The sequence below is a fragment of the Rhopalosiphum maidis genome, chromosome 2 (genome assembly GCF_003676215.2).
Source record: "Rhopalosiphum maidis isolate BTI-1 chromosome 2, ASM367621v3, whole genome shotgun sequence".
NCBI classification, from domain to species: Eukaryota; Metazoa; Arthropoda; class Insecta; order Hemiptera; family Aphididae; genus Rhopalosiphum; species Rhopalosiphum maidis.
Window position 1 is genome coordinate 62158247 of NC_040878.1, and position 70200 is coordinate 62228446.

At 26.7% G+C, this 70200-nt stretch overlaps 6 protein-coding genes across 7 annotated transcripts; 3 read left to right on the forward strand and 3 right to left on the reverse strand.

Moving 5' to 3' along the window:
* The first annotated feature begins 5844 nt into the window (after positions 1–5844).
* LOC113554767 (probable inactive peptidyl-prolyl cis-trans isomerase-like 6) lies at positions 5845–8984 on the forward strand. The gene is made up of 7 exons (XM_026958742.1): positions 5845–5934; positions 5994–6089; positions 6171–6353; positions 7789–7851; positions 7921–8047; positions 8117–8282; positions 8348–8984. Exons 1-7 carry the CDS (start codon positions 5869–5871, stop codon positions 8982–8984), a joined length of 1338 nt encoding a protein of 445 aa, XP_026814543.1. The 5' UTR covers positions 5845–5868.
* Positions 8985–16444: 7460 nt separating this feature from the next.
* LOC113554246 lies at positions 16445–20122 on the reverse strand. Its single transcript, XM_026958001.1, has one exon. It carries the CDS (start codon positions 19686–19688, stop codon positions 17556–17558), a length of 2133 nt encoding a protein of 710 aa, XP_026813802.1. The 5' UTR covers positions 19689–20122; the 3' UTR covers positions 16445–17555.
* Positions 20123–20537: 415 nt separating this feature from the next.
* Positions 20538–25059, forward strand: LOC113551792. Its single transcript, XM_026954277.1, has 14 exons — positions 20538–20814; positions 21100–21314; positions 21391–21509; positions 21563–21738; positions 21817–21920; positions 21995–22143; positions 22208–22349; positions 22419–22510; positions 22572–22708; positions 23315–23362; positions 23424–23642; positions 23707–23889; positions 23955–24176; positions 24679–25059. Exons 1-13 carry the CDS (start codon positions 20685–20687, stop codon positions 24122–24124), a joined length of 1884 nt encoding a protein of 627 aa, XP_026810078.1. The 5' UTR covers positions 20538–20684; the 3' UTR covers positions 24125–24176; positions 24679–25059.
* Positions 24176–27230, reverse strand: LOC113551793 (zinc finger CCHC-type and RNA-binding motif-containing protein 1-like). Its single transcript, XM_026954278.1, is given in 6 exon segments — positions 24176–24357; positions 24418–24555; positions 24630–24676; positions 24679–24847; positions 24926–25037; positions 26901–27230. Coding segments are annotated over 6 exon segments (684 nt in total). The 5' UTR covers positions 27011–27230; the 3' UTR covers positions 24176–24249.
* Positions 27231–30237: 3007 nt separating this feature from the next.
* On the reverse strand, positions 30238–36372 carry LOC113551764 (ubiquitin-protein ligase E3B). Of its 2 annotated transcripts, XM_026954229.1 has the most exons (19): positions 36231–36372; positions 36001–36156; positions 35801–35932; positions 35268–35598; positions 35023–35211; positions 34734–34928; positions 34003–34289; positions 33792–33937; positions 33559–33730; positions 33368–33486; positions 33120–33298; positions 32908–33056; positions 32708–32844; positions 32482–32645; positions 32152–32414; positions 31206–31335; positions 30982–31146; positions 30798–30909; positions 30547–30719 (listed from the first exon to the last, which is right to left on the reverse strand). In XM_026954229.1, exons 2-19 carry the CDS (start codon positions 36153–36155, stop codon positions 30547–30549), a joined length of 3198 nt encoding a protein of 1065 aa, XP_026810030.1. In that variant the 5' UTR covers position 36156; positions 36231–36372. The 2 variants fall into 2 exon arrangements, with proteins under 2 accessions (XP_026810028.1, XP_026810030.1); XM_026954227.1 differs by having other exon boundaries at positions 30238–30719; positions 33120–33486.
* Positions 36373–42479: 6107 nt separating this feature from the next.
* On the forward strand, positions 42480–48015 carry LOC113551316 (beta-centractin). The gene is made up of 8 exons (XM_026953491.1): positions 42480–42638; positions 43746–43810; positions 43899–44225; positions 44287–44430; positions 44490–44655; positions 45411–45584; positions 45651–45713; positions 47450–48015. The coding sequence occupies exons 1-8, from the start codon at positions 42591–42593 to the stop codon at positions 47591–47593; spliced, it is 1131 nt and encodes a 376-aa protein (XP_026809292.1). The 5' UTR covers positions 42480–42590; the 3' UTR covers positions 47594–48015.
* Positions 48016–70200: the final 22185 nt, after the last annotated feature.

Consider the following 70200-nt stretch of genomic DNA (forward strand, 5'->3'; position numbering starts at 1 on the left):
TTTTTGAATCTAAATGAAGACATTTATCTATATTAAATTTTTGATATTGGTATTCTTTATAAAATTAATTTATGTATATTATCTAAATCAATAACTAAATATGCTGTTTTACTTAAAAAATGAAAAATAACAATCACATATTATCAATTAGATTTTTTGGATAAAATAAAAATAATTCAAGTATACAGTTTATAGAATATTTTTAAAATGTTTTGTATACATTTTAAATCCAATTATTTTAAATGATATTTTATATAATATGATCCACAATCTTCCTTTATACTTATGTTTATTTGCTTATTTTTAATTAAAAAAAATATATATAATTTATACATATAGTACAATAGTTAATAAGCCAAAATGATATATAAAAAAGAACCTTGTTGGCGTGGGTAAGTTGACAGTTTAGCACAAGTTCTATTTGATAAATTTTTTTCGCATTTTAACTTTTAAGTCACTTTGATCAACATATGATTCCTTTATTCCTAAAAGTACTCAATAAATATTAACTTGAAATCAAAAATGTAATGATTATAACACAGACTAATGTGAAATATAATACACGATAATAAATTAAAATACGTGATAATACGCGAATAACTTTATTAAAAATGAGATTGTTATAAGGTTATAAGATTGTTATAAGTCAAATACTAGATATATAGCCGTATAGGTATAGGTAAGTTACACGTTTAAAATATTTCAAACGGTCAAGTATTAGATATAAACATTGAAATATTCAATAGGTATACTTAACTAATAATAACTTAACACATACATGATTAAATAAATTGATAAATCATACTTACATTACATTAAATCAAAAAGTATATCGTATTAGTTATACATATTTAAAAAAAATGTGTTATTTCTAATTAACATTTTAAAATAGAAAGTTTTCTAGGTATCTTAATAATTTACAATAAAAATTCAATATGCTACAGAAATAAATATAAATCTAGATAAGGACAATATTATAATAAATCTAACGAATGTCCATCATATAATTTAAAATTGATTATTTAAACATAATCAACATACAGTGTGTCCGGCGAGGATTTACCCATTGCAATATCTCCTGAAATAATGGATATATCACAATTCTGGTTTTTTAATAAGATTCACAGGGAGAAGAATTACAAATATTTCATATTCTAATTTATTTTTATGTTTTGGTAAAAAGTTAAAAAATGTATTTTTTTATTTAATTATTTAAAAAAAATTGAAGATAGCCATTTTGTAGTTTTTTTTCTAAAAATATTGACGTTTTAACATTTTAATTTCATCAGTTTCCTGATTTTTAATATTTTTTCTAGTTTCAAAAAAACTGCGAATTATTTAATAGGATAGTGCCATTGTGGTATCATTGTATCAAACATGTGGCCCGCGTGCTCGTGCGGCTGGTGAACGGGTTTCAGTGTGGCTCGCAATAAACGTCATATTTTATTTCTTCAACATTGTTAAATTTTTAAATAAAGTTAATAACTATTGTACAAAATATCAATATGTACATTTTTGTTATACCTAATTTTATTAAACACGGTTATATTATAATAATTATAATAAATATATAAAACAAATGTATTTTGTTTACTTTGAATTTAGTAAAAAAAGGTGTTGTGTCCGCCAACGTATAAATACGTAATAGTTAATAGTTAATTTTATGGCTTGTTGGTAATTTAAGTATGGCATAGTCCGCAATTTAAATACCTAATTTAATGTTATGATATTATTATCTTGTCCTATTTTTTGGCAAGACATAAACATAATAATAATTTCGCAGTTTTTTCAAAACTAGAAAAAATATTAAAAATCAGGAAATTGATGAAATTAAAATGTTAAAACGTCAATATTTTCAGAAAAAAAAAACTCTACAAATTGGCTATCTTCAATTTTTAATAAAATAATTAAATAAAAAAAAACATTTTTTAATTTTTTTACCAAAATATAATAATAAATTAAAACATGAAATATTTTTAGTTCTTGTCCTTGTGAATTTTATTAAAAAACCAGAATTATGATATTTCCATTATTTCAGGAGATATCGCAATGGGTAAATCCTCGAGGGACACCCTGTATAATAACAACATATTAATATTTTAATCTGCCATTAAACATTATTTAAACACACTAAAATGTTATAATTTTAAAATTAAAATCAAAATATCACGAAAAAAACACATTTTCAAATTTTGAGACTTCTATTATATTATGATGTTTATAATAGAACTCAAATATGATAAATATTTTTCATTAAATACAATTAATTATAATGTATTATATTTATGTATATATGTTAAATATAATTTTTTTTTTTTGTTAATTAAATAACTGGAATTCAATTTTTCATGAACCATAATAATTTGAAGTATCTAAAATATAATGTTTTCTCGCCGATACCCGTATATTAAAATATTATGAACATTATTAGTTATTCAAATCTAAATTATACATTTATTACACGTGTCACACAATATTAAAATAATAAACCTTTTTTCCTAAAATATTTCTAATCGAAAAAGTACAAAACTAATTATTTAAGTGAAAAAGAGAACTCCTTAAAATGTACATATAAGCAACACAATTATGTGCCATGACCTATGTGTTTATTTACTAAGCATTTGTAAGTATCAGGTTCTAAACCACTAAACAATGTTTGAGTTTTGAGTTTCTGAGTCTAGCCTCAAGTTCTTAATTTTTTATACTTCTAATAGTAATTTTATTAAGATAGTAATACATTTTTTTGGAGTTAAGAAATTTCATATAGTTGGTTAAATTATCTAGTGGGTTTAAATACATGCAGCATTTTGTCGACTATTTATTTTAGTATTATATAAATAGAATACATACAATTGTCAATTCTAATTTTAAGATCCGAATATTAAGTACAAGGTTACACAAACACTCTCTCATACATTACGTATACCTATATTATCTTAACTCCATGATAACAAAATTATTTTAAAAAAACTAAAGAAATCGCTTTATTATATAGTAGGTTACCGTATGTGTTAAATTTAAATTCAAATTCAATTTCTAAGATAATTTATAATTTAATGTTATTTTAATTAGTATAAATGTTTTGAAAATATATTAATAAAATATAGGAAATTATAATAAATGCATAATGAATAAAAATTTATTTATTGAATAATATTTTTTAAATTGAATAAAAATAACTAATTTCTAACTAATTTCTTGTTTAAACATGGCATTTTTTAAAAATATTAACTTCGATAATGTCTATGGAAAAATTTATTTTTGATATTTTTAGCAAATATTGTTGGAAAATTCATACATTTTTAACCACTAATCAATTTGTAATAATTTTCATAATATTAACTTATTTTGTCAAAATATGATCTATATTATTAATATATATTTTATATATATATATTAATATTTATATTATAAACGCTTATTAAAACAGTTGTACCTATGTATTTTAAATATTTTTGAATTGTTATTAGCTTAACTTATTAGAAATATTGAATTACACTATCAAGGATTTTTTATCCTCAAATAGATTAACAATAGCTGAAATAATTTGAATATTTTATTATGTGTAGACAATATGCCTAAATATTTTGTAAAAATGTCAACTATCTACAATTATAAGTTTTTAAATGACAATAAATTTGCAAAATCGATTTTGTCAAAAATAAATGTCTAATAAAAATTCTCGTATTTCAATAATTTATTTTAGTTTTTGAAAATTATTTTGTAAAGTACTGGGAATTTTAGAGATTTTATTTTCATCTTTAAAATCTTCTATCAAATTTGAATATTAAATGTTCATTTTACTGTTCCAAAGGCGAGTCATCAGTCATCACTGAATAAACGCATAATAGCATACATATTGTTTTGTTTAGAATCTAAATTTTAAAATGTCTGAACTAATGTTATAAAAATATTTAAAAACTAATTATATACACTTTAGTACACTACTATAAAAGAGGTAAAAAGTAACACTAAATATAAATAATTTGTTTATTATTGAGTCTTTTTTATTTTCCTCCACCATCCCAATATAAAGCAAAATCATGTTTACTCCACTGTTATCTACTATAGTTGGACTATACTATTACAGCTATAACTTGTATTAAGAGAATCGTATTTACATATGTGAAATGCTCATTACTTGCTTCAAATTAAATATCAAAAAAAGCCAACGTAGAGCCATAATATATAATAATTAAGGTTAGTATGTTTGTGCAATAAAAAAAGTATGGATATGTATGTATGTATAGTATATATTGTATACACTAAATAACAGTTAAAATGCATAAAAAGATTGAAAAATATGCATTAAAAAATAAAGAAATGTAGACAAAAAAAATGCAGTAAATATATAAAGACAAATTTAATTATTAATAGAATATAAACGAATTAGGTCGCTATTTTTATGTGCTTGTTATATTAACTATTGTCTATTACATTTTTAATTTTCTTATTTTATTTGGTGTTAATACGTTTTTGAATCTATTAGAACAAAAATCTTTAACACGAAATACGAAACTCACAGTATATGTACTCTACATAGGTCGTAGACTAGCCGGCAAATAACTACAAATTATTAAATGTTTTGTTAAAATTGTAATGGCTTGCAGTTAGTTAGTTTCAGAATCAGTGATACTATAGTATACAGTTAATAATTTAATAAACTCTAGTAAAAGGGCGCCTGAAAGGGGGGTGGGGAAGGGCCACTCCCACCATAGCTTTCCTGCTAGTTAAAATAATTATATCCAAATTAAATATTCTAAAATCCTAAAAATTATTATTGATACCGAGGTGTTTTGATATTTAATATAATAATATAGTCGGTAGATATACTTTGTGATAATAGAATTGATAATTAAATTGAACATACAAATTCCACGAGTAGTGTCAAAACAAACTTATCGCTGAAATATTGTTGCGTCTACTCCTAATGAGTACTTTCGTATTTCTATGTATATACCTTATATTGACTCTTTAATTCAATCCTTAGAAATTCGATTTAGTCCAATAAATAAAATACCATTTAAATTGGGATTTTTACATCCATTAGTTATGTTAAAAATGACAAAAATAAATTTCTTCAAGATTTTACAAGAATTAGAAAATTATTAGAAAATAGAAAATTTAGTAGAAGGCTAAACATGGTATGATTATTAACAGATGAAGAAAGAGTCTTCTTTAATTAGTGAAACGGAAAATATTTCTTTTTTTTAAAAAGATAGTGAATTTTATCCAACTTTGAAGAGAAGTATTATTATTTATATGGCTATTCCACCAACAACTTGTAGTATAGAAAGGACATTCAACGCATTACGTCGTATTAAAACCTGATTACGTTCAAGTGTTTAACAATGTGTGAGAACCATTTATCCGGATTATGTATTTTAAGTTTACATAGAAAAAAATTCGAAGAACTTAATTTATCTGAAAAAGTTATTGATGGATTTGGAAAAAATAAAATAAAATTACAATTTGTGTTCAATTAGTACTAAATAATAGTTACTAAAAGTGTAAAATATAATATTAATTATTATATTACCTTTAAACATTTAGAGATAACACATGTGAACATAACATCCTTTTAAGATAAATGAAAATTATGGATACCTAATAATAATCAACAATAACAAAAATACAATCTTAGTAATAGTATTTTTAACTAAATCTAGGTTACTTGTTACTTTTTTCCTGATTTAAAAGCAATTATACACTGTACTCTTACTGAAAATAAACAATTTTTAGGTAGCTAAGTAACAGACTACTAAACATGTATATTAATTCTCCATTTAGCTCTTAAATTTATGTTAGACGACACTACATGCAGTTTATTGTAATACGAATAATTTTAAAATCATTACGTCAACTAAAATGAATATACAAGTTGTAGGATGTATATTATCTAATTCTTTTCACTTAACTAAATATATATTACTTGTAAGTTACATTGTACGCTTATTTAAAATGTAATCATTGAAATAGTTATTACATTTTAGAATTTGGTGAAACATCGGCATGATTTAATTAATAAATATGTTATTAAAGGTGTTATGGACATTGAATGGACGAGATGTTTATGGAAAATAAATCAAGTACAAATTAAAACAAATTACAGTTAAATAATAGGTACTTTATGACATTTTTAAAGTTATTTAAAGTAATCTTGTTTATAGATTCTCGGTGGTGTGAAACGCCAAAATACTGTAGCAATATTTATCAATGAAAACTATATAGGCAATTGTGTAGAATTTCAAAATTATATGAGCTTCAAATACAATATTACTATGAGTTTGTGGTCTCTGAACTATAAACAACTTGCATTGATTGATGTTCAAAATTATTATAATAATAATAAAGTAAATATTAAGTACGATTTTAAAATTACTTAAATTACCTATACATTAACTTTAAAGTTTAAACATAATATTATAATAATATGACTGTATGAGTCAATACTCAATACAGACAATTGTATTTCAATATTTTTAGCATTGGATCCTCAAAATAGGTTAAAAATAGTTACAACCCCTTATAATTTTTTTTACAGTCTTACCAGTTTCAATTATTTTATCACTTATGAAACAAATACCTAACATATAGGTACGCTTGTTACGGGATGAAAACATTTCGAATTTGTATTTACTGTTTATAAATACCATGTATCATTCATACATTAACGGATGGGTGAGAAAATCATTGATGGTGGAGTGTCCCGATTGTATCTATCAAAGAGATATTATTATCTACTTTTAAACGTAGTAGAATAATGTTAAGTTAATTTAAAATGTGCTTTATTAATTTTAATTAATAATTACACAAAAAATGTTTTCTTTTACATTCATATAAGTGTTTAATTATTTTTGACTAACGTGACTTATTATCTACGGGACGATGACCCTCTAGGGTATTGAATACACTATACTACTATACGTCTATACGGTAAACCTTACAAAATTAAATCTACTTTAATTATTTATAATTATATAATTTATAAACACACTGTCGTATTATGCAGTAGCGGCTATAACAACTATATCTAGCAATGCAAGAGGCATGTAGCATAGTATGTTATGTTAATATAGTTATTAGTTGTATAGTAATTAGTAATTACTATATTAGTATATTTTTTATGGCTAAGATTTAAAAATTGACTGTTTGCAACTCTCAACTAGTTTTATTTTTCATTAGTCAGTATTTTTTTAAATATTTATAATACTTGTATTTTTACCTAATTTTCCGTGAAAAAGTATCTGAACGAAAGCATATAACTATAATAAGTTCAAAATTTTCATATTTAGGTGATCAAAGATAGAACAGATCACACAACTATTTTTTTTAAAGGTGTGATATGATTGGCACTTTGATATCTCAAACATTAGAGAGTCCACCGTGTTCGTAATTATGCTGTAATTACGGTAAAATCGGTATACTTCTATAATAATAATAATATTATGTAAGAATCTTAATAACAATACAAATTAATACAATTAATAATACTACTTTATTGTTATAATATACCTAGATAAATATTTTATATTCATTGTCCGACATTGTGGCTTAATAGTTTCTAGTTAAACAATGTATAGTACCTACCTATTCAATATCATCATGCTCTTAAGTATATAATTTCTTATTTTGACCACTAAATTCCAGTATTGCATACAAATCATACAATACCTTATTGTTTACATACTTTGTAGGTATTCATTCATATATTACAAAGTTAATAATGTTGTGTAAGTATAAATGTATAATACAACCATATATTTATGTAATACCTATCATTTTTAGTCGACATTTGTACGTATGGTTTTTGAAGTTAACAATTGGGAAATTGGTCACGTCGTTTTTGCTGTTAGTATATATTATTACCTATTTATATTTTAACAAACATCTTTAAAAAAAAGAATAATGCATTTTTAGTTGTTTGATAAACTAGTTCCAAAAACATGTAAATATTTCAAACAATTATGTAATAATAAAATTGAAGGATACTTAAATAGTTCTGTTCACAGGATCGATATAAATAATGGTTTTATTCAAGCTGGGCGTAAGTAAATTATTTATTTTATTAGATAATTCGTTTGAGTTGTTTTATTCTTTTAATTCTCATTCGTAGGAATCTTAAATCAAATTGCGTATTTAAAAAAAGAAAACTTCTTAGTCAGTCATGATAGAAGAGGTGTGCTGTCATTAGCTAGTAGACAAACATATTTCAATGGTCCGGAATTTATTATTAGTTTTCAACCAAATCCTTGGATGAATAATAAATATGTAGCGTTTGGGTAACTAAAATAAAACCATTAAGGTCAAAATCATAAATAATAAACAATGATTTTTAACGATACAGACATGCTGTCGAAGGCGAGAAAACCTTAAAATTAATTGAGAAATTGTCTAACGCACATGAAATCTGTAACCAACAAATACGTATAACTTCCTGTGATGTACTACTAAACTGCAATAGTCGTTCAGTCGTTGAAACAAAATTAGATACATTTTTATATTCTATTATTGACAAAATTATACTCAAAGCTATGTATATAAATTCATACGGCAAACCCAGACCTCTCCATAAACCTATCATCACAAATCTTCAGTACATAGAATCGATTATTCAGACCATAACAACCAATGCTATGAGTAAAATTAAAGACTTAGCACAATCTCAAGAAAATATACCATTTAAGGATTATTCAAAACTACCTGGTTCTATTCCGAGCGCGCCATCTATCTGCAAGGATGAAATAAAGAAAAAACATTCACTCATAAAGTTGACGCCATATTCTATTGGTTTCAATGGAACTACAAGTCACATACACAAAATTGATAAAACAATGTTGACAATTAAATCAAAACAACCAAAACATACGGGAGCTTGTAGTAAAATAAAAATCGACAAAAATGTCAAGTATGGTATAAATTTACCAACAGATCATAAGGATTATTGGAAATACAAAAAAATTTATAACTGCATTGCCAATTGAATAAACCATATATAAATAAGTCATAAGTCATCAATCGCCTATTAACTATTATTTGGACATGTAAAATAAATAGGTAGATTGTTATTGATTAGTTCGGGGAAACCGAGTAATCATAAAACCTAGTGGGTAGTCTCTGTAAATATGTACCTATTTAAATGTGTATTTTAATAATATTGTTTACTTGCATATATTACTTACCTACTGAAGTCTGAAATAATAAGTAAATATAAGTAAATGCGAGTAAAAGTAACTTTATAATACATTTTAGGAAGTTTATCCAATATTATAGTTGGTACAATAACCCACAATATTTTATCATACTATTCAGTGGCTTAACTAGAAATTGTTTAAGGGGGGGGGGGTCTAACATTTTTACTTAATTTGTTCTCTAAATATAATCATAGTAATGGGTGATCGTTGGGGAGGGCAAGACTGTGTTTTCCCCCTCTGGAAAAATAATTGGCTCCTCTTTAAAGTTTTACTTATGGGCACCTATGATCATAGTTAAATTCATAACCAACAAATTACTATTATAACTATATTATAACATAAATAATAATTTATAATAGTTAAATATACACACACATGGGTTTACTACAATAGATAGATATTATAATTTGAAATCAATTTTTATTTGTTACATAGTTAGTTTAAAAAATACATTATTTAATTAACATCAATAATCAATAATACATAATATAAAATAATAATTTAAGTTTAAAAATAACTATATAAGCGACTACGGGCCTGTTTATAATATTTGATACCACTAATCATTTTCATGAATCATGAATCATGACATAGGTACCTCCACAAAACGATAGTTATTATCACGAACTACAAATTGTAGTTTACTTCTAAAAAAGAAGTTTACTTCTTAAAAGTTAAACAATCCACGGGTTAAAGGGCACAACAGACAAAATGTATAATATTAGTTATGTTTAATATGATAAATATGATAACAAACAACAAATGATTTAAATTTCAAAATACGTTTATAATACGTTTATTAAAGTTATTTTATTTTAAGTTTTATTAAATTAAATTTAAATCGCGTAAAAAAAATGTAAACGTTTAAATCTCAATGGGTGGTCCGGACTCAAAATCCTCCCTTGGGTACGCCACTGAATTACTATTAAATTATTATAATATAGGTAAAGAAGAAACGTTTCATAAACTTACAAGGTTATAACTTATAAGTAATTTTTATCTCAGAAATAAATCTCCTAAGGGTAGTTAACTCAAGATTAAGGTTAGATATTGGTAGCGCAAATTACAAGTACTTAATAAAATCTCCTAGTTTTAGAATACAAAAACTGAATTTTTGATTTATTTTTTGTTTCCACTTGCAACAAGAAAAAAAAAGAACGTAGGTAATCGCTTTGTTGTGCAATATGTGTTGAATTGATTGTCATTGTAATATTTGTATTAAATATGAATTCAATTATAATTTATAATCATTGCATATGAAAAACGATTTTGAGAAAATACAGTCTCACAGTCTATATTACCAAGTGTCCAAATATAATATTTTATAATAAGCCTATTCAGATTGCAATTATTATAGTATATTTTTTGCTATTAATAATACGGTGGGTTGAATACATTTTTTCGAAAATATTGTGTTTATAATTTAATGAAGTAAATATATTTATTGATATTACACAGGTCACAGAGTGAGTTTTATAACCGAATAAAACAACCATTTAGGCCAAATGGAGAAAGATATAATGATAATAAATATTTTTGATTATTATTTATCTTATTTTGCTTCTTTATTAATATTATATATTTTAATTTTGGGTATTTTACTTTTACATATTACATATTATAAATTGTTTATTAAAAAATTGTTATTTTTATTATTTTTGATAATTCCAGATTCTAGCAATGTACTACTCGACGCTTGTACTAGTTGTAATAGTATTACATATTAAAATTAGTGCTTAGGTGATTTACAGCTTTCCTAAACACTTTTAAAGCATTTATAGAACTTCTTTGTTTGAATTTAAATCATTAAAGCACGAATTATTTTTTAAAACTAATTTATTTTAAAATTTTACCCAAAATAACTACGTTTTCTATTATTTTCACGGTATTTAAGCCTTTAACTGACTATTTATTTCTGTATCTATATTTACTATTGTTATATTTGTTTTTAAATTATATATAGTAAAAGAAGCAAATCGATTTTTTCAAAAAAAAAAAATTAGTTAAAATACTTAAGTAAACATAACCATTAACCATGTGTTCAATAGAAAATAATAAATACAAATGAATATAACTATAAGCTATATAGTATATTTAGTATATTATAGATTTATAGCCTTATAGCCTATAAGTAGGTATAACTTATAGAAAAAATGGTTTTACTTAAATGTTTGAAAATCATAAGTATGTCAACAAAAAGAAAGTGGTTCAACCAAAAGGAACAGGATGGTGTTAACTAATCCATGTGTTGACACTTGACAGTTGACAGATTTAAGGGTAGAAGTACCCAAAATGTAATATGTATTTCAATAACAAACTATCCTGGTATACATCTGGCATACTAACGCATTTTTAACACTTCGTCATCGACTAACTGTAGTTTACGGACTATGATTTGACTTACACAATACGCATAGTTAATATATACGTAGTACGAGTATATTTAAGTAATATATTGGAATTGACTATTATAACTTATAATTTATAAGTTGGTATACGTATAATCACAATATTGTAATATACTCATGTAAATTACATAATATAAATTCTATAGGTAGTGTGAAAGTCAATAATATTGGCTACATTTCAATTTACCATATATTTTATGCTTGTTGTGACAAATTAATTAGTTTTTTGGAAATAGACCAAATATATTTTGGTAAACTTACTTTTAATGATCACTGCTATTATATAAGTTTGTTAACTTATTTTAGTTTCGCCGTTGACATAATATCAGCTATATCAAAAATCCATAATCCATTATTAAATTTTTATGTTTTCCAAGTAAATAAATATTTAAAAAATGTTCACATACTATATTAAAACTGTAATAAATAAAAATACACAACCACCACCTTCCCAAAAGTCTCGAGAACAATTGTTTATAGGACATAATATAAACCACAATTATAAAATATCTCATTCTAATTTTTGAAAATTTAAAATGTGTACTATGTAATTCTACTATTATTTACTTATCAGTCAGCCAATGACTAAAATAGACCAAAATTGCAATTATTTTATTTAGTTCCCGCCTTCTCAAGTCCTTTCTCAAAAAAAAAAAAAACATGTTAAAGACGAAGTCGCGAAGGCCCCCTCTAGGTTTCAGATGTAAATATATATACATTATACATATCATATAGTAAAAATAATAAAAAAACCATAATATAATCTTATATTTATGGGTACCGTATACCTCTTATATTTGTTTTCTTACGGATCACAGTTTAATATACGAATATCAACATTTTAGGTTTGCAAAATCCAATATTTATTTTTAGTATACCTACCTTATTTATTATTTAGAATATATATATATTATTATTTATTCTTTGAAATATAACCCCTAAAATAATTTCAGTAGGAGAGGGGGGTCAAAATGGATATTGCCGCCTGTATCATATTGGTAATAACTAATAAATATAATATTGTGTTAGTATTATGGCAATAGCTACGGTAGGTAGTGGTTTTTTTCATATCAACGTATTTACGAATAAGTGAGACCTTTTGAAAATTTTCACCTGCAGCCTGCAGGTCACTGTGACGCTGCACTACCTATATAATAACATTAACCTTCAAGGCTTCAAACACTTTAAATGCTCTGCAATCGTACCACTTAACATCATAATATATAGGTATAGTCGATTGCAATTATTGTTTGAATTTTACTTGGTGTTTCCATGCCATTAGGTATTTATTATTTATATTATTTATGCGTGTTACGTGTAAACGAAAACACAAACTTATCTACCTTTAAGATGTACAAAATGTTGAGAGTAAGTACGTAGTATAGGTATACCTACACATAAGTAAAACATTTTAGGGCGCCCTGGACACACGAGTTTTCCAACCCCGCCCACTTTCACGGTGCAATGGACACACGAAATAACAAAGTACCTACGTATAATACACGTGTATACTGTATTGTAGACAAGACGTGTATGCCGTTGGAGTCGTTGGACGACCAACGACAACTACGGGATGCGGCACGTCGGTGTGTCTCTTTGTCCGGCGGACGCACGAAGACGACGACGGATGCCAATAATAATGTGCGCAGTGCACGATTAGGCGCGATTTTATCACCACGACCGTATAAACACCGCTGTGGCCGATTACCTATGTAGACTAGGTAGTCGTGTGAATGAATAATTATAAAATTATTTTTATCTGAATCATGTACTTACTATTCTAGGAAGGTACTGTACTAAATAATGATGAAATTAAATAGAACGCACAAGCTACGGTCTTGCACTTTTGTACAAACACATGGATGATCTGATTTCTGATCCTCATTTGTTAATTGCAGTCGATAGATACCTACATTTACATTATGTTAAAATATTATTGATATAATGATATAAATATAGTACTTATTCATCTATAATCTATACATTAAAATAAATAGCAGTTCGTAAGAACTGAGTCACACTCTGGAAGCTGCGGGAACAATATTCATGTAAGCAATTTTTAGGACATTCCGACATAGGTAACAATATTGTGTCTAATATTATGTTTATTAGTCATAGAAAAAATGTCACATCACCTTATTATTAGACGAGTACATTTATTATTAATAAATATGATACAATTTTAAACTAGTCAATATTATTTACCTTTCGTCTGATTCACTTCATTTAGGAAACAAAAATAATTACATTTTCTCAAAGATATTCATTGAATATTAAAAAGTCAAGTAAACACATTTTGATGTTTTGTTATTTTAGAAATATTATGTTTGATTGTTATAAACTATAATTTAAAACGATGTATTATTGCTTATTGTACAATAGCTAATTAAGCAGTAGGTACCAACTACCAAGGACCTAGCCACATAGGTAATATTTACGATGAAGAGAAAAAAGTATAAAATTTAAAACAAAAGAGGAGGGAATATGATTATTCGATTTTTTTATCATTTAAATTTTGAATGTTAACTTAACTAAGAAAAATTAAGCCCAATGGGCAATATGATAATACGTGTATTATTTTATGTATTGATCATAAATAGGGCTATGGCCTGTGATTTATATGTAACAGAAAACTAAAAATAACGTTCATATACATATATTTAATTAAAATGGCCAAAATATATAGTAAAAAATTTGAAAAAAAATTAAAATATGTAAACGTATTGAAGTAAAATACAATTCTGAATAGTTTTTGAATGATGTATTAAGGTGAGTTATGAGTATGAAAAATATTAAATATATGAAAATGTTCATAATTCACTTAAAAATTAAAATATCGTAAAAAACCAATAAGAGAACACAGATAATGTTCTTACCTAAAAGCTTGATAATAGAATAAATTAAATAATAAAATCCACTTGTAATATTATAACTAAAAGCACATTATTGAATTTGGTAAACGAAAATTTACTATCTCGTAGGTGTGTAAGACAGAGACAACACATGCTGGTGCGACGTCCTCTTAATACTACTAAACCACCGATTCTGATGATTATTAGGAATGAAATAGATGAAAAATGTAAAATAAAATGTCTTTATTTTATTGAAAATCACGTGAAACGAATTTATCATGTTTTAGTAACAATATTATGTATTTACATATAAATCCCAGCCCTAAAATCATAAGACAGTAGGTAGTAATTCGTAAAACAATAACATACTTCCTTAAAATGCAAAAACAGTTTTCTAATGTATACAACAACACGGGTAATAAATATTTACACAAATGTGAGTTTAAATCTGTTCTATATTTTTGTTTTATATTATCTAAAAATAAGTTTCACTTACCTCAATCATATGACCAAATTCGTTTTTAAGTAGATGGTAATTTATTAGTTGTGGCTTGAATTCGTTTGATTCTTTATATTCAACGACATTATAAAATAATTCTAATTTTATAGGTTAGTCTTAAGGAGAATTATTCCCAATCATATAATGGGAAATCATTAAAATCGTTATTATATATTTGTATACCACCATAAAATGTCATACAATTAATATATAAAATATTTCCAGTGATATATATATATAATATATAAAAATTAATAAGTACATATAAAATAGGTACTCATTACGATTTATTTACAACGCGTAATTTTTTTTATAGCTACCTTATTAAAAAAATAATTTTATAATTAATGAAAAACAATGATAGGTAAATATTATTTTATTAAACATTATAAAAGTAAAAAGTATATATAAATTAAGTATGTACACTATAATAAAAAAGGATTATGTATTTAGTTGGTACGGGTTTTTTTCCTATGAATTTTTTAGGGGCATTTTTTCAGTGGATTTTTTCTTCCTGGGCTTAAAATTTGGCTGTAATATATTAAATACGATTATTTCAAACAAATAAAATATTTTACATTTTCAATCTCAAACTGTCAAATTGAAGGTCACTGTTGTTTATATTAATCTATATATTAATTTAATAATAGTCAATATACATGTATATATACTTTCTTAACCAACAATTTATGTTTAGTAATTAGTAATTACTATTCATAGACTGTAAAACTTAGGATGACTTCTAATAAAATAGGTTCCTCTTGAAGAAGTAAGTATTGCATGTACCTATATTCTTTTTTACTTTTTTGTTTTCATTCTCTATTACAGTTTCAATATTCTATTGCACATAATATTATATTTAACAACGATTAGGAAATAAATTAAAAAGTTGTCCAGGCATGTTGATGAAGATTTGTAAGTAAGCTTGAAGGATTGTGTAAAACCGGTTGTCAGATTTGGTATAGTGGCGAATTATTCAATATATTAGTCAAAACTCAAAGGAGGACTACGCGCCCTCGCATTGCTGTTTGGCAATAAAGGTACAGCGAAAGATGCAGCGGTTCAATTATTGCTATTAGTATCTTAACCCTCGGGCACGCGCACTTGGACACTTGTAGTTCGTATCACAAGAACTATATACACTAGCACGACTGTCTTGTACTTTCTATTACCTCCCACGCACAATGGATCGTTTATATTTTTACAAGCAACTTACAATGTCCCACTTTTACTTTTCGTCGTTTAAATAATTTGTTTTTCACCTTCGTGTTATTACTTATAAATTACATTAGGTAAATAAGGACAAGGACAGGGGCAGATAATGAATAAAAATACTAAACAATTACATATACATTTATATATTTTTTCATCTCCTCTTCATCAATATTTAAAACTCTACTTAGGACAGAATATAAAAAAAAGTATTTACAAAATACAAATACAATATATACTTATATATATTTAAAAATACTATATATAAGTACACTAAATTGGATGATCACAATAAGTAAATAACAACATGATAAAGGTCGACTATATATATATATTTTTAGTAAACATTCCTATTAAAATTAATCTATTAATGAGATTTAGTTTTGTCTGTAAGACCATGGAAATTCTTTAATTTTCTTTTTTTAACTCAAAGGAACTCATTTAAATGCAAATTGAAACTAAGGCAAGAAGCAATTCTACTAAATAAGTCATAAAATCCTAATAATAGTTGATACTCAAGTTAATAAAATATCTGAAACAAAAACAACATTATAATTTATTTAATATAACAGTGAGTACCGCTAATATGATCATATTATCACAAAACAAAAATGGATTAATTCTATAAAAAGAAAAATTCAATAATATGTATACGACTGTAATTTTATTTCATAGAGGTAGCCTCATTACATTTTTTTTTTAAAGAAACATTTTAAGGGTATTATGCTATTAGCTAATAATCATATCAAGCGGTATTTACTATAATATTAATTATTATTACATAGTGTTGAAAATGTTAAAAATCTATGTTCAAAAATTAATATTACAGTCCGTATTTTGGCTCCTTATTAATTTATCAGAATTTTATAACATGAGTACCAATATAGATGGATTTATGGAAAAATATTTAATCCGGGACGGATGACATCATTGTTTTGACAATAATAAATAGTTTTAAAAATATGAATGTTATAAAATTGTTACTAGGTAGACATTTTGTAAGTACCTATGTAAAAAAAAATGGCACAGACATGTTAGTAAAAAAATAAAGAAGCTAAACAATTTTTTTAAAGGATTAAACAAATGTGTTAAGTATAGGCCAATTGTATTGTTTGTTCATTAAAAAGTATGTAATGTAAAATCAATGTTACGTGTTTTTACTTCTAAATACGTAAACTGTTATACTGATACTATACTTGGCCCCTAAGAAATAAAGCAGTCTTTGAAAAAAAAAAAAATCATAGGTAATAAGAAACGAAAATGTTATATAATGGAATGTTGTTTAAGCTAAAGGAACACATTAAATTTAAACAGAAAAAATTACATAAATATTCTATGTACAAAAATAAAAAAATAAAAAAGAATAGTCAACTTATTTAGGGTCTATTTATTAAGTACAACAGTTATCCCTGTGATGATGAATTTTGATCGGATACATCTGATCTTCTGAATTACGTTCATCAGCTAGTGATCTAAACCTAACAAATCCATTTTCAGCAACTAACATGGACGGCGAAGGCTGTATGGCTGCTCTCTCTGCATACGCATACATACTTCTAGAGTCATCATCCATTCGTTTTAATGATCTCCTTTCAGTAGTATGCGCAAATAATTGATGGTTAGCCAATGGTGGACCACCCATTGAGTACGTGTCATCATATATGTGTTTGCCTGTACGTAATGTATAATTGTGTACAGCTTGATTGGCACTGCAGATGGCTGGATAAATGTCATCTGATGGTGGATCACTCCGGGAAACAGTACCACGACATGGGAATAATGTTAAGCCGGATTGATTTTGAGCTTCTTTTTCGCTAGTATATCTCAGTGGCTGTATGGATGCCCAAAATATCAAAAAACATGATGATATCTCAATCACACGTACAGAAAACTGATAACCCCACCATAACCATGGGTTTGGCTGATCTTTACCCAGCATTTCATAGACACCAACCATACCATATAATTGAACTGATGCCATAAGAAGACTCAGCATACTAGTGGCCAATGTCACGCGTACAGAATGAGCCAAAGTAGGGCGATGTTCATGGAAGCTAGCTCCAAATATAGTTCCTTGTTTCCTTAAGGAAGCATTAGTCATAGATCTATATAGACATACATAAGTCACTCCAAGTATCACACATAATAGAATGTAGATACATTTGGATACTAATGAAAGTATATGAGCTTCTGAATAAAACAATACAATAATACAAAATGCCATATAGCAACAAATAAATATTGCTAATAATGATGATTTTTGTAAATTATAAAAAATTGTTTTTACATCGGTGGCTCGCAACAGAAACAAAAATAAAACTGAATATACAGTCAACAAGAGTGGGAATACTATGTTCAAAGCCAACCCAGACACTTGAATAGATAATGTTCCGTTTACGTTATATGGATCATACAACAAATAAGCACTTCTTACACAGCCTATGATTATTAGTAAACCATGTATAGTGACAAAGTAACCACATGTTAATAATTTCTTAAATGCTCTTATCCTTGCTATACTAACCATTGAACAAAATACTAATATCAGGAAGAGTATAGCAATTAAATAAACATGAACATCCCAAAAAACTCCAAGAATATACCTGGCTCTTGGTTCAGGATGATCTGGCATTGATACTATTTCTGGATGTGATTCAGGTATATCAACATCATTTTTTGACTCTGTTACTTGTTGCTCCTTAAATATTGAAGGTTCATTTTCAGTTGTTTCTTCAGATGTTGTTTCATATACTTGTGATGAAGATGTGGTTTCAATTGGCTGAACAGTTCGTTGTGTGGGCTTGGGAACTTCTTGTTTAACGGTTCGAGATGGTTTAAGATCCTGGTCAAAGTTGGGCTTATCGTTACCTAATAAACCATCCATTTTCTTACCTGTATCATCAAACAATATTCTAAAAACATTTGGGGTTGACAAGTTTTGCACTTGCTGTACTACAATATTATAAGTATCGTTAAGGCCTTTGAATCCATTAACTGCTGTAGTACTAGTTGGTTCAGAATAAGTAGATTCTGGCACTCTTAATTTATTCAAACTAGGTGTGTTAATTGTCTTCTTTTTTGTATCTGCAACTGGAACATCTACAGGTCTAATAGGTATAAATTCTTTTTCAAATTTTGCCTGCACAATTCCTGGCCGCCTAGTTTGCAATGGCTTTTCTGAATTACTACCCCTAAGTGTTGGTTTATCAGCAAATGGATTAAACCGCTCTGGGGGTAGGGGTGGAGTAAAAGTGTTTCGATCTGGAGGATTGTATGCAGGTATCAAACGATTAGTTGGACTTGTTACATGCTGCTGTTGTTGAGACGAATTTGTCCGTGAAGCCCGAGAGCTTGATCCTGGCTTTGACGCTAGTGTCTTATTGAACAGCTCATAGTCTACACCATCGGTTAAAACCCGTCTATCTAATACACCCATGTCATGATCAAACATTTGTGCATTGCTGTCAGACACCAGGAGCCAAAGCATTGCCGCAAGCAATACCTGTGGCATGACTGGTCGCATTTGCGTGATATCAGAAACGGACTCCTTTCATTATTATAATATTGTCGTTTTAGGTTTTATTTTTAAAAAAACACTAACTCGGCCGTGTACTTAAATGTTACATGTCAACTTACGATAATACCCTGGACATTACAAGACGGCCGGGTTCACAGGTGTCGGCGGCGCATAGGATACCGATGCAATCCTTTGTCATGATACGCTGTCGACACGACCACGGTAGCTCCTAAGTGTGTCAACACATTTTTACATCAAAACTCGCGCACACTACGTCGTACTACGTTCGAACGATCACGACAGACGAATGTAAAAGATGTGTACAAACGATACGGCACCTACCAAAATCGCACTTACGAACAGTGAATATACGCCCGGAAACAATAAACATTCCTAATAAACCATTACGTCTGGTGCGCCAGCCATTTGCATTTTGTTATAATGAATTTCCCAAAGACCACATAACAATCATATGATTCATGGATGTTATAAACAAACACATTAAAATCAATATAAAAATGTTTGCATTTATCTGTTTGAAAATGTTGAAATTGATGAAAACAAAAATTATCTCAAATTGTATACATTTACTATAAGTCTAAAATAAATAATTAGAATAATTAGATACATTCGTTTTTAATTAATATTAGAACAATAATTTCTAGGTTGCTAACTTGTATATGATAAGCGAATGTGCTAGATACAACGTCTTGGTATTATTATTATTATCTTGGTTTAGTATTGATAATGGAATACAATTTACCCCGCAGTCCCTAGCACTGGCGCTGTTAACATAATATAAATATTGTGAATAAGATACAGTTACTGATATCAATTATTTAAAAGAAAATATTTCAATATTAAGATTTACATTATTCAGAATAATTCGTTTGGAAGTAGGCAATATGATTTTGAGATTTGGGTATATAAATAATTTTTTTTTATACATAATTCCTTAAATCTATTTGTTTTTAATATTGATTAGCCAGAAATAAGGTAATAATGAGTAAAAGACCAAGAACAGAACCACCAACTAACGGTCAAGAAGACATTTGGGGTGATGATTTTACATACGATGAAGTGAATTCTATAGTCAACATTGAATCAATAGCATCACAATCACATTTTTCCGGTGAGTAACTGAATTGTTTATAATCAAACACTCAAAACTATAACTAAATAGTATAATAATTATTTCGTTTTTAAGTTAATATTAAGTTTTTTTTAATTTTTAAGTCCTAACAAATCAGTTTGTCATTTTCCTTAAAATTTATATAGTTGTTTTATGGTGAATATATTTTAGTATTCAAAATAATATTTAATTTTTAATTACATTTATATTTTATATGTATTTGTATAATATATACTTAATATGTTTATCTTATTATTTAATATACATATTGTAAATATGTTTTAGTTCAATCTAGACATGTCTCCCTTCATGTTCCAGTCAATTTAAATAATCCTGGCAAACAAAAGGACAATCAAATAAGAGAAGGAGAGATCAAAAATTTAAAAAATAAAATTAAGCAATTAGAAATTCAATTAAGCAATACAAAACAAGAAAATGATGATAAATTTAAAAACATGAAAAATATTATCGACTGTAAAGATACAGAGCTTAAATTTCAGGTTAGTTATTTATAAATTTAAGTGTTATTGGTATTCACTAATCATATTATACTATAATACTTATTATTTTTGATAGCAACAAGAAATTACTGCACTTAAGAATAAGATAAAAGAAATGAAGATAATTAATAAAATTATCCCTCAGAAAAATGTGTCATTTAGCTGTATGAAAACTGGAAGTAACTCAACTTTATTGTAAGAAGAAATAAAAAATTACTATAATTATTACTAATTCTAAAAATATTTAGGCACAATGCTTCAGAACATAATTTAAAAAAAAATATATCAACTCAAACAATTCAAACCATGAACAATGAACAATATCTATTAATAAAAGATCATTTTCCTGAAATAAATAAAAGTTATGAAAAGCTAAAAAAATGTTTGTATCCTGACTTATTTAGTATTCAAAATAATCAAAATGGTAAAATAAATATATTTATTTATGATCTAAGTATATGAATAGGCTTTATTTAAAATGTTATTATTTTTAATTTACTAGATGTAAAAAATTTAAGTACAATACAAGATTGCCATATAATTTTAGCTAAATTGATGGTGTTGGAAACTTTTGATGAATTTCAATCTTATTCATTAATTGAAATGGTAAAGTGAAATAAACCAATCATAAATTAATTATTAAAAAATATAAATATTTTAATTTTTCTACATTTTTTTAGTTATTTGAAAACTGTAAACATATTTTAGAATCCACAATTGAAATACTTCAAGAGACAATAGATGATGAAGACTTTGTCAACAGAGAAAAGCAATTAATTTATAGTTACTTAAATTTAAATAAACAATATTTAAAAAATAGATTTTCTATGTAAGATAGTTCTTTAGATATTTAATCTAGTCAGCTTAATTTTTTTAATTAAATATTTTTTTAGGTTTGATCTACAATTCTCTCATTTATTGGATTGCATATCAGTATTAACTACTATTTCTAATATTGTACCAAAAATTGTTATGAATCATACAAATAATTTATTTCAAACTTTTGTACACTTTTTACAGATAATTGGTTCACAAGTAATATTTATTTATATTCAATAATTTTGATTTTAACTATCTAATTATTTTGCAATTTTATTGATATAGAGTCGTACCCTGGAATATGTTTCTGTAATTATAGCATTGATAAGGTTTCTTACAAATTTATGTAGTTGTAATTGGGATATAACAAAACAAAAGTGAGTTATAAAAAAATTAAAACAGAATAATTGTATTTATTTTCCATTTTATGATCACTAGGCAATTAGACATTTATGAAATAATTAAGGAAATAGTATTCTGTCGTCCATGCATTAACATTATACAAGAACTAATACATTTGTTAAGCAAAATTTCTATATATACAGAGATAACAGACAACCTATGCCAATTATCTAGTAAGTTAAAGAAATTTTAAAATTTAATTATATATAAAAATTATTTAGAATTATATAGATCATTTTTTTTTTAAAGATTATCATGGTTTTGTGTTAATTTTGTTTAGGTGTATTGAACTATATATTCCTAAATTGCTACATAATTTTATAGTAACTGATTGCTAATAAATAAAGTATTACTATTTTATTATTAAAATACCACATATTTAATACCTTTTATATCTCATTAAATTAAATGTATTTAAATGATCTTTATTAAATATTATTTAATTTTTAAATATAAATCACTTTTTATGAGTAGTAGTTGAGTTTTTCTAAAAATTAATATTGAATATTGATTGTTCCACAATTACATTCAATCTAGTTTATTAATTAAATTTAAAATTTTTACTTTTTATTCCAAATGATAGATAATGTTAGTGTTATACATTTAAGTTGCATATTAATTAAAAAAAAATTTACAAATATATATTGCTTATGACCTCTAAGTAAATTAAACTATACACCTAATGATTATCTTTAAACAAAAAATAAAAAATATAATTGTCTTTTTGTTAAATATTATCACATTTATGTTTTATACTGTTTAAATTTATTTATTTTTAGCTACCAAAACATTTATTCTATCTGACAGAGTTAGTACATTTACAACAGGTAAATATTGTACATTATTTTATAACTTATTTTAAAAATAATTGTATGATTATTAATTTAGGAACATGTGTTCTCCGTGTCCTTTGTCTTCAGCTAGAACTTCTCAAACATAGTAATAATCTTATCATAAACTATTTATATTTTGTAAATATACTTTTAAATAGTACACATGTACCTAAATGGATGCACAAAATGCCAAATAAAACATGTGATTGTACTGCATCATTTATAGAATTTACAATACAATGTTTATACATTGTCTTCAACATTTATGAAAAAGGTAAATTTGGTTAGGAATTTTTTTTTAAAAATTAATTTTATCTATTTACATGTTTATTATTTAGAAAGAGAATCTTATGACATTGATTTATTAAAACTTGTGGAAGAAATTGTTGAAAATAGTTATTCTATACTATATCGTTTAGGAAAGTTAGATGAAGAATTTCGTACTCACATAAGTAAATGTAAGGGTCGTTATGATGTTATTGTTCGGAAAATTCAAAAGCTTGAATTTGACAAATCAAATAGTAAGAGACACTTTTTTTTATTTGTTGAATTAATCATAATAATATTAATATTTGTATTCATAAAGAATTTTTAGTAAAAGAATTGAAAAAATTTGAATTCAAATCATTAACGCATAGCCAATACAATTCTTCTGTAATTTATGAAGTATTTCCAATTGATAAACCAAAGTTTACACAAAAATCACAGTACCAATTCGATGAACCTAATAAACAAATTGTTGAAAATAATAAATGAAAGAAATAATTAACAATGCATAAATTAGATCATATAGAGCAATAATATGCAGGTGTGTATAATAATTATAATAAGTAATTGTAATATCTTAACAAAATATAGAATAAAAATATTTATTAAAATTATTATTCAATAAGCTCTTCCTCATCACTAAAGTATGAATTTTTACGGTATACTTTTTTATTTGTATGTGTTACTTCAACTTTGCTACTTATGTCAATATTATTCTCTTGCTGAAAAAAAAAAAAAAATTATGACCAACATATATCTTTGTTTATGTTAATAACGCTTACTTCCTCATGTATAACTGCACTTAATGTCTCCATATGAGATAAATCACATTCTTCTTCTTCGCTATTTCTTTCTTTAAAATTTTTAGTTTTATCATAAAATGCTGTATCCTCTTCTGAGCTAGGATAAGATTCTTGATTCTGTAACAGAAAATCAAGAAATCATTTAAAATATATATTAATTTATTATTTGTTAAATTAAATATTTTTCTCACTTTGCTACATCCTTCGTTGCCATTTAAGTTTTTCTTTTTTTTTTTTTAGGTGGTGGCTGTCGTTCGCCCAAACAATTTTCTGGGCATTTGTAACTGAGATGGCCTTCTTTGCCACATTCGTAGCAAAAACTTTTGTCAGTATACTGACGTTTTCTGATAAATTCTGTACTACGGCCATTATCTAGTGCAATAGAGCTTTTTAATGTTCGTCCAAACATCTAAGACACAAATTATAGTAATTGTTTTTAAAGATGTACTGATAGATTAAAAAAATAATGATGATGTGATATCATTACTTGTATGCCATTTGTAGATTTAACACAATCGTTAGCTTCATTTTGATTAAGAAATAATACAAATGCCACTCCTTTACTTTGGCGTGTTGTTTTATCTTTAACTATAGTAACTCTAATATAACAAAATTATATTAATCACAAATTCAAGTGATTTATTTAAAATGGTGCAAAATTTATGTTTAGAATTAATGCATATTTATTAATTATTGATATAATTTGCATATTAATATTTGTTTATTATTGTTTCTTTTTTTAATTTATTGATTTTATGAATAAAATAAATTTATAATATTTAATTCCTTTGATTCAGCTATATAGTTACCAATTATTTGTTAGATATTTATTCATTGCTGATGGAAGTTGTTAGGGGTTAAGTTTTATAAATCTCAAAAATTCACAAAATACATAATAATAAATATATTAATAAATTTAAATTGAATATTTAAAAATTATTTTTATCTTGTTTTATTTTTTTAATATTCCTTCAAAAATAAAAAATTTCTGTTATAATTTTAATTTAACTCTTAACAGATTAACAAACATGACTGAGTTAGATTTATTAAACTCAATAAATTGATATGATTATAATTTATTTACTCAGTTCTTACTACTTATATAATACTAACATATAACAACTTATGAGTAAAAATATTTTATAACTTTATAATTGTAGAAAAATTTGGTATAAATAAATGTAAATAAGTAGATTTAGTTTTCTATAAAAAGCCATAAACAATTTCACATGGCTTGTTTATGAGGTTATGAGTACGTTCTTTTTCAATAGATAACAATGCTAAGTTCACGATTTAAGATATATCTTAGATCGTAGTTAAGTCATTTAATTTTTATTATAGTTACTTAATCATAGTTATTATAGTCATCTTGCATCCACCTTCTTGTATAATTAAATAAACTACATATACTTATTTTAATTTTGTGTACTAAAGCCTTACTTTTTCTGAGAAATGTATTATCTAAAGAAATGAGCAAGTATCACTGTCATTCAGCTATACATTAATTATCGAGCAGATCATTGTAATGGACGTGTTAAATTTGAATTAAATCATAAATCATTGCAAATAAAAAACAATTCTTAGTAAATACAGTCTAACGGCCTATATTTCTATGTATAAAAATCTTATAAACTTTAATAAATAATATTATGTGAAAAACGTATATATCAATGTTCCAAAATGAAAATTTGAAGTCATTGATTAATGTTAATGGATAGACAAGAACATCACTGATTACCATAGCTTTAAATAAACAATGTTTTATCAGACTAAAATTAATAATAAAAAAACCCATCTAAAAACTAAGAGTCGTTTTAGATTAAATAATTTTATTTTATTTGATTCTAAAAAAGTAGTTTTGGATAATATTGAAATGATAAAAATGATTAAAAAATGGGTGTTGTTAAAAGATAATTTCTCTGTTTAATATTTGTCATAAAAAATTTTTGTTGTTTGGTATGTATAATGGTAATTCTTTAGTTATGTTAAATAACATAATATGTATTGAAAAATTAATACATTAGCATTATTTAAATATAACTGTAAGATTTGTTGATCGTTTAATAAGTATTTAGGTTTAAAAATAATTTTTATAATAGTTAGCTTTATTCTACAATAATTTAAAAACATAAAAACAAAGTTAAGTAATTTTGAACACTGAAATTGATTTAGTATGGCAGTATGGTAGTATCTACAACCCCATTTGTAGATACAAAAAGTTTAAAATATAATATGTTATTATTATATTTATTAATGAATTTAATTATCCATGATACCTCATAAATATTATATGTCATCAGTCCAGTATAAAAAATCAATATATATTTGTAAGATTTGATTACAAATAAGTTTAAAAAAGTTTTAGTTCATGAATAATATTTTAATATTATTCTGTATTTTAACTTTTAAGATATTTATCAGACTCATAAGAAAAAAGATAGTTTTCATACATATATACCTACTTAACTACTTTTCCATATTTTTCAAATACTTTATGTAAATCGTTGTTTGTTAAATTGAATGGAAGATTCGAAACATATACTGTACATTTACTTGGAGCTAATTTATTCATAATAAATGGTAATTAAAAATCAAAATTCATGTATCATTTAATAGAATATTAGGACATAACACTGATAACTTAATAAGTCAAAAAAAGAAAATCTTAGATCACAAATCATAATATTATCATATACTTTGATTAACTATTGTCTATTACTAATAATAACTATATAATAGTAAGAAAACTTTTAACTATTGAATTGCGAGTACAAATGTACAACTGACAATTGTCAACTGATAAGATACAGGAATCACATTTTAGTGTCTGATTCAGAATTGCAGAATGCAAACTGCACTCTGCTGTAGTACTATAAAGTTACACATTACAACGGTAGTACAGTGCAGCAGCTGCATCATCAGGCTGTTATCGTTAATAGTGTTGATACCCGCTGATATAAACCATTCATTAAATGAAAAATATCATTATATATTAAAAATGTATATTGAATCAATGCCTTGGTTATCCTTTAAATGTCTATAGCGATACCACGAAAAAAATACACCTATAACTACAGTAGTGTAACCACTAACCAGGGTGGTTGGATGTTTAATCTCCTGGTTTCCTTCCAATACTTTTCCACCATGATAAATGTATTTTTATTCATACTATATTGTTATTGTACATTAACATTACATTCATTTTGGTAGGTACCTAGTTACAGTACAAATATATGACATTCAGTGGCATAGCAAGGGTATGGCGTCATGGCAAATTGTGCCTACGCACGAGGGGGCGCAAATTTGTGCTTCAAAATTGGTACTTAATTTAATTCTACCTTCAAAACGACATTTATTCATTATACATTTTGAAATATGTATACTTTTGTTTATCTTGTTTATCCCCAGCCTTAAAAGCGAGAAAAGAAAATTTTTAAAATTTGAAATTTACATTGTATTAATATAACTGATAATTATTATTTTTTATTTAAATGTTGTATTAATTAAATACATAAAAAATAAATTTTAAATAAATATCATATTGTCAATTTTTTATTCACTAAAAAAGCGCTTTTTAGTAGATTTGTCAGGGACACTAATGAGTCTTTCTACGCCACTGATGACATTTGGCAGGTTATAAATAAAACTGATTATTATTATTATTATAGATATGCTTAAACATTTACCAGTCTCGCTTCTACCTTTGTCAAATTTCAAATACAAATTTGAAGAAGAGAAAATAAACCAATTTATTGAAATGTACTAAAATTATCTGGATTACATTAAATAAGCTACAAGTAAAGAAATTAAAACGTGGGAACAAAAATCGGTAGACAGGTTTTTTAAAATAATGTTCTCAACGCTTTTCTAGAATGTAATGAGACAATTTTTCCATCAATATTTAAATTGCTTCTAATCTTAGCAACCCTTCCAGTTACTACAGCTACTTGCTAGTAGTGAAAGGTCTTTTTCTACAATGTAAAGATTGAATACATATTTTTGGAATATGACTAATGAAAATAGATTAAACGGTTTGGCAGTTTTGATTTTGATTTTGAAATATTCATAAGAAATTACAGTCAGAATTAAATATCTATTAATTAGCCATAAAAACATGAAAATACGTTTGTTATAAACTATATAATATTAATTGATATTTCATTTATACATTTATAATATTATTTAATTGTTTTATATATATAACACCATAAATAAAAAAATATACATAAACTTTAATAATGAGATGTTAATACTAAAGATATACACTATTTTTTTTGTATATACAATAAACATAAACATATACATACACCACTAAGGCACTAAACCAGGTTCTTGTTGTTCTTGATTAGTTCAATTATAATTTATAAGTAATGAACCAAATAATAACAGTAAAAACTTTAATCTTACCCCCTCCCTACTTCATATCATGGTTTCATAACATCTATAAATATTGCACATTATATAAATTTACAATTTGCAAATTTAGATGATTTTAACAAATTTTGCTAAACTTGAATTTCAAATGCTTATTAAAATAAATCGTACTTATGTATATTTTTTTACATAATATTAATAAGAACAAGCAGGATCTTATATTACATTTTTAAGCTTTTGGATCCAGCTGGCACATAATTACATAGTTTTTCAACAATATAATATTTTATTCAAGCAATCTAACAAATTATAATAATACAAATTACAAATAAAGTAAATTATAATATAGGTACTGACAAGTACATACTATATTGAGAAAATATGCATAAATATACATACTAAATAAATACACATGCTATTATAGTTATTTAAGATATATAAATAATAAATATCAGAACCTACTTATGTATTGTTCATAAAAAATAAACCACTTAAACATTAAAATATTATTTGCACTACGTTTAGACACTTTAAATTACATTATTTAAATACCTACTGAAAACTAAGTAATATTATGATTTCTACAGCAATAAATTATAATCATAAATAATGAGGTAAAAATGTTGTTTTCATTTTTTAATTTCAATGCCCACTTTGGAGTGATAAATTTTAAATGATGAATTATTAAAATGGAACATAATACTATGTTACAGTGTAACATAATAAACTAATATAAAATGAGAAACTATAAAAACAAAAATATTAATATTAATAATTTTATTAATGAAGTACATAAATACATATATTATTATCAGACTTACACAATAATTAAATAATTTGGTAAAAAACTTTTAAACAAAAAATTGAAAAATTATTCATATGATAAAATTATAAAAAACAATATAGGTATGTACTATTATTTTATTATCATAAGTAAATAATGGTACACTTTAAAATAAAATCAATGTTTAACGGTTTATTAAAAACTAAAAACAAACATAAATTAAATGTTTCTAATTACTATTAGTGAACATTATCAATAATTTTCAACAGCAAAATATTATATGATCAGTCTCAATTTTTAAGTAAATTAAATATATTCAGATAAAATAAATATGAAATGACAATTGAATAAAAAAAAATATATACATTAAATAAATGTAGGAAATAGTAAAATATTATGTCTTATAAAAATAAAACATTTATCACAAAATATAATTTTATATTATGTAAGTTAATGAATAAAAAAAAAGAAAATAAGCAATTGGATTCTAAAAACAAAATGATATGGAATAGAAATAATTGATATTTATTGAAAAATGTGATTCTTCTGCAGTGGTATATGTGAAAAATATAGACATTTAAAAATATCATTCAAAATATTACTTAGTTGCCAATTCAAAATTAACTTTATGTTAAAGTAAGTTACATTTAAATACGCTGGCATGTTGAGTACTTAAATACAATTTATATTATTATTATCATCAATATTATCTATGTAAATCAGCCTAATATTTTAACTGGTTTAAAAATTATTTCATCATTTGGAATGATAACTTGGAAACTATTAATTTCCTCATAAAACTATGTAATGATAATTTTCAGTCCTTATAATAAATAGATTAATTAACTACATCACATACAATAATCATAATTCGTACATCTTAGTTTTATAACAGGAATTATAATACTCAATGCTTTAAACATGAAATTATTTTGTTTCATCAAGAAAATTCACGACAATTCAAATCCAGTATTTGATGAAATTGCATACCTAAGTTTGTCTCTAAGGATACTTTTTTTCTGATAGTTTGGAAGCTTGAGCAAGTTGAAACAGGTAGAAGCTGAAGGCAGTCTAAGATTTGGATCTTTTTTACGAATAGTGAAGAATCCTCGAATAACACTTACTATAAATAAGAAAAAAAAATTATTAAGTATGAATAATAAAAAAAAAATTACTTTTAAGTAGATTTAATTGTATTTACCAAGCGTGTCACCAAAATCTTCATCATCTGCTACTTGGACACATCTTATGGAAAATGGTGGCTCCAAATATGCAAATCCCAGTAAAGGTGGTTTTGAACAACTTGTTACAAACTGCAAGGTAAATATTTAAAACATTTATTTTCAACTTAGTTCAAATTTTTATAAATTAAGAGTAACACATACTTTTAGGAAAAGTGATCTTTCTTTTTCTGTGAAGTCTTTTTGAAGAACTTCCCACAACCACAGAATCACACGATGAGAGTCATGAAATCCTCCATAATATTGTGTAGTTCTTCGAAGATCAAGTAAATCAATAGGAGCGTTATCCCCAGATATAAGTTTTTGAAGCTAATAATAAAAATGAATTGATTAAAATAAAAAAATTATAATAAATAATTATCATTTACTTCAGGAGTAGAAAATAATGATAACCATTCAGGATTTATAACATATTTAAATCCTTTGATGAAAGCTGCTGTTTGTGCTTTGATCTGTGTATGCATAACATAATGGGCCATTAAATGTACATAATTAATCCTGAAATCATTAATTACAATAATTAGCATTATGATTTATTATAATTTATAAATAAATTAATCAAAAGTTTATTAATAAGTTAATAGTTAAAAGATAATATATCAAAACATTTTTTTTGTCCTTTACCTGTGCTTTTTTGAGGATTAGAAATAATTCAACACCAAAATATTTAACAATATTATTAATTTTTAAAATTTAAATATTAGTAGGTAAATTATGTATTGGTAATTCTTTCAACAGTAAACATTTATTATTTTAAAAATTCATTTTTTAAAAATACATTTTTTTAATCTAATTTGAAGTAATTTATAATCTTTATAAAAATAACACAAATTACATTTTTAATTTTGTACAGCGAGGCAGAATATTTTTCTGAAAATTATGTATACATATTAGCAATACATAAGCAGAGTAGAGACAACATTATGCTAGGTACACCAGGGAACAGGGACACCCCCCACTTAGCTCATCTATACTTTAAATATTTATAATGTATAATATATAAAGTTATAATTAATTAACTACTCATTTAAAGTTAATTTTGTATAAATTAAAATTCTCAAAAAAAATAATTTGTTTAAAAATATGAAATTAAAATATTGTTTTAAAATAATTTCAAATTATGTAGAAAAAAAATGTATTTTAGGAAAATGAGTGTTCACTGGTAAAAAAATCACAATGTATTTAAATTTAAAATAAACTACTTATCTTAAGCCATTGCATAATAACTGACAATATACATCACACAAAACATATTGTATTACAAATATGTATTATTAAACAAGTTTATTATAAAATAAATAATAGTTATATTACTTGTTTTGATTAGTAACTGATATTACTCTTCCACCAGGTATAAGATCATGGGTAGTCAATTGACCAAGGTGATTATCAACCACAGAAAAAGTCAAATCTAATTCTGAAACATCGCCTTCATAATGTTTAACAGATGTTAAATTTCGATACAAGTCGTTGTCTAATGAAGGCAACTCATCCATTGAACTATATAGTAGCTCTTGAGTTTGTCCTAATAATTGACTCAAAAAAAATGATGCAAATGGAACTTCAACTACAATACCCTAAAAAAAAAAAATATATGTTTCATCAAAAATAAACTAATTAAAATAGATTGTTTAATATAATTACCTCATAAACAGCTTTACCCAAAATACGACCAACAAATTCAAATAAGTTCAGATGGTTTTCTTGAATATGTGATGAAGGTGATGGATATAATCGTTGTTCATCTGTAGTACGAAATAAATTTAATGACGGATCAAATACTCTCTTTATAGTTTCTTCAAGAAATTCTGTAAATATTAATTTATTATTATCTAAAATAATAAATATCAAACAGTTTTTGAAAATAGACCTTTGAATACACCATCTTGATCAATTCCTGCTTCATCTAATCCCTGTTCATTTATAAATTTTACTCTAATTACACCTTTGAAACGTTTCAGTGACAATTCAGATATATATGTATAACCATCTTCGATTATTCGATTCCTACACATTTATTTTAAAATATTTAAATTACATATTTTAATTAATTCATTAAATTAATTTTACCTTCGTATAGTAATGATAGGTGGCATGAAATTGTCGTTATCGTGTAATTCATGTACACCTAAAGCAAACTTCTCACGAGAAACATACTTTCTAAATAATCGAACACGTGTTTCATGAGAAACTATATGAGGGATTTCTTGAATTAAAGTCTAAATAGAAAATATATTAAAAATAGTTTTTTAAATAAGTTAAAAATTAAAAAAATTCAATACCGAATATATTTTGCGACCCTTTTTGAGTTCATTAAAAAACGAAGAAGTTTTAAGATCACCAATCAGCCAGTGTCCTGGAGGTGCAAAAGATCTACGACAATCTCTGCGATAAAGAACCATTAGAAGAGTACGGCAAGATCGAAACAAGCTATAAGATGGAGAAGCTGTATCTTGAATATCTAAGATATTCAAACATTTTTTTATTAAATACACATTTGTTAAAAGTAAAAATAAAATTAATATCTTACTAAATAAATTCTGAGATATTCCTTTATAAAGAAATATGTTTAAAAAACTAGACATTAAAATGTAGTCACGCATAACAAATGGTTTCTGTTGCTCATACATTTCTATATCATCAAGAATACTAAAATAAATAATAAATATTTATTTTTCTTTTATTATGAATAAGTTATTATCTATATAAATTCTTACTAACGTTATGTAATGTGACATACTATCACAGAATAGTTGTAACATGCGCAATTCACCTGAATTGCAATTTTTATCACATTCTAGAATATCCAACAGGTTCTTGAGACCACAATGAGAATCTAAAAACGCCAAAAACCTCCACAATAAATACAATGTATCTTCATGATAACATAAACCTAAAATGATAAAATAGTTATTAATTTAAATTTCTAAATAATTATTTAACAATATGTATACCAGTTATTATATCTAGTCTAAGTTGTGTGATTGTCTTAAGACATGTAAAGTATAAGTTGCAAGCAGCAACTACCTTTGTACCATGAATCCCAGTAAGCTTATAACTTGATTGACTAGTGCTGGATAGTCTCAAATCAAATGCCTTTCTATAATGAATAATAATAATTATTTAATGTTTTTTATGCGATAATTTTAATGACAAAAAACTAACTTGATTATTGCTATTGGATTATTTGTTTTAGGCGGAGGTGATGGTACTAGTTGATTTTCAGGTATTTGTTCTAAAGCATTAATTAGATGACATCGAAGTAACTTGGAACATAAAGTTCCACACCATAATGGAATTAATTGATTTTTCAAAGGAGGTATATTTGGAGAACATTGACAATTTAAATTTGCTGTGAACCAACCAAGTTCAGGATGCCAAACACTAGATACGTTTGAATGTTTTTTAACAACATTAACTCTAATAGTGTCCAAAAATGTTGTTAAACCAACCTGAAAATAAAAAAATTATTTTAGGGTTTTATGATTAAAATGTACTAAAAATTATTTAACATAATTGATAAAAATCATATTAATACTCAGTGGGAAGCTTAAAAAAAATTGTTGATGTACTTAAAGTAATAGAATTTTTTTTTATATAATATAAACAACGTTATACTTTGTTTTTGTTTTAATTATTTTTATCTGCTTCTTAATGATTTATAAGTTTAATTAAAACAAACTTTGAATTTTCAAATGGTTACAATAATTAATATTATTTGTAAAAATTAATATTAAATATTTATATAATATTTTACATAACTGATTTAATATTTAAAAATAATCTAATCTAGTTCACCTAGTTGATTTTGATGTTTACATTGTTACATAAATTATAAAACAATCATATAAATACATAAGTCCAGTTTAATAAAAAAAATATTGTTTGTAACTTACAATAAAAACAGATGTAGAATTATTTTCAAATTGATCTGTTTTGGCGCTTAATTCTGCTAAATGCACAATATTTGCAATTAATGACAAACACCAACTTGGATGTAAACAATGAAATATTTCATCACATTGATTTTGATCATTTAATAACTGCATTATCTTTTCAAGTAGATTTACAGAATTAAATGTTTCAATAATCTAAAATATATTTTTGATTATCATTATGATTTTTATAGAACTTGATAGAAATATGAATATGATTAATTATTAAATAAAGTACTAAAATACTCACTTTAGATGAGAGAGATATCAAATACTCTACTAATAAGGGTATAGAATAAATCTTTATAACAAATAGTTGAAAAATATTTGTTGAAAAGTTGCTCAGAACCAAACATCTCCAACAAATAGTCATTATAGCTGTCATAGCCACAGGTTTTAATAAAATTTTGATGCCCAATAACCCAGTTATTAGCAATGTCTAAAAATTAATTTGGTAATAAATTTGTAAATTAAAATATATTTTTATTTGAATACCTGCATAGTGTTAAACACATTTTTATTCAATAAGTGTGCTATCAAGTTTTCTGTTAAACGCTCCAATCCAGGTTTTAATCCTTGCAAAGAATTATTAGAATGTATAGCACACCATCTTGAAGTTGATGTAAAAGATACAATCACATGAAGTAAAGTGTGTAAAAAAGAAGAATCATCTAATGATTTTGGCTGAAGTTTAGTGAGATAACTAAGACAAATAGACAGAATTTCTTTGACATGATTTATCCAGTTGACTGCATGCTCACTAATTAAAGCTACTGATATGTAGCTACGTTTGATTGTATCACATTCTAGACTAAGAATTATATACCTAGAACATTAAAAAAAAAGAAATCACAATAAAACTACAGGTCAGTTAATAACTGTATACATTATAAGATGTTGACAATTAAATAAAACGTGAAATAAATTAGGATTTAGGATATATACATAGTTTTAAATAGGTTATACAATTTAGAAAAGAAATATGAAACATATGAATCAAATTGAATAAATTAATATATGTATCTAACCTGCAAAGTTTTTCAAATCTTTGTCTATCTTGCTTTTCGTCCCAATAAGTTAAAAATTTTTTCACAGATAAATAAACAGTAATAGCAGGTTTCAAATCATTGATATTCTCAAATGTTTCATCAAATTGTTGCCTATAAACATATAAAAATCAAATACCTAATAATGGTTTATTTTCATATAAAAATAAGCCAATACTAACAATACTAAGTTTCGAATGCGTTTGCGAACTAGCCATCCTCTGACTAATGATTGGACAAGGATAACTGATTGTTCACGTTTACGATCATTTGCTCTTTCTATTCGTGCAGCTCTTGTTTGTTCAATAAACTGCGTTTTAGAATCACCAAACATCATTCTAATTAAATAAAGGTACAAAAATACATTATATAGTTTAATTATTTATGCAATTGACTTTGATAAATAACTTACTTAGTTACTTAATTAAATGTATTCTATGCTCATACTTTAATTCAAAACTTGTACTCATAAGTCACAATCATAGTTAATAGGTATGATATTATGATAATATGAAGTATTAAGTTAAGTGACTAAAGTCAGGTGATTGTTTTTTGTATAGATAATAAAGATTTATTATCTATGGTTTTTTATATGCCTCATGATACGAAACTGTGTAGTTCGGTTGCATTTCAATATATATATCAGGCGCTTTTAAACCTAACCACAAGATAGCACCATAATGTTCATCCGTTGCCTAAACCTCTAATAATATGATCCATAATACTTGACCCGAACAAACTCAGGTCCAACGTCCAATCTAGATATTCTTTTTTATGGGTCCAGCCGTCCAGGTGATCGAGTTCCACTTTTTCAGTAAGTACGCCTACAGTATGAGCGTTGTAATCGTTGTATTATACTTATTTATGAGTACGAGTGCACAACGTGTGTCATGATAGCTATACATCTTTTTGTATTTTTTTTGGTGGTATTTCGGAAGGTGTCAAAGCACTTATTAAAGCACATACTTTTAGAGCCTGTAAAATGCACTGTCCGCGGAGACTACTTATATTGTTCAAAACGTGCACAAAACGCGATGTTCTTATTTAATTTAAAATTCAAAGCGCCTCTTACAACTAGTTTGAAATATAGGTATTTATATATATATGAAATCTTTTAAAGTAGTCCTCGTTGGTCATTGGCTAATAACTTTTCCAAGTTCTACTAATATGAATGGTTGTCATGTAGTATGTGGTCTACCGCAAATAAATAAATTAAAAATTATATCATAATATTAAAGTATAATTATTGTAGCAGTAAAAAATTCGCAACCTACAACAACGCCACCTCGAACCATATCACCAAACCTATATCACCGTTAATATTCGTTAAAACAAAAATGTCACAAACGAACAATAAGTCACCCGAAGACCTCTCCGACAGCGAAGGTACTTGGCAAACAGTAGACCCAAAAAATAAAATCGAATCAGATCACCGACTACAAAATCTCCTCCTCGTAAGGTTTCAAACATATTCATCTCAAAAAACCGCTACGCACCGATCTCACCCACCATTGAAATGAACCAATGAGCAGCCTACTGATATTTCTGCTGAAATCAACACTAATAAAATTAATCTCCCACCCCCAATATTCATTCAAGCTCAGCTAAACTTCAACACATTCTGTCTCAAATCAAAGACTCCACAAGTTTTGTATGCAAAACTACGACCAAAGGTGTCGAACTGCAAACCTTCAGTCCTGATTCATATAGAGCTGTTGTAAAATTTGTAAAAAATGAAAATGTTTCTTTTCATTTTTACCAGTCTAAAGAAAGTAAATCATTCAGAGTGGTAATCAGGAACCTTCATCCTTCCACCGACAAGGACTACATAACCAAAGAACTTTCTGATCAAGGTTTCCAAGTCAAAAACATTACAAACGTTAAACAAAAACCACATTGCCTCTTTTCTTCATCGACCTCTTACAGTCACAGTCTAACCACGAAATCTTCAAACTAAATTCTCTCTACTACTCCAAGGTAAAAGTGGAAGCACCCCAACACTAAAAAGGAAATCTCCCAGTGTCAACGATGTCAGTCCTACGGTCACACTCGGGAATACTGCAACCACACCTCTAGATGCGTTTGCTGTGGGGATACCCACATCTCTTCAGAGTGCCAAAAATCTCGAGATGAACCAGCCGAATGCGCTCTCTGTGGTGGCTCCCACCCAGCGAACTACAGGGGTTGTCAGTCCCACAAGGATATCTTTAAACAAAGAAAACTTCTTTTAAATTTATATCCAAACTCTAGAGCCAAACACACTCACACTGACCATATCAATTCAAAACACGCTGAAAACATCACATCGTATCAACATTTTCCACCTCTTCCCAATTTAAATTTATCTCAGCAACACGCAGCAACTCACCCACCTAATTGGGCGAAATCGTACCAACCGCCTGAGAATAACCTCGCCGTCGAACTCTCCTCATTCATTAATGATCTAAAATCATTAATCAATCCACTTATCTCTCTCTTCACGACCGTCATCGAAAAACTCTTACTTAATGATGGACGCTGCTAATAATCCTAGTCACCCACTCTTAATCTTATTGTGGAATGCAAACGGAATTCTCAACAACATCAATGAACTTAAATGTACCTTAAATGAAAATAGAATCGATATCGACATGATATCAGAAACTCATCTCACCCACAAAAACTTCTTTAATATACAGGGCTATCAAGCTCTCAGAGCAAATCACCCTGACGGCTCCACCCACGGTGGTGCAGCTCTACTTATCTCGAATACAATTCCCTATTCTCCGTTCCTTCCTCATACCTCTGAACAATTTCAAGTAATTGCTTCTTCTATCGTTTTATACTCTATCTCAATCTCGTTTGCCTCTGCTTACCTCCCCTCAGGATGCCAATTTCCTGGGAATGAATTATCATCCCTCATACTCTCTCTTAACCACACATTCGTCATTGGAGCCGACTTCAATGCCAAGCACCTAAAATGGGGCTCCAGATACACCTACACAAGAGGCCGTTCCCTTCTCAAGGTCGTATCTTCCTCACACGCCAAAATTCTCTCCCCAGGTGCTCTTACATACTGGCCTTCGCATGCTAACAGACATCCGGACATTCTCGACTTCTTTCTGACAAAATTACCAAACCATTTCAAAACTTAAATAACTAATCTAAATGATCCTACCTCAAACAACACTCCAGTTCAACTGCAAATCAACATACAAACTCCGAGCAAGCCAACCTCAAATCATGTAAATTGGCCCAAATTCCGTAAAATCTTATCAAACAACACTCACCTCAACATCAAATTAAAAACCAAAGAAGACGTCGATATAGCAATCAATACTCTTACAGACAACATTCTTCTACTCACTCTCGCCTTCTAATTCTAAAAGTTTTAATCATTTAACTCCGAAAATAAGTCGACTCATTACTGAAAAACGTCGCGTCCGTAACAAATGATAGCACTTCCATTATCCAGACGATCGGCATATTTACAACTTTCTTTCAAACAAACTCAAAAAACTCCTCAAGAAACACAAAGCTGATCTATACGAATCTCACTTATCTTCACTATCACCAAATAATGGTTTCTCATGGAAAAAAATCAAATCTCTACTCAGACATAAAACAATCTTGCCTCCTCTTCAACATCAAAATGCCAACCTCGCTGTCTCTGCTCAAGATAAGGCTGAACTATTAGCTCAACATTTCTCCAACGTTTTCAAACCTCACTCTATCCTCCCGGACATCTCTCATCTAGACCAAGTGGACAAATTTATCACTTCACCACTCCCTATGGCCCTACCTGCCAAACCCACCACTCCTTTCGAGATCTCTTCAATTATCAAAACTCTCAAGACCAACGAATAACCAGGCCATGATCAAATTAGCAACAAAATTATCAAAAACATCCCGGCTAAAACTATCATTCAACTCGCCTATATTTACAATTCCACCCTTAGTCTATCATATTTTCCCTCCATCTGGAAGTCAGCAATTATTATTCCAGTCCTTAAACCCAGCAAGCCACCTGATAAAGTGGTCTCATATAGGCCAATTAGCCTTCTACCAGTACTTGAAAAAATCCTGGGAAAACTACTCCTCAAGAGACTACTTTCAATATCTAACCAAGAAAATGCGCTACCTGAATTCCAATTTGGGTTTCACCCTAAACATTCCACTTTTCACCAACTTCATCATGTTGTTGATTTAATTGCGACCTCTCTCGAAACAAAAAAATAGTGTTCTGCAGATTCCTAGACGTCGCCCAAGCATTCGACTTGGTGTAACACCTGGACAATTAGAGTGAACGAATTTAAATCTACTCACATAACTTTCACCCTCCGATCAAAGGACTGCCCCCTGAAGTCTCATTCAACAACTTACCAACCCCCACTCCAGGGAAGCTAAATACCTCGGACTGCTACTTGACAGGAGACTTACCTGGGGCCCCCATCTCAAATCTAAAAGAAAACAACTCAACTCTCGCTTACACCTCATCAGACCTTTTCTAAAATCTAATATAAACGTATCTAATCGATTACTTCTTTACAAAAGTCTTCTTTAACCAATCTGGTCCTACGGAATTGCCTTTTGGGGAACTGCCGAACCCTCAAATCTCAGGACGATTCAAGCATTACAATCCATCTGCCTCCGTATGGTCACCAAAGTCCTCTAGTTCATCACAAACGTCGCTCTACACGATGACCTCAAAGTTCCATCCATCAACCAGACAGCAGCCACGTTCTACCAAAGACTTCACTTCAAAATGCAAGGAAACCAAAACCAACTCATCTCTCAACTTCACTCTAAATCTCTTCCAGGCAACCTCACCCGGCGGCTAAATCGCAATTGGTCCAGAGATCTTCTCAATACAATAAATATATAAAATCTAAGTTTCATGTAAAGGTAGCTCTACTGTGAGCTCCCCTTTCCACCGCCCCATCGCTGTTATCCCTTCCTCAAATTCACTCATTATGCATATAGTATAGATTGTAAATTTTCAAATAAACGTTATTTAAAAAAAAAAAATTTAATTATAACCTATAGGGTATTGGGTATGCACGTACACTATCGCCGCGTAACCAATTTGCATTGTATAAACTTAATTGGTGGGTAACAACAACAAGGTTCGCTCGTATGTAATCAAATTAATATAACGAGGCACTTAAATAGTTGAATATTTAATAACTATGGCTCGATGACAAGTCCGATACAAGGATAAACTGTATTACCTAATACTCTCTGCATAATTGGCTTGACCACCGCTGGATCAAATATATCTAACTGATCAAATTTCCGCTCGTAAAATACTGTGTTTCACACAAACACCAGTTGACGGTTGGAAAATTAACATGCAAGAAAAATAATCACTACCTATCGGTGTGCCACTTTACACAATGGTACTGTAACCGTCGGGTGTTGACTGCTTCGAAAAGCACGGGTATCTACACACTACACACAGATCATCTACGGCCGGCATGGCGTCTGTTGCAGACAGAGTGTGTCTTCAAAGAGCCCATTTTTTCAATAATCTCAAACCCATCTTATTTAAAACCTAAATTAATTCCATAAAGTTTTCAGTCACAGATGGTAGATGCAACTTTAGACTCCTTAACTTTCCAAAGCTGTGTTCTATTGAGCTATCAGACACGGTCAAACTATTCAAACTGGTCAAAGAAACCAGCAATGACGAACAATGGGGTGCTCATATTCGGATACTGGTCCAACCTAAAATTAAATTATAATCCGAAAGTAAGGCGCCGTCAATCGACGGCATACGACCGTTCATACTCGATGCATGTGTAATGCATGTGTAATACAAAAAAAGAAAAACATAATCTAAATGTACTAAAAATGTAACGTTTATAAATTAATATTTCTCATTTACTATCGTTAATTACTATCAATTTAGTTCTTCTTATTATTTTTGTGTGGTTGTAGTTCATAATGTTTAAAAAAAACGGAAAATAGACTCCGAATATCTTTTTTTTTCAAAATTAAAATGAAAACTTGGTTCGCCAAGACATTTTTTATGGTTCTTGGTATAAAAAGGTTGTTCACCATAGGCGCCATTTGAGTTTTAAATTTGGGGGGCTATTATAATTTGCATATATGTACTGTGTGTATGCTGTGGTGGAAAGGGATATATACAAACCATTTTGGGGGGCTATGATTGATTTTGAGGTTGCTTAGTCCCCCTCAGTTTTTTTTATTGAAATGGGATCATATTATTTTATAGAGCCAGTGCCTACTGGTAAATTGCATGGTAATATCTCGTAGTTAGTTTGCATTACAAATCCTTGGCGCCTGATATATATTAGGATACAACCGAGCGTACAAGGTTTCTTATCACTTGTATGAAAAACGGATCACCCAACTACACAATCACGAGTACCATCAATAAGATCAAAACAAAAAAAACCGATAAAACTTTTATAAAACAAGTTGTGTTAAGCTACTTATATTAATTCATTGTGTGTATTTTACATTTTTACTGAATAATCTTCTATCATTAAATTGTGAGTGAACTTTACTCATTACATAAGATTTTTTAAATATAAAAAGATTTTTTATTATCATTTTTATGATAATAATAAACTATTAAATTGTTATGTTGGTAATGGTATTTAGGTTATGTTAACGCTTATTGTAATGTTATCAACTTTAGAATAATATTATAATATTGAACGTTTTTAAAGAAAGTTTTACTTATAGTTATTTGTAAGTTTTTACAGTTTTATTTCAATAAGAGTTTAAAGTTATAATTGTTATTTGATACCAGAAACGACTCATCATGGAAACTTATGATGTTATTGTTAACCAGCCTGTTGTTATAGACAATGTAAGTCCTCGTCATCGTTATATGATTTTTGCATAATATTTTATACAACTATGAAAGCATGAACATTTTATTAATTATCTTTCTACCTACGTATTTTTCTTATAGGTAACAGGAAACGTGTATTATTATTGTGTTTCTTTTGCACTTGAATTGTTCTTTGGAAAATTTCATCTTTGATCATTTGCGCGTATTACTATTAGTGTTTTATATTCTATAAAAACACTTTTGTTAACCCAAATTTATTTAAAATAGTTACTTCACTGAAAATTATTAATATTAAATTGGTATTTCCTTAATTATGTAAAATATTTTTGTAATTAGCGAATATTATTATAATTATCACCAATTAGGCTTAAGCTTATTGACATAAAAATATATACTTATATAACATAAAACTGTACTTGAACATAAGACTCAATTTAAAATATTTTTAACTTAAATGTATGTCAAATGACAAGTAATTTGACATACATTTAAGTTAATATAGTTACAGTATTTTTTTATGTTAACTCATTAAGATTAAATGAGTTTTGGAAACTTGTGAATTTTAGAATAAACCATCAACTAAATAAAGATCAGGTTTACATTTATTATTCGGCGTATTAAATTATGCTTTAAAATTAAATGATATTTAGATCAAAGACAATTTAATAATACTAAGTTTATTTGAACATAGTCAGTTTTTTTTATAAAATTTATTATTAAATAACAAACATATTTATTTATATTTTATAATTTTGGTTAGACATTTTTAATCAACATATGTCACTTAAAATGTTAATTTTAAGCAATTAAGTTTAATTAAACTATAAGTTTATAAATGTAACATTCAAAATATTATTTTTCATATTTTATTCTATAAAATCTCATAAAAAAAATAAAATAATAAGAAAGTTAAAATATTTATCATTGTACATAATTATAAAAATAACATTGTACATTATGCATAACAAACTAATAAATTGTTATCATTCATTTTTTATATAAATGATAAATAAAATTAAAAATGACTCTCTTGATTGAGGCTTACTAAAATTATGAGCTCATTTTAGGTGGTTACTTCACTTATTTTTAAATTATTTGTACCTATAAATTGTATTTTTGTAGGGATCAGGTGCCATTAAAGCTGGATTTGCTGGGGAACAAACACCAAAATGTTGTTTTCCAAATTAGTATGTATTAGTATAGCATAGAATTATTATAATCTTACACATAAAAGTAATATATGTATATATTTATTAATAAATTATTGTACCATAGTATTGGACGACCAAAGCATGTTAGAGTTATGGCTGGTGCTTTAGAAGGAGATACATTTATTGGACCAAAAGCAGAAGAACATCGTGGTTTGCTATATATAAAATATCCTATAGAACATGGTATTGTAACTGATTGGAATGATATGGAGAGAATATGGCAATATATATATGGTAGTGATCAACTTCAAACATTTTCTGAAGAACATCCTGTACTTTTAACTGAAGCTCCTTTAAATCCACGACGAAATCGAGAAAAAGCTGCAGAAATATTTTTTGAAACTTTCAATGTTCCTGCATTTTATGTGTCAATTCAAGCAGTTCTTAGTTTGTATATAACAACAAATGTTAATAATATTACTAAATATTAAAATTAATTTTTTTATTTATAGATATGCTACTGGTCGTACTACTGGAGTTGTTTTAGATTCTGGCGATGGAATTACTCATACTGTTCCAATTTATGAAGGTTTTGCTATGAAGCATGGTATTATACGATTAGATTTAGCTGGCCGAGATATATCACGTTATCTCAAGTAATTATATTTATACAATTAAAAAAAAAAAACTTAATACATTTCAATTTTATACTTAGGTTATTACTAAGAAAAGAAGGTTTAAATTTTTCAACATCTGCAGAATTTGAAGTAGTTAGAGCAATTAAAGAAAAAGCTTGTTATGTAGCTCTAAGTCCAGTTAAAGAAGAATCCTCTGATAGTAATGTATATCAATATATGCTACCTGATGGTAACAAGGTTGATGTAAGTCTATACTTCATTATAATTACATTTTTTTCATATTTTATTTACTTGCTTTTCTTTTTAAATTGATTTACTTATGTTTGTTTTCAATAATTTATACAGGATATCCCGTGAGGATTTACTCATTGCAATATCTTCTGAAATAATAGGGATATCATAATTATGCTTTTTTTTAAAGACTCATAAAGACAAAGAGTAAAGATTTAATATTTTGGTAAAAAAGTTAAAAAATATTTTTTTATTTAATCATTTTCAAAAAATTTGAATATAGCCTTTTTGTAGTTTATTTTCCTGAAAATTTTGACGATTTAACATTTAATTTTCATTAGCATCGTGGTCTTTTAGTCCTGACTTCGAGTCTCATAAAATACCAACATTTTAATATCTCCATTATTTCAGGAGATATAATAATGGATAAATAGTTACATATATTCATATATGTTCATTATATAGTATAAGTATACAATAATTGGTATGATTACTATGTGCTATAATAAATTGAAACACATAAAATGTAAATACAATTTATATTTTAAATTAAACTAAATTTTTATAAATGCTTATGGTATGAAATTAAAAATAGTTAATGTTAGATATTAACAGCAATAAATGTACACAATTAAATACAATTTGACAAAAATATTTTTCAATAATGAAAAAATTTTATCATTTATTTATTATTAATGTAATAATCATTTACAAAATGCTATTATATTTTATTCAACTGAATTTTCTTTATTGTTTGATTTTATAAGATTGGCCCAGCTCGTTTCCGTGCTCCAGAAGTGTTGTTCCATCCAGATTTAATTGGTGAAGAATGTGAAGGCTTACATGAAGCATTAGTATATTCAATACAAAAATCAGATTTAGATGTACGGAAAAAATTATATCAAAGTATTGTATTAGCTGGAGGTTCAACTCTATTATCCGTGAGTAAAAAAAAAAAAAAAATGTAAATCTAATGTTTTTTTATTAATTGCATTTTTTTTTCTCAGGGATTTGGTGATAGGTTATTATCAGAAATTAAGAAACTAGCACCGAAAAATATGAAATTAAAGGTAAATACTACTCAAAATTGCTTAAAAATCTTAAATCAATATTATATATTATTTTATTTTACTTAAAATAAGTTCATTACAGTTATTTATTTATATATACAACAGTGACAGATTGACAATACTTATGAACAGTATCATAGTTATCACAATCAATTTCAATATTATGGTTATTAGTTATGGGTTTTGTTGAGGTATTATTTAATTTGTGGTCAATAGTGCAGGACTATGGAGAGGAAATACAAGTATAATAATAATAATAATAATATATATATATTATTATATTTGTTATTTAATACGCATAACTTTTGCTTTTTTTGATTGTATAATATATAGTAGCGAATAGGAGATATTAGATGTGAACAATTGCTAAAATATAAAATACTTTATTGTACAATATTGCACGTAAGTATTTAAAGAAACTAAAATTAATAATACATTTTAGAAATTTGATATAAAATTTATTTATTAAAAATAAAACGCTAGATTGTACAATAAATGTTTTAAAGTAATATAGATTAGTATTATACACAATGTATACACAATGTTAACATAATTAGTATAAATAATTATAGGCGGTCAAGTATAAATACCTCTTGCTACAGTTAATGACATATTATCACTGCTAATAGAATAGGGATTGTATATTATACTAAAATAACTAAAAAATTACGTTTGCAATCAATAGTTTTAGAATATTATATTATACATCATATATGCGTTAAAATATTTGACTCGTAATATTGTCGTTTGGCCCGAGTAATAATGTGACGTGTGTTTATTATCTATATAATTATTATCTAATATGTACAAGTTGAATCCCTGACGAAAAGTCCGTTTTAAAAAAAGTTGAACAAAAAGTCCGGATTCAGTTTTTATAGTCGGACAAAAAGTCCGAAAATACAAAATATTTTATATAATTAATATTTATTTTAAAAATTTAAAAATGTACACATTATACACGTATTATATTATTATATTTTTTTTATCTATTTTCTTATTTTCATTTATAATTAAGTATATATATATATAATTTATTATTAATTTTAATAGGTACGGTATTGGCTGAGTATTATTATTTATTCTTTATACATATTATAATACTAAGAAATAATACAGAATTCAACGCATTAAACACACACTTAAAATACATTTCAACAAACAATGAATTTTATTTTATTTATAAACACGTCAACTAAACTAAAACATGTGTACAAATATTTTTAAATTTTTAAAATAAATATTAGTTATAGATATAAAATATTTTGTGTTTTCGGACTTTTTGTACGACACTAAAAATGTGCTAGGATTTTTTGTCCGACTATAAAAACTGAATTCGGACTCTTTGTTCAACTTTTTTTAAATACTATTTATCCATGAACTTTTTGACCAATTACCGTATAAGTTATGTTGATGTTGTCAAATCCCATGACAGTCGTTGTTCATCAATTTTTTTTTTTTTAATTATTCTTTGGATTATATTATCGTGTATACAAATATTTCAATAAAATTGCATAGAAAGGTTAATTTTTCGAAAACGTTCTGTATAATACTCAACGGTTATTTGTTTATTCATCGTTCTCCGGTTGTCGCCGTGTCAAAAATTCACTCCCGTATTGTTATCCGAAATGTACTAAATACTTCGGAACAACCTCTGCAGAGTTTTTGGAAATATGCAGAATGTATAAATTGACAACAAAATTGTATTTAAATAAAAAGGTAAATGGTTTTTTTTTAAGATTTTGGCGCCACAAGAACGTTTGTATACGACGTGGATTGGAGGTTCAATTCTGGCGTCGTTAGGCACATTCCGTCGGATGTGGGTGTCAAAACGAGAATTTTTCGAAGAAGGCTCACGAGTGATACACAGAAAGACTATGTAATCACCGCTGACCCGCTCACCTGCTACGTTAACGACCTTTTCGGTCAAGCGTCACGTCATCACTAGGTACACGGTCATAATTACCATACGCGAATCTATCATTATTTATATCGTCTTTTCTAACTACGTCTCGTATAACTGAGAAGTATTCTATTCCATGTGGACGGTGTTTAATACACAAACGCGTGGTTTTTTTTCTAATACGGTTTAACTCGACTCTTTTGTCATCCTTATTCGCGAGATGCCCAAACACCAATAAAGAAGCTCTTGTACAAATACTCATTTTTTGTCATCGGCCAATTTGTTTTCATTATATTATTACTATTTGTTTCGCTTATTCATGTGTATTTAATAACGATTATATATATACATATATATTATATTGTAGAATTAATCTTTTTTTATGATATTTTAAATACTTCACTTCTGTATAAATAAATATAATATAGACGAGAGTCTCTGTTGTATAACAGTAATTTTTAATTTACCTATACATATTTATTGTTTTTCAAAATTAATTTAATATATCAACGACGTCACCGCAGTCTTAACAGTTAAGCGGGATCGGTTAATAGCGTCTGTAAATATAGTATTATATAATTACAAAATAAATTAATTTATTTTTGCTATTGAAATAAAAAACAATATTTATTAAACATTTTCGTTACTATATTATGTTTATGTGAAAATACCAACTATTACTACGCATAATGTTAAATAATCGAATCATCGCTGCCACAATTTATTGACAAAATTGGTATTAATTTGCCAAACATAAATACAGTTAATTAACAAACAAACAAAACTGCATTTAAAATTTATTTTTCTATGTTAACGAATCCATTTCATTTCCTCTTAACTCTTGAACATTACAATACTGTAATCCAATAGGCAATGGTGATTATATATAGTAAAAAGCTTGTAGAAATATACGATATTGTAAGGTTAGTTATTGAAAAAAATATAGGTGAGGCTTTGAATTAAAAGATTTTGAGCGGAGAATTGAATGTATTGATTTTACAATGATACATGTTTTATTATTTTTGTTTTCGGTTCTTTATCACTTAGTTCTTCATTGCGATTATTCCTGAAATAATGGATCATAATTATTGTTTTTTTTTGTTAAAGACTAGTAGGGATAAGAACTACAAGTATTTAATATTTTAATTTAATTTAATGTTTTGGTAAAAAAGTTAAAAAAATTAATAGTATACCCATTTTGTAGAGTTTATTTTCCTGAAAATTTTGCTGTTTCAACAATTTATTTTCATTAGCATCGAGGTTTTTAATATTTTTTTTAGCTTTGAGAATATTTTTGTATTATTATACGGGCACCCAGGCATGACTCCACGAATCACATGCTCGATAACATTGTTACTTATATGATAATGAAATTAAATAATTCACAATTTTTCTCGAAAATAGAAAAAATAAAATTTTGAAATATCAAAAATATGTAATTTATCCAAAATATTTGATTTTTTTTTTATGCCAAGAATTATTGTTTAGAGCTTAGAATCAAGTTTTTATAGTTTATAGTATTTTGTCTTAAATTTATTTTTGTGTAGGTATATATTTACACTTACAACATCTGTAAACCGTGTTTGCAAGTCACCTAATGCCTAAAAAAATAACGTGTTGATTGTCAATGTGAATTTTTTATACTTAATACATTTTTATACTTTTATTATTTAAAAAAAATCATAAGTCTTCATATTTTTTTGTAAGAACTAAGAAGTATAATTGATAATTTTAAATTTAAATTGATTATTGATTATTGTTTTTTAAACATTTGACTGACATTGTATATAGACATTAGTTATCATTGTTCCTATAACATTTTCGTTAAAAAACATCATCATCGACATCATTATATTCAATATTGGCGTTCAGTTTTAGGATATCCGCATACAAAGTAAACAAATCATATCAATTATTGTCGTTTTTTCCTCTTTGTAACGTTTTTAAATGTATAATTTACGACTTCCTTCCGGATTCCTAGAATGGATTCGCGTCACTGCTCGCTGAATCGTATTGACGAATGGTATCGTACTATATTGTCCACACTGTGTGTAGTTTGAGTCAGTTATTTACTATGCGAAGGTAATAAAAAAAAAAAACACGAACACAATATTTTATCGTACACCGCACAAATTATATGAATGAACGGCGCCACATGCGAATGAATCACACAACAATAATAATAATAATAATATATATATATATTATGTGTACATCACGGATGAATCATACACTATATAGGTACTTACCGCCGTCGTCTCATGTTTTCGGGTGAATAAACGATGTGTTCATTTTAAATGTTGAGAACATTATGGATTAATTCGTAATATTATAATAAATTTGTGTATGTATAATATAATTTACAGGTAATTAAAATGATCTGAATCTATCCTTCTTTAGAAAAAAAGGATTATTGACATATTAAATATTAGTTACAAAATACCATTCAATGGATTTTTCGTTATTTTATTATTACAATATCAAAGTTTGTCTAACAATTTTTTTTAAAATTAGTTTGAGTTAAATTATTCTAAAAAAATTGGTAACTAGGCTAAGTGAAAGTTAATTTTAAAAATATAAATTAATTTGATTAACTAAGTTATACATTTTCAGAAAAATAATAATTTACTGAAGTTAAAAGTTAATTTACTTTTTTTTTTAAAATGTTTTTAACTATACATATTTTTATCTAATATTTCTAATTAATACATCAATTTTGTTCAGACGATACCATTTTATTTATTTGTACGTTATATAAAAAACTTGTGATCAACGTCGAGTCGATCATTTGCATAAGCAGTTACGGACGTCGAAGATGTTTGATGGTCTCCGATCCTGGTGTAGGTTCGGTCGATCATAATAAGTACCACCGATAACTCGACGCTTTCACATAATCCAATTATACTCGCCGAGGTTCTCGTTTTATACATTATTTGCGAATTATATTATGTACATGGGTTCTCTCCGAAACCTTTGAGGAGTCTTCCATAGTCATCTTCAAGCATTTATTTGTAATTTTGTAAGGGATCTCATCATAACCACGAAGTTTACGCGTCGTTGTCGATTTCTTAGGTTGGTATCCATATGTTTGGATTGGCATCCTCCATTGTGTGTTGAGATGCAAATAGTAATGATAGTAATGGTAACATGTGATCAAAAAGCATTACACGCAATCAAAACGTGTCAATTGAATGGAATCTACGAAAAAACCGAAATCTTTAATCTCCCAAATAATTTAGTAATAATAATTAAACATAAATAAAATCGTCAGGGAACAGAGTTCCTGTTTTATCTGCCTGATGGGAAATTATAGATAATAACTGGTACCGAAAGAATGGTGTGCCCTGCAGAATTCTTACCGTGATTATGGTATAAGCCGTCGAGGGACAATCGTATACACGGCGAACGATCATGTGAGAATGTGAGTGTTAGCCACAGGATAGGTTTGTATCACGAACCCGACCAACTGTGTGTACAATTTGAAAATTAATTATAAAACGTTAAGATCTCTTGGCTTGTTATTTAATATAACGTATGCAAGGGCGTTTTTAACGTTTGCAGTTACTTTTCAGTTTATACTTGTATATAAGGTGTTCGAGAGTGTTAAATTTTTTTGTTTCTTATATATACTTAATATAATGGAAGTATAATAGTTGCAATTTTATTCCCGCTATATTTATCAAGATGTAAAGCTGATTTTAATTTTTTCAAGACTGCAGTGAAAGTTGTTTATCATAAATTCATACGGTATACCTATAATAGTGGTTGATGACTATTATTGAATTATCTGAAAAAATCTCTGTACAAAAATATTGTTAAATCGACAATAATTAAACATAGAAACAAAATGAATGTTTATTAATACCTATTTATCATTATTTTTGTAAATATGTTAACGAGTTTTGCATGGTCCGCTAGGATAGCTACGATGTTAACGACGGGCATAATGCACATAAATTTCTCGTAGAATTTAATTTGAAATATAAAAAAATAGCGATATAAAGGTAAAAGAGGTGTTTTTTTTTTTTTTTTTTGACAAAACGAGAATCAGTGAAACAACGGTGAAGTTATACAATAATAAATTTCTTTTTATTAATTTAAATTTTAAAGCCTTAACAACTGAGGTTATTGGCTTACATTATTTACAATATTATTATTACATTATACGTTAAAATGGCTTAAATGAGTAACAATAAAAGATAATTGGATAAGGTTATACAGTTTTATTATTTTTAAGAAGGTTATGATTTTATTGGAGTTTTCTTGATCGGGTCCCAATGCTTCATATAAGTGATACGGTATATTCAATGCTGTTCTAGTATTACGACAGTATAGGAGGACATGTTTGGCGGTTAGTGCTTTTCCACAGGTTATACATTGTCCGGGTTCTTCGCGTCTCACGAGGAAACGATGGGTAAGCCAAGCACGCCCAATCCTTATTATGTTTATTACGACTTCGTGGCGTCTTTTAGCAATAAGTGTTGGTCAAGGATTGATAGTAAGTATCAATAATAATTAGGATTAAAATACTTTAAGTTTGACCCCACTAAAGTAAAATTTAGATCCAATAGGTATCCAAATTACAAATTATAATTTTATAATAATTGTAATGATAACAGTAAAATATATATACCAATATTTTAAATTTTTAGCGGAAAGATGAATATATTGATTTTATAATTTTATTTCGATTAAATTGTTATTTAATATTTTATGCCAATATTATATATGATCTTAAGCAGCCATAACATCATAATGTTGGAAAAAAATTTCTATTGATTATTGTGTTTTTGGACATGACGTGACGACAGCGGTATATTGTGTATAACACTGTAATGTATGATTCATCCATGATGTAGGTACACATATGATATTATCATGATTATTATTATTGTTATTGTGTGATTCATTCATTGCGGCTCCGCGTATTCGTGTAATTTGTACGGTGTAGAATCGTATTTTTTTTTATCGTCGTCACATAGTAAATAACTGATACTTGGCAGTGCAAGGTACGATACGGTGAGTAACGTGGATCCGTTCTAGTAATCCGGAATGTAGGAAGTCGTAAATTATTCATTTAAAAATGTTTCTAGAGGAAAAATAATAATTGATAATATGGTTTGTTTATATTGTGTGTTGATTGTAGGTATCCAGAAATATGCCAATAAATGATTAATTTTATATTCAGGAAACTGACGAAAACATTTAAATAAAGATTAAGGACTAATATATTAAGTCTAAGTGATAAAGTTAAATGTATAAAAAAAACAAAAATGGATTGAAATTATTTGTCAACATTATAATATTACAATTTTTTCATAATTTATAACACCGACATCAAACAACGATAGGTATTCGTTTAATAAGTTCCCTACCCAGCAAAGATTGAGTTTAGTATGTGATCTTCGGAGTATTACCGGGTTTTGTGTGATCTACCACCCAGGGGCATATTTATGAGGGGGGCTAAAGCCCCCTCAGCCATCCCCCATAAAATCCAGGAAATATTTATTAAGTCTATTATGTCCTATCATATGTGAATTATAGAAGTTCAATATAGGTAATTAAAAATACCTCAATCTCTCAAAAAAAAATTTCTAAATACGCTCCTGCTACCACCTACGGTACGCACGGCGTGTACTTGTCTATCCTTTTAATTTCATTATGAAAATAATACTGTATTTTGGTATAAAAAAAATATATTACAATAAACTTTATTGGATGAGATAGCTTTAAACTTTTATAGTTAAAAACTGTGACGACGTTAGAATTTTAAATTTTGTAAAATTAATTTTGGCACGATCTGTTAAATTACAGTTTTATACCAAACATTAATGTAACCACCAAATTAATAAGTTATCTACTTATAAGTAATTAATTATCATTTATCACCATTATATATTTATACCTAATATATATATATATATCCATTGATTATTATTGACGATCTAAATCGATTAGTTCAACTAATTCTAAATATATTAGGTCTGTGGCGGCAATCCTCATTTTTATCTCCAAATGATTCTTATATTACATAATGATTGATTTTTTCCACACATATGAAATGTGTATTGCATAATTTATTAGTATTTGACAACTCTTTACACATAACGCGAATAAAGCGATTTATCACTTAATCATCGGTAGTCCAGGTTAAGATTAAGGAGAAACGTATCTAAATACAATAATTTTATCGGCGCACCCCAAGCGGCTCCTATCCATTGTTTGCTTATTTCTAAACGATTCCCGTCGATAGAGGTTTTACAAACAGATTAATTCTCAAACATCGATTTGAGATACATACATATATATATACATTGTTTATCGATTTGAGATCGATATACCGGTAAACCGTATTTTTAAATTTTAAATTTATAAAGAAGATTACCAAAAATATCGGAAATATTGATAATATCGAAAATATCAAAAATACTGTAACATTGAACATAATTTCTTTACCGAAATTAATTATAAATTATAGGTACTAAAAAAAACAGGAGCTCATTGGAAACATCATTGACGAGTTTTCGTTGAGCAAAATAATACGTACGTACCTATAGATTGTATAAAATTTGTGCGAATAACATTTACCAAATGTCTGGTTTTTTATAATTTTACATATAACACATACATTTTTTTAGCACTTTAACAATAATATTTAATAACAATTAATTCACAGTAATATATTATGAATTTGTGTTGTAAAAAACCGGAGCCGTTTAGGAATTTACTTGTTTGTAGAATGGGAGCTGAATGGGTTACGTTCGATGTTATCAGTACTTGACGACGTGGGGTATAAGTATTAGGTACAATATTAATAAATACAATTTATGAATTTATGGTTTTGACGATAAAGCTTTTCAAAACTGCGATATTACTACTACAGTAATTTTCGTGCCATGATTTAAATGGTAATGTGAAATTTTATAATTAATCAGAAATGCATATTGCATATATGTAATAGTATTTGAAATACATAGGTACCTGTTGAATGTTCTTGACTTGAAATTGTTTGGTAATACTTGGGTAGCATTGGTAGCAACATAGCAATTGCCTACTGCCAACTAGGTACAAACGTACATAAAGTTTATCTCATAGTCCGCGATAACAACATACTGTTCGATATTTCGATTAAACCTATAAACCAATATCATGTATCCTGCAAAAATAAATCCTTATCCTAACATTAAAAATAATTTTTCCAATTATGGCAAAAAATAATGATGAAAAAATTAACAATAATTTCACTGATTATTATAAAGTCATGTTTTATTATAAATCATAATACTATATTATTACGAGAATACTTTTTTATGAGGGGATGGGGTGTGGGTTATTTATTGATAGTTTCATAGCCAAACGCAGAAAATACTTGGCAGGAACACTAACCACATAAATTCACAGAAAAGTGAAATATTTGCAAATAAATTCGTCGTCTTTAAGGTTCTTTGATATTGCATAATATATTATTTTATATAAATACGTTTTGTAACTACTAACTATACTCAACTGTTGTATCATGAACACTAAGTCCCAAAAAATAAACCGTTCTTAGCCGTTTGGTTTTTACGTGACTACATGAATGTAATTTATCGATATACTTATTTATAAATCTATAGGAGATACCTATATAAAATTGTGTAGCATGGTTAAAAGTAAAATGTTGTGATAAATTGTAGTCGTAGGTGTACACTGTACTCATACAGAGTGAAAAGATTTTCTTGTTTCTAAAAATAATTCTAAAAATGTTATGAAATAAACAAAATAAAATTTATAATATCTCAATCTAAAATCAATACATACTCAACGCTCATAGTTTAAAATTATAAACTTATTTATTGAAGCAGGTTTTATTTTGTTGATATAAAGCATCCTGGTATGATGTTATAGATAAAATAATGGAGTTAGGAATAAAATGTAAGTAAAAAAAGTAAGGTTTATATTGACTTCAAAAAAGCAGCTATAAATGTAGTCCCGTCTATACAATATTATCAGTCGAACATGCAATTATAAAAAGGTTGTTTTTTTTCATTTGATGCAAAGGTTAAGTTATATACATGTAACTATAAAAAAAAATGTATTTATATAAAAGTATTATTATAATAAGCTACAGCATTTAAGAAATTTTCGATATTATTATTATCTTATTCATACTAAAAATAATTTTTCTTGCATATTTTTTTTTTGGTTATAAATTGTCTAGAACAAATTGTGCTATTTTACTCTTATTAGAATCTTTCTTTAATCTAATTTTTTTATTTTTTTTCAATCAGTGTTCAAATAGAAGGATGATTATAGCTTACGAGTTTATAAAATCGATAGTTAAATCCTTCTGTTTGATTGTTAGTATGCGTTCTAAATTTTTAAGAGTTCAGAAAGAGGGGATCTTAACACACGTAACTAAATGTTTTTCAAATTAATTGTTATATTCAAAGTTGTTACAATGGATTCTTTAACTAGTTAATTAGAAAATAACCTGATTAGTTTATGACTGCCTTTGATAAATACTAAATAGTAATGATAAAACTAATCGTTGCTATATATTATATTTAGGTAATATTTACATATTATTAATTATTAATTATTATGCAGTGTAATAATTAAAAATATCATTACAGGGTCTGGCAAAAAAACCTCCTGTATTTAGAGGTAGCGCTGTGTGAATTGTGGTGGTACAATAGTGGAGAGGGTATTGATGGATAGTGGTATACGTGCCATTTATAGTAAATGTAATGGCAAGGACAAAAAAAAAAACAAAAAATAAATAAATTAAAACGTGATTAAAAAAAATAAAATTTCAATTTTAATTTTTTTTTCATGATCACCCTGTGATTACATTCTTTGGGGATATTTAAAGGCACAGTGTACAATCATCGCCCCGCATCCTTGCAAGCACTTTACCACAAGAAGTCAATCACCAGGCATTGGCCGCCGTAATTACACTAGAAATGGCAAGAAAAGTTATGGACAACTATCGGGAAAGGCTCCTTGAATGTGTTAACCATGGAGTACACCACTTAACCGACATAATGTTTAATCTAAATAATTAAAAATGGCATAATATTTATTAGTAAAAAATAAAAGATTTTTTTTCTAATTCTTTGTTTGTTTTTGGCAACTGTCTCTTAAAATATGGGAGGTTTTTTTGCCGGAACCTGAACTTGGTAAAATGTTTTAATAGTTGTATTAATTATTGACTATTGTATTTATATATTATATTATTATAATCTACAATGAAATGTACTAGGGATTGTATAATTTATATGTGCTCATAATAAATTGAATATTAATGACAGATTTTCTTAATATTACTTAGGACTTGAAAATTTCTTTAGTTCTATAATATAAATTCACCTGACTCTCAAGTAAAAATTCATCACTGTGATTTTATTTTTAGCCACTTTAAAGGCAAACATTGTTTTAGTCTCGCTCAAGCCGTGTTGTAATCAATACATTTAAAATTAGCTAAAATCGTCAAATGAACTTGATGGTTTTAAGAAATTTTGTGATTTAAAATAATCAAAATAACGAAGCTATTTATACAATTATATATATAACTCTTTACTGTGGCATTTGAGGAGCCAAAACGTTCTTGAAGTTTTTTTTATTATTTATAGGTTTTTAAATGGTTAGTTGTTAAACTATGGTTGAATAATCATAAAAAATGTTGTTTTTGTAATCACATTAGGTACATAAAAATGAAAAAGCAGTTGCGTAAAACGTAAGATTATAGAATGTTGTACAAATAATATTTATTTTAATTTCTATTTTTTACAAGTAATATACAATCTTAAGATTTACAGCAATAAAAATATAGGCCAAATGTAACAAATATGACATGTTTAACATACATTTTTATGAAAGAGCCCAACCATTGATGACAATAAATTAAGTGAAATTTAAAAATAATTAGTAATAAATATTAATAATACCTATCGATAAATTATAACTATATACCGAAGAAATCACTAATATTTTTTTGTCTAAGTAGGCACTCGATATTGACCTTCTTATTTTTAAAATTAATCTTAGAGTATTCTCTTAAATTTTATTTTAAATTGTGAAAATGTAGGAATTTCTAATAGCGTGTAAAATTGCATAAAGAAGTAGAAAAGTTAATTTTATAATAAATTAATAAAATAATAATGAAGTATTTAAAATTCAATTTTTTTTTTGTATTACCAGCTAGAATTAGTATTGTAGATAAATATTACGTATACATATATGGATAATAATAATAAATCAAGAAAATATTTTAGGTAAACTCAAGGTCAGGCGGGTGTGAATACACCTAAGTCGTCGTGTGATTGCCACCACGAAATTGACAATATTTACCTTATAACGAAAAATAATATTTTCATTTGGATATATTCATTAGTGTACTAAGCATTATAGACAACATTGTATTCAAATAATTTACACATCACCCGTTCAAGTGCATCACGGTAGAACACTGCAACAGAAGTAGTACCAGAATAATATCAAACAGTAAGTAATGTAGATTAATATTATAATTTTAAATCTTAATGACTGAGATAAAAAAGTAAAATCAATTATAATACCCTAATCTAACAGCTAGTATAATAAAAATTCGTTAAAGAGAATTACATACATTTTGTTGAAATTTATTAGTGGTTGTCAAAAATATTTCGTTAAACAGAGATTAATGTCGTTAAATTGAAGTTCGTTGAATAAATAATTGGCGTTATGTGACTATTAACGTTATGCCGTTGCAAAACGCCAAATTAAGATGAGTCACGAACTTGATGAAATATATTGTCAATAATATTAATAATAATAATAGTTAAAATGCGCGTATAATAAAGTACACAATAGTAAATACTTGTACGACATCATTGAGTCATTCATTGATAACCGCATACCATTCGTTCATTCATTCATAAATCGTACTACTTCAACACGACTGTTAAATTGTTACGCGGTGTAATACTATACACCAGTGGTCTTTGACCGAGGATCACTTATAATTATTTAAACAGTAAAAATGTATTGTACTAAAATACTAAATTGTACATATTAATAACATAAATATTGTATATAATAATAATAATTCTGTGTTAATGAAAAATTATTTCGATTTAACACATATAAAAGAGTATTTATCATTCAGATCGTTTAATACAAACATATGGCTCATAAAAATTAATAATAACTATAAATCAACGGTTCTACTTTGCAGGCTAAAAATCGTATCTGCATATGTTGGTACAAGTAAAATAAAGACAATCAGGTATTTAGATGCATCAAAAACATTAATGCGTCCATATTGTAACTATGAGGAAATAGTGAAGTACAAAAGTAACTTATCTCTTATATTGACATAGTATAAACTTAATTTACGCTAGGTTGCTAGTGTTGGTGTAATAGCTAGATAGTAAATAAAATATTGTATAAGAATAAAAACTTTTATTAAATGAAAGAAAGCTTGAAAAACAAATTCTAAAAGACAAAGATATATTTTTCAGACTTGTAATATCGTGATGTATTATAATACATTTTTACTTTATGGCGTTTATGCATATTCAAAAACCAATTCAGATATAAAATAAATAAATATATTATATAAAAATAATAATTTAAGAAGTTTCCTCAGTCTTGTTTAAAGTTTAAATACTATTTAAAGCAGGTTTTTGTACTTAAATTAAAAATATACTGCTTATTAATATTAATACTAGTAATACACAGTGGCGTATACAACAATTTTGAATGTTATGGGGAGGTCGAGAGAGTTAAATTAAAAAATTATATACATTTATATTCATAGATGCATTAAAATATTATGATGCTTAACAGAGATTTATTTTTATCATAGAACAGTATTTAATTTCTTGGGCTTCTTTAAAAATATTTATTATAAAATATACATTCTTTTAAATGTTTTTTCATGTTTAGTAATTAAATGAAAAAAATGCCAAGAATGGGGGGAGGAACATTCCTCCCCGTATGATCGACACTGGTAATATATACTGGTACATAGTATTATTTTATTAAAAAATAAATATATTTACTTATATAATGTAATGCATTATGATCACGAGTCGCGGTATCTTCTAAAATGTTGAAATTTAAAAAAAAAAAGATTGAAAAATATTTTTCCAAGAACTATAATTTGTTTTTAAGATTAATTAATTGTCTTCAGCTATAGATATTTGTATCAAATACCTATTGAATGAGTGACAGGTACTTATCTATTAAGTAAAAATATAATACTAATATAATTCAATAATAATTATTGAGTAGTGTGTTGGTGATCCGTCGCTAAATGTAAATAAATGTGCATTCCACGTGGATAATCACTCGAGTGGGCTAGACATAATAGTATAATATTATGTTAATTCAAAATTCAAATTCCTATGTCGTCAATGAATTATCGTTAATTGTCTTCCGCTGAGAGTGATTCTTAAAATTGCATATCATAGTTTGGCATGTCACATCCTTATCATTTATTTTGTACAAAACGTGTTATTCGATTGCGTCGAACCAGATATAAGTAACTCGTTTTAAATCTACTTGAATTATTAATTATAAATGTATTAAATTTTTTATTGGTTAAGGTATATTTACATAGCTTTGCTAATACCATACTATATTGCATACAATGCTGACTTACTTACATTTTAAGTATCTAAGCATCTTATTATATTATTACGGAGTGATTTTTTGACAACTCGTGAAAGTTTAATGTTTCCTTTTATTTAAACATAGTTACAATTGATATTTATTTAAATTGATATGAAATAATGACATAATGCTACGAGGAAATTGCGTTTTTGGATATAATATTTTTCTAGAGCCCAGTTTGTTCCCTATAACAAGCCAAAACTCTCTTTAAGGGCGTTTTTATACTATTGATATTAGTATAAAGTATTAATATGATTTTCTTTCAATACGAGTACTTTTCGATATCGATTTATTGTTATATTGATAGGTATTGAATGAAACGTTTTAGAAAAACTGGAGTTGTTAGCTTTAATATTAAAATACATTTAATAATAGGTAAGTTTATTTTAATATTAAAGTTAACATCACAAAATGTGATCTTTTGAATGTAAATGTGTTATGATATACGTTAGTAAGACATAGACAATCGGAAAGAACAGTATCAGGAATTTATGAAACGTTATTATTATTACTCAAGTAAAGTAACTTGTTGAATTTGAAGAAAAAAATTATTTATTTATTTATATTATACTATGTATTAACATTTAACACTCATCTCTCGGTTAGTGTACACATTTATTATATTTATATAATTATAACTAATTAATAAGTGTTTCTTAGATATTATAAAATGTTTTGACCGCAATTGGTCTACCGACCCTATAAAATGTATTGAGTGCAATTTGCAAGTATATAAAAAGTAATATAAGCCCAATTGATAAACTGCCGTTTGAATTTGAACCACCATATTCGATTGTTCAACCTGTATCTTAAAAGGTTTATTTTATTATTTTATCTTAAATAGGTACCTATAACTGTTGACCGAGGACGCATTTATACTATGAAAAAGGTAAAAAATAAAAATGGAACGCACTCGGGATATTTGCCGTTGTTGATAATAATGTTGGTAACCGGATGGATGTCGAAACCGTGACCGCGCACCTACGGAAAACAACTGAAATTTGCATGTCACTTCGGAGTTCAGCAACATAGCCGATCAAAAACAGCTAAAAATATACTAAGAGTCGTAGTAGTAATTAGTAATTATTAGTAACGCTAGTGGACTGAACTAACTCAACTTGCATTTTTCAAAAACAAATAAATATGTGACTTAAACCGTATACTCAATACAATACGCCATCGCCAGGACCTAAATCATGCAATTTTGAGATTTAGAACCCAACTTCAGATTTTCCCTAGTATTAAATCCGGCTATAATTTTTTTTATTTCATAACTTCATCATTAAAGTGTATCACTTTTTATAAAATAAATTTCAGATTAAAACAAAAATCGTAAAATGTACGTAAATTTATTTTTATCCATAAAATTAATCCAGCTCACATTTCTATGTAGTGGAATACACAACACACAAACAACTCTTGGTAAGTTGGTCAATTGGCTAACAAGTAACAACAGTGAAAGTTTAAAATATATAAAATAATAACTCATATTATCAGATTTAAAACAAATATTAGAGCTTTAATTTTGTTTTTGACAAGCCAAAGAAGGGGTTTTACAAATACAAATACAATAAATATACCCCCTGCACCCATCTACTGATTTATTGACAACCTACAAACTACACGTATGTTTACTCAATTATATTAATTATTAGTACCAGGAACATTACTATACTATTATCAAACATTTAGATATTAGTGTCAAACTGAATACTTCAAATATACAGGGTGTTCATTAAGTTTGAAAATGGTCATTAGACTAATTGGGACTGATAAAGGATTATAATATGATATAATTAATGAGGTTATTAAATATTTATAAACGCACAGCAATGGCAGCACTGCTATTTGTTATTGCTCTGCATGTAGCTATTAAAATATGCATACAGTAATTAAGTGTTTTCAAACTCATTGAACATCTGGTATAATATGATAGAATTCATAAGTTCGTATTTTTATAATATATAACTTGTAAGCCATCAGGATTCAGGGTACATCTTCATGACTCCATTCTTTAATAACATTACTTTGAATTCATTTCATGAATACTTATACTATTTGGTTCATTCCATATCTACGCATTACAAAAAAAAAAAAAAAATTATGTAAGATATACTGTATTAGAGTAATATCTATTGTCAACTATGAAAGGCAATTTTCCATTTAAAAAATAATTAAAATCTTAAAAAGCATCAACTTATAATGATTAAAAAAAAGCACCCGATTATATACCTACTTGATAGTAAGTTTAAGTTAATATCAAAATAATCTTAACTTTTGTGAAAAATAATATTATAAATAAAAATAATTCATCTAAAATATATTATATAATATCTCATTGTTTAATTAGTCAGGTACTTAGGTATTTGAAATCTTAATACAAGACAGTTAGATAGAACATGAAAATATGCTATAGTTGATGTGTTACATTATTATTATCAATACTACTTTATCAAATAATTATGATTTCTGAGTGGTTGATGATTAATGACACCACCATCTCATGTTTATACAGACAAGTACTTTAAAACATTTTTAATTATTTACAACGATTTTTTTGGAGTTTTACAGATATAATAGACAATAGGCATGCGTCCCAGTTCCTCTATATCTGCATTATAGTGTATTTCGGTAGAAATAGTTGTGCAATGTTATGGTTTCAATAATTTCGTAATACCCACAATGATTGTTTTGTTTGACCGATTAAAGATTTTTTTGCACACCTAATTATTATTATTATTTGTTTGGAAAATAATTTTTTTTTAGTAATTATAAACACTATTAGAATTGAAATAGGTACATATTGTAAGCACAACTTTATAAGGTTTTTTTTATTATTAATACTATATTATAATTATTAACATGTTACACATTTTAACTTATCATAATCTTCTAATGTATGTATATAACAGTTTTATAATATTACTATATAAATATCCTATAAACAATTAAATGTCCTTATAATATTATAGTGATATAAATAATTAGATGATTCATTTCAATCTATACCTAACCTATTTTATAGCAATGTCATGTGTAATTAGTATATATCAAAAGTATTATTAAGTGGTATCATAATATTTTTATAAGTTATAATATTTGGTATACTGTAAAATTTACGTTTTATACATATGATCAGAATGGCAATCAATAATTATATAATTAATCGAATTAATGGTTAAAGGTAGTTTGAAGGTAATTTATCAAATAAAATATCAATTACGTTAGCTATAAATTAGTGATTGGAGCAAAATAATAAAGCTAAATTATACGAACTTATTTACACTATTTTACAGTTAGGCGGTATTGACTCAAAACCTAAGATTAATTAAAATAGTATAGGAACCTTATATGGTTATGGTTATGATGTATACTGTATATTATATATTATATAATATTATTATAATTTATAATAATTAAATGTTAATAATAAAATAAACGCAATGTTTTTGGGAATAATTAAATCAACATACCACAATATTAATAGTAAAATAAACTAATTTAATTTCTATGAACTGAAATTAACCATTACAGTGACCCATTAGATATATATTATACAACAGATACCCACTTGTCTTAATGTAGTTTACTTGAAAGTTGTATGAAATTTATGTTTGGTTTAAAGTCTATGAGTATATATTATGAGTCATTATGCATCGATTTATTGAACGGGTTTCAGTTTATAATAAATTTTAATCGCTAGGTATATCTTATTTATAACGACTGATATAATAATAAATTAATATTACCTAAAATTTTTTTAAAACAAAGTCTTCTATTATCTCTCTTAATTTACGTTAGGTTTGGGCTCTAGTTCATTTTTAAATATTATGAAAAATGGGGTGGTCCACAATATTAAATATAATTTTGTTTTACCTTTTATTAAAATTACATTTTACCTTAATATTTAATAAAATTAGTTATTTTTCAATGTGTGGTTACTGGTTAATAATCGAGCCACATTTTATCTACCTACTTCATATACAATATTTCTTAGGATTTTATTACCCGATAATTAGACCAATTTAATAAAATATATATATTTTTGAAGAGTATCAGAAATTTGAAAGTAGTAAGTGGATTGGGTTACAGTTATATAATTATGGTTAAGTAGAATAAATAAATAATAATTTTTATAAAACCGCAATTTTTTTCAAAAATAAATATAAAATATACTTGAAACTATTTATAGGGTGATTCTTTTATCATGAACCACTCATTATTTCAAAAAGTATTTATGTTTTTGTAAACTTTATTTTATATAGTTTCAATTTGTTAAAAAAACAACGTTTTTATAAAAAATTATATATATAAATATTTTTTAAGTTTTTTACTTTTTTGAATGACAATATAGTTTTAACTTCATACTCCGAAGCAGAATATTTTTCTGAGTATTTTGATACATAAAAATCGAATTTAGGGCGAGTATTTTATGAGTTATAAGTATTTAAAGTTTTGATACGGGATGTGGAGTAGTACGGAGTAGCCCCGCAAAATGTTTGTCCACTACTCTGCTTCACTATAACTCATAAACTACTCGCCCTAAATTCGATTTTCATGTATCAAAATACTCAAAAAAATATTCTGCTTTGGAATATGAAATTAAAACTCTGTTATCTTTCAAAAAAGTTAAAAATTAAAAAAAATATAAGGACAACTTGAAACTATGTAAAAAAATGTTTTCAAAAATATGAATACTTTTAGAAATAATGAGTGGTTCATGATAAAAGAATCACTCTGTATATACACAGTTAAATTATGGTATAGCTATATAATTATCAATTATTAGTAAAATACAAGTTGAATTTAATAATTAAATTCTATTTCTGAATCCCTTTTCGAAAACAGGTTCGTAGTTATGTCCCAATAGCTGGGCGTCCTTTTCAATTACAGGTCAAGGGCTGGAATACACAGATCACATATCCAGTAACTGTGTGGTTGCGCCACGGAAATGTTTGCTTTCAACTACTATATCAAATGTAAATACACGCATAACAAAACTTATTATGAAAGTAATATTTTAGTTTTATTGTTATCTGCAGTTATCTGTTTATTGTTTATATATATATATATTATACAAATGAAAAATAAAAACAATCATGCTATCACAATAGTGGGTAATAAAGTCAGTGTTAGTATATTTTGGCACAATGTTGATAAAAAAAAATTATTTAAGGTGACATAAATATAAATTAACATATTAATATATTATACTAAAAATCTTATGTTATTTGAAGAGTAAAAATATTGTCATAAGCTCATAAATCATGATTTATAAAATCGTGGATATAAAATTGTGTAGTGGGTGCAAATACAATATGATTAATATGTAACATAACATCTTTATTAATATTTATGTACCTTTACATACCATATAGGGTTATTCAAAATGAATAATCCTAAATTATCTGATCGACACCACGCGACTATGAATTATGGAGATATGTTAAAGATATTGTGTACATACCACTATTGTCATAAGCCAAAGAGAAGCTAAAAATTAGCGCAGGCAATTACGACGGATATGTATGAATTAAAGTTCTGACTAGTGTGATCAATGTGAGTCACGTAGAATATTTATTGGTACCATTACATACATTTGAAATGTTATTCTTTTATAATTTTTTTAAATATGTAATGTATCATGTGTTACTTTAAACCTAAAAGATATATGCATTTGAAATCGGATGAATCATATTTCGAATAACCATATTATACTATGCCATGAATGTTGTATTGGTGTATTAATGTCGTCTACATTCTGAGTATAATATAACAAGTCAAATAGGTACTTTATTTTTTGCTTACCTATTTTTTTAGTTAAAAAAAAATCTATCTAATAATACGAATAGTAGTGGAAAAATTCGGAAAACGTGTTTATCCAATTGTTACTTAGGAGTGTAACAGTAAATATGTTAATGAGATAAATTCAGAAAACTTTAATAAAATATAGAAAAAAAAAAATTAAATTAATTGTGAAGCATTTACACAAATCTAATTCATAAAATTTGTTTAATAAAATTCATAAGCCACTGCCATTACAATATATTTTTCTCATGTTTCAAATATTGTTCGCATAGTTTTTGTTTAAAAACACAATGAATAAAAAAAAATTTAATATTTAACCAAGTATTGAAAAAATTGAAGAAGACACTTGGACCACTTGATAATAAAACGAGGAACTAAATACAAATATATAGCTTCTTGATGTATTCATTGATGAACTAATGTAACTATAACCTTGACATCTATAGGTCAAATGTATACATGCAATCAAGTAAACAGGTTTTTTTTATTATGTTTTGAAACGAAAATAATATATTTACTATTCTCAAATTAATGTACATATATGTTGGTAATTTAGTTTTATAGTTGAATATCGATTCATAAGCAATCGTAAATATTTATTTATTAAATTATTTTAATTATTTTTAAAATAAAATAAAACAAGATGATTTCGAGGACGTATTTATTTTGAAATATATATGTTAGATTTAAAGAGGAGTTATGAATGTTTATAATAATGATGTGTTTTTATTTTTACTTTTGTTTTTGATATTATTTTTTCTAGTAGAAAAATGCTTCTATATCTCAACTTAATACGGATAATGTCTGTTAAAAATTTGAATTTAGTTTGTACAAGTACTTTGATGGGTCAAAAATATAAATGTTTAAGCACATTTTAAAATTATGGTGGGGATATGAACATTCATTAAAATTGTAATAATATCATTAATATGTATAATTTTTAGGTAACTATAATTACCAAAAAGTTTTTCCATTCCTGCTTAGAATAATTTTTTATATACGATGATAGATATATCATTAAATTCATATTGAATACATCAATACAGTGGCCTTATTAATTATGAAATATACTCAAAATTTACTGTACAGTAAAACGGTTACCTACTCTTTAATAATATAAATTGTATAATCGAACAATTTAAAACCTTGACAAATTTCCAGACTAATCCAAATAATAAGATGGAAATATTTTTTTAATAGATATAACTGATATAAGTAATTCGTTTAGTATAATTTTTAATTTTTTTCATATCATATTTGGTATTCAAGTTTAATGGTGTGGACCAATTTTGTTGTCGATTGATCCCATATATTAATGTTTTTGATAGTGGTTTTTTGACTCCATTCTATGAGTTTTTGTCATATGCTAATATTTTTACTATAATTTATTTTTAATTTCTTCTTTTTGATTATTTCCTTTACCTACCATTGACGATAGATATAGTGATTACAAAGGATTATTAATGGATCGGCTGCAGGAAAATTACGTATAGGTAATATACTAATATTGATGTACGTTAAGAAGATAAAAGATGAAATAACCTTTTTGTGTTAATCACGAAAGACACATAAATGGGTTACTATACACGATATTATATTTTCTACTGCAGGATCGTTGTGATCGGTGGTGTCGCCGTAAGATAATATTATCATGCGCTCAACGTGCACGTCACAATACATATACTTATGTGCCTATGTACATCAAATGAATCGCGTGCATGCCCGGGTTATGTAATACTTTCAACGACGAAAATAATTACAACAATAATAGCAAATATTATAATTGTTGTGGGCACGGACGACAATGTCTGCCCGTAACGACTGTATACGGTCCATACAGCGAGTCCTGTCAAGGGTTTAACGTGTGCGTAGACGTTATACAAACATATACAATGATAATATAACTATATTATAGTGTTTTATATACCTACCCACTGTCCAGACCGTCGCGGGCTGTATAATAATATATATTGCTGTGTCACAGCGTGGCGCTTCACATACGCGCTATACAGACTTCCAGCTTATTATTATGGTACAGTTGTTTTACGTGTAGTAAGTGTGCGACGGACGATGAGACTCGGCCCGTTAAATAAATTGCTCCGGCAAAACGAAATAGGCAAACAGCCCATTTGCCGCGCGGGACAAGTCTTTTAATAGACCGACTGCAATGATAATCCGACGACGCGTATTTCCTCGACGGCCTATATCGCTCGAATGTACACGTATTAGCGCGGGGATGACAACCGGATGTAACACGAATATTGTAATAAATACTGTACTACTGCATATCATTGTGCTTGTCACCGACGTCGTTCTGTCAGTCGTATATATTATAATGTCGTCGGCGGAATTCGCTCTTTTCCTCCGAAATACACACACGCGTTCTATACTTACGCACGTTCTTAATATTGTATAATAATGTAGGGCACTTAAAAAAATGTCTCAGAAAATCTGAGACGAATAATGTTGTTTTCCTTCGCGCCTTCTTTACGTTAAACGCAAATGCGCATATATAACTTATTTCTTATATAATTAATATATACACACGATAAATAAGATTAAATATTGCGTTGATCCAAATTAATTATTTTATTAGAAAAATGCCGTGGTAACGACAAGATCGCTGACCGAGTGAACAATAATTGAAAGCGGCATTGTTTTGATAGAAATAAATCTATTTAATGTCTATAATAGTAGTTATAAACTATATTATATGTATTATATATTGACATACAGCTACAGATGCTTGGTTAGGTAGAATAGGTACTTAGAGGTACTAAACAGCTAGATTAATTTTTTTATAAGCCCACTTTGTTTTATATATAGCTACAAGTTATTTAGTTATTTATCATTGCTTTATCATCTAAAATTACAAACAACCATGTAGACCCATTGTTTAAAAAGTTTTCAGAACTAAAAGCTAAATAAAAACAACAAACAAAATTGTTAACTAATAGTAATCTAAATAGACTTTTTAGTTCTTATTGTTCTTAACTATATAGTTTTAATGCTAATATAGGTTTTATCTACCGCATTATACTTACAATTAAATAATGGAAACATTGACAAATGTTAAGAAAAAGTATTTTTTTTTATTTATCATGTTAACCATATAACAATAACTATGAAATAATACAATATATTAACGATTCCAAATATATTAGCAAAATAAATAATTCTATGAATAAAGCGCACCATAATATAATTTTGGTTTTAGCATCATGACACGTCCTCTTTTATATACCTAACCGATTTCGATTCTCGGAAAACTTACCTTTACGTTTAATTGTACAGAACATAAAAGTTCTAACAAAGTGAATAACACATGGGTAATAACAACTCAAAGGTTTTATCTGACATAATCTAGGTTTTTAACAGACATTATTTACAATGACGTTTTTTTTTTTTTTTTAAAATAAACAAAGTTCAAGACTTATACAGAACAAATTTTAATTTTTTATTCTTGGTAATTATTCAAAATCATCCATTATGTAAGATTGTTATTATAGTTTGAAATTTAAAATTGCTCTTCTAATTAATTTGATGATTTAAAATTGCACCTTTTGATACCTATTATAAGCCAACAATATCATAATGATCATTAATCATAGTAGTATATATTTTTATACTTTCATCCTTGATATAATATTAGTATTAACTACTGATTATTGTGGTATATATGTTATATGCCATTATATTTTGGCAACGGGTTACGAGAGTTCCGTGAAAATAAAAAAGTTTTCGCGGAAATTCGTAAGGCGCCGCTGACGCGATCTAAGACCAACTGGACACATTTATTTTCGCCGTAGTTTTATAGATATTGTTTTAAGTAATTGGAAGCGACCAGAAGAACACCGCTGACGGAAACCGTTACGTTTCTCGGATTCGAGAACTCCCAAAATAAAACTATATAGTCTATAATATGTGAGTGTGTAATGGCAACGAACTTTAAAAGTGCATATTGCTCATAAAAATTATTTATATATATTTAAAATAATTATTATTATTGACTAAAACGCCTTCTGTATGTACAAAATATACTGCGATTATACAATCTTGTAATTTTTGAAATAAATAACGACAAAGTTATTGGGAACGACCGATTTAAAATGTCATAGTATAATCTACGATATGAAAACT

Coding starts and splice junctions, on each gene's coding strand:
- LOC113554767 (XM_026958742.1), top strand. CDS start 5,869: ATGAATATACAAGTTGTAGGATGTATATTATCTAATTCTTTTCACTTA. Junction 8,048..8,116: donor TGGTTTTATTCAAGCTGGGC/GTAAGTAAATTA, acceptor TCTCATTCGTAG/GAATCTTAAATCAAATTGCG. Junction 8,283..8,347: donor AATAAATATGTAGCGTTTGG/GTAACTAAAATA, acceptor TTAACGATACAG/ACATGCTGTCGAAGGCGAGA.
- LOC113554246 (XM_026958001.1), bottom strand. CDS start 19,688: ATGCGACCAGTCATGCCACAGGTATTGCTTGCGGCAATGCTTTGGCTC.
- LOC113551792 (XM_026954277.1), top strand. CDS start 20,685: ATGAGTAAAAGACCAAGAACAGAACCACCAACTAACGGTCAAGAAGAC. Junction 21,510..21,562: donor GGAAGTAACTCAACTTTATT/GTAAGAAGAAAT, acceptor AAAAATATTTAG/GCACAATGCTTCAGAACATA. Junction 23,643..23,706: donor CTTCAACATTTATGAAAAAG/GTAAATTTGGTT, acceptor TTTATTATTTAG/AAAGAGAATCTTATGACATT.
- LOC113551764 (XM_026954227.1), bottom strand. CDS start 36,155: ATGATGTTTGGTGATTCTAAAACGCAGTTTATTGAACAAACAAGAGCT. Junction 35,599..35,800: donor AGATTTGAAAAACTTTGCAG/GTTAGATACATA, acceptor TTAATGTTCTAG/GTATATAATTCTTAGTCTAG. Junction 33,487..33,558: donor AGTATGTCACATTACATAAC/GTTAGTAAGAAT, acceptor TATTTATTTTAG/TATTCTTGATGATATAGAAA.
- LOC113551316 (XM_026953491.1), top strand. CDS start 42,591: ATGGAAACTTATGATGTTATTGTTAACCAGCCTGTTGTTATAGACAAT. Junction 45,585..45,650: donor GAGGTTCAACTCTATTATCC/GTGAGTAAAAAA, acceptor TTTTTTTCTCAG/GGATTTGGTGATAGGTTATT. Junction 45,714..47,449: donor CGAAAAATATGAAATTAAAG/GTAAATACTACT, acceptor TTTTTTTTTAAG/ATTTTGGCGCCACAAGAACG.